Genomic DNA, 72,089 nt, shown 5'->3' on the forward strand with positions numbered 1-72,089 from the left:
TTCCACAGATACAATTTAAAAAGTACAAACTACATAGAAGCACATAAAGGACTGGGTGGGAAAGGTCAGAAAGTTAGTCTATGTGAGGCTTCTCACAAAAGACTGCAGGTTAGTGCTTCTAATGCAATATAACATATGTCTAGGGGCCAAGAGAAAAAAAGTGAAATTTCTGGAATAGCTTCCATAGGCATGGGAAAGGAAGTTGTCCATGGAGAAACAAATTATGGGTGTGCAGTTTTGAGGGCTCCACTTGGCTGGACACACACATGTTTGTAGCAGTACCACAGAGCTGTATTAAAGGCTGAAGAGGTAACGTTTGCCATGGTAATTAATTTGAACTGGTCCAACCCAATTTTTTTGTGTCTGAGAGGTAAAGGAATACTAAATGCACTTTTCTCCATCAAATAGAATTACAACTCTTTGAAATAAATCATTTATCTCTGTATATAAGTTGTATATTTAAGAGATCTATAAATCTCCTCTCCACCCTTCTTAACAGTAAGGCAGGAGAGAATATGATGCTACATAAAGAAAGAAGAGATTTGAAATTAGAAGACTTGTACTATGCTGTTGGAGAATGGAGATCTAGTTGACAAGTACATAAAATACACCTTACTAATGGGGAATGTGCTGAAGATTGTGCCATACAGAATTATATGATTGCAAAATTTAAAAGCTAAAAGAGCTTCAACAGGTCCTCAAACTAGTAAGATTCAACCAAGATGGCTGCATAGTGGACTCTCACCCAAATCCAGGAACCATTAAGATTAAAATGCCACGCTAACTTCTCACCCCTGGAAATTTTGATTTATTTAATCCATTGTGGTATGTGGGGAAAAATACTTTTTAAAATCTCCCCAGGTGATACTAACGTGCAATCAAGATTGGATTGGTGTGGCTCAGTGGATTGAGCACCGGCTTGTGAACCAAAGGGTCGCCAGTTCGATTCCCAGTCAGGGCATATGCCTAGGTTGTGACTCAAGTTGTGCCCCTAGTAGGGGGTGCGTGAGAGGCAACCACACATTGATGTTTCTCTTCCTTTCTTTCTCCTTCTCTTCCCCCCTCTCTAAAAATAAGGAAATAAATATATTAAAAGAAAACAAAAGATTGGAAACCTAGCCTAATTTCTTAATCCGAATATTAACACTTAAACCCAAAGATATCAGTGATTTGCCCCTTAGGACATAGCTTTTGTCAGGGAAAGGAAAGGAAACCCTCTGTTTAGCACAGAGATTTTGAAAGACCACGTACAAGCCATGTGTTCCTTGAAATGTGACTGCTCTCCTCCTCAGAAGTTTGTCTTTAAAATCACGTTAAAAACAGTAAAATACACCTATAACAATGGCCAAAATGCAAATCACTGATAAGACCAAATGCTGGTGAGATTGCTCATTGCTGGCAGGAACGCAAAATGGTGCAACCACTTTGGAACACAATTTGGCAATTTCTTATAACACCAAACAAATGTGTACCACACCAGCTAGCCACCACATTCATTAGTATTTGCCAATCTGAACAATTATGTTCACACAAATACCTGCAGATGTTTGTATCAGCTTTATTCATAACTGCCAAAACTTGGAAGCAATCAAGATGTCCTTCAGTAGGTGATCAACAAATAAACTGAGGCACATCCAGACAGTAGAATAGTATTCAGCACTAAAAAGAGATGAGCTATCAAGCCATACAAAGATATGGAAAAAACTTAAATACATATAAATAAGCAAAGGAAGCCAATCTGAAGGGCTTCATACTGTATCATTCCAACTATATGACATTCTGGAAAAAGTAAAATTATGAGACAGTAAAAATATTGGTGGTTTCCAAGGGCTGGGGTGTGGGTACAAACGGATAAATAGGAAGAGCACAGAGGGAGTGAAAATCTCTGTATAGACTATAATAGTACATACATGTACTTAGGATATGTACTACCAAGGGCACAACCTAATATAAACTATGGACTTTGGGTAATAATGATGTGTCAGTGAAGGTTCTGCAGTTGCAACAAATGTATACTCTGGGGAGGGATGTTGATAGTAGGGGAGGCTGTGTGTGTGCATGTGTGTGCATGTGTGTGTGTGTGGTGAGGGCATGAGGTATATGGAAAATCTCTTTACCTTCCACTCAGTTTTGCTGTGAACCTTACACTGATCTAAAACACAGTCTGTTTTAAAAAATCATACAGTAACTAAAAGTCTCAGTCCCAGAGGCAGCAGCCTATTGGGAATCTAAAAGACACGCAAGTCTGCTTACCACTGGTCACCCTCCCTCCTGGAATCTCTCAGGGCTCCCACTTCCCTCTGTGGGTGAGACTCTTTCCCAGAGAGTAAGTAGGGGAAGTTCTGCAAGTGTTTAAGGAGAAGACAGGAATGAACTTTTCCTTCAACCATCAGGAGAAGTGGCTGTGGAGTGCTCAGTAAGAACTGGACCAAACAGACAGTGCTTTTCAACTTTAAAACACGTCAGAAAGGGAATTTACCATCAGGATCAATAGTAATGGTTGCCATAGCTGGGCAGGCCAAACTTATTGTTTCTTGCAGAGGGAGGGAGAAAAGGAGACACAACAGGAACTCCACAAAGGAAAGTAAGTGTGTGCTAAACATGAAATGCTTTTTATGCCAAACTGTTGCCTGAAACCAAGCCACCATTTACATAGACTGCTAGTGGATAGCCCAGTTGCTGTCACATGAGTCATACTTTCCTCCCATATCCAGGCTTTAATAATGAGCAACAGAAAACTACCTGGAATCTGGGCTCAGCTGTGGTCTCTCTCCTATATGGCAATGGGTGGTTAGGAGAAAAATAAAAAGGCACATTACTCCAAAGCACTGACTTTTAAAAATATACATATTCCAACCCTGGAAATTAAAGAAAAGGGTGAGTAACAGAGACATCCCAAAGATAGTGACAATCAATCCACCTTGAAATAAACCTCTTTGAACCACGATATGTTAGCAGCAATCAGAGAAGGATTTGCATGAAGCTAATGAAGCTTAAGTTCAGGGCCTTTCACTTACACAAACCCTTGCAAGGCTCAGCAAGGAGGTATGTGTGGGTGGGGCAGTGAAAGGGTTTTGTCTTTAATTCAAAAGTAAGATTTTAGCCAAAATTGGTTGCAAACTACTATTTGTTTTCACTCTGAGTTCTCTTTTACGACACTCCCTTGTCATATTCGGTGGCATGGGCATGCCCCAGGGATTTGGGGGATGGGGTTAAGTGGAAGCTGAGTTGGAAGACAACTTACTTTGGGGATAGTGAAATAAATGCACATCTTTGCATTTACTTGAAAGTAAATTTACTGTAAATATGTGGCTGGAGTTCTGGTGTAGGAATCAACCCAGGGACATTGGTTGCAGCCCAATCTGTAGAGCCAGTGGTTATATTCTGAGATGAACCTGTCCTGTGGCTTCAGCACTTAGCATAGGTAGATGGTGGAGATCACGGCTAGTGAAAGAGAAATAAGGTTTGGAAGGTATGTAGTCAGATGTTGGTCCCTGGAAGGGTCGCCCAACATTCAGTTGTGGGAAACTGTAAGCAGAGTACTTGTAGGGGAAAAGGGTTTTAGAGATGCACCTCACATTTGAATACAAAAACATTATCTGATTTTCTCTGTATATATTGTGATGCAAGTGACATTTACCAGCCTTTAAAAAATGAGTACATATTTTTACTATGTATTTTCTTACTTCTAAACACATTTACTTCAATACTATCATTTGATCTTAATTTTTTATCCCTTTGGAGCAGGTTTCCTTTATTTAATTCTTCACTGTATAATAGTTGATATTCAACAATATGTAAAATGCATATTATGGAACATACACTAAAGGTTGTACATGTTTGTTTCACACAATGTGACGTGCATGTTACAAACATCACAGGTGGGTTCACAGAACTGGGCTCTCAGTCTGGTCACAGCCTCTTCAAATTGTTTGTTTGTTTGTTTGTTTGGGGGAAATTCAATTAATAGAAGTTTCAGTTCTTCCTTCTGCATTGTCCTCAGCCTTCCCTACTTCATGCAAGATGTTTTTATGACCAAGCTAAGTCAAAAATATATTTAAAATAAAACAGTACAAATTATTTTGGGCAAAACGGCATTTTGTTTTAACCTGTGTATCTTTTGTTTTTCTCCAACTGTCCTGGAAAAGGGTCTTTTGCAAAATAAACATTCTAGTTCAAGAGGCAGTCCCATTAATAAGACAAAATTTGGGGTCCTAATAGGTAACCCAATCCTCAGATTCTGAAAGACCTATCTTCATTTCCTTAGAGAATCATAAAGACAGAGTACTGGCCCCATAAGGTAGAATGAGGAACAATGATGCCTGTGGTCATGACCTCACGATATGCCACCAGATGGAGCCAGAGATTGAAGAGATGGCTGTAAAAGGAAGGAAAAGGAAGACCACTACCCACCTAAGGGCGGTTCTATTTGGACCCAAAAACAACGTGGAAATTTAGTGTGCATTCCTGTTTACCAAACAAACTGTGTTTGCTTTCTGGTTATGGGTGATATTTGCATGTTCTTTCAGTTAGTGCAGTGCAGAGAGTGATGCATTATAAAGATAGTAAATTGGGAGAACACTTCATAAACTATAAAATACTCTACAGCCCTGGCTGGTGTGGCTCACTTGTTTGGAGCATTGAGCCATAACTGAACGGTTTTAGGTTCAATTCCTGGTGAGGGCATATACTTAAGGTATGGGTTTGTTCTCTGGTTGGAGTATGTATGGGAGGCAATCAATCGATGCTTCTCTTTCAAGTCAATGTTTCTCTCTCTTATTCCCTCTCTCTCTAAATGAAAAATAAGGTCCTCATGTGAGGATAAAAAAAAAAAACAAGCATCTCTACAAATGTAACTTACTATTACTCTTGATGATATTTTGAGAGATTTTTCTCTAGTAACACAGTGTCTGAATAACAAACTTTGAAATAATTTACTGGGCATAAACCAACAGGACATGACAATTCAGAGAAAAAGATATAACTTTCATTTTTACAGGAGTCATATTCCTTGTGGGCCTATAAAATATGTCTATGTAACCCAAATAATTAGGGTATGCCAATGGCTCGTTTCATCTTAGAGTCTCATTTATACAAACATAAGATATTAATCAAATGTAACTTAAAAGCATGCGTGCCCCTATTACAGGGTGTACATTTTACCACTTGCAACAGCACTTAGTAAAACAAAGTCCAGCTCATCATCTTTTCAATAGATCTCATCTCTCAGGAGCTCTACTGCATCTTTTGCACGTTTCTCAACTCTCTCTTTGAATTTTCCTCTTGAGACTCTTGCTCCAGCTGAGATATGTGTGGTGCTCATGCTGGGGCACTCTAGGATGGCCAGAAATTCATCATTGACATCAATCTATTCTTTCATGCATTTAGAAAGAAGTCCAGAATGTCTTATAAGTCTCGTTCTTTACTCTCACTACTTCCTCTATCGCCAACTCCAAAAACACAGTCAGTCCATAAAATTCTCATCTATTGCATTTCTAGCAAGTTTCAGTCCTTTTTCAAAAGAACCCTCATAAAAACTGCTTTTATTGCTTTCATTCTTATTTCAGTATCAAAATCAGAAATTTTATCAGCTATGTTTTTTGAGGTATTTATTTTAGACAGAAGCCTGGTAAAAATTCCGACATGGAAAGCGAACCTTTGGAAAAAGTTATCAAAGTAGGAGGTTACAATGGATAATGCACATCTAGACAGAGTCTCCTGGTAGATACCACTTAGTGACTCTGGAGGATTCTAGAGCATTTTGGTTATACAAGTACTATCGCCTCAAAATCAAACAGAGAACAAAATCACCATATGATTCTTTTTATGACATCAAGTCTGGAGCAGATACTTTCTAGGTTTTTCATCAAACCTCTTTTTATATGTCCAATGAATAGATAAGTTCCTCAAATAATTAAACAGTTGTCCTGAGATCTATGTGTAGCTTAATTCGGGCAAATTTAGAATGCGAGGATTTTAAGGTAGTTCGATCAAAGTATGAAAGAAAAAAACCACCTCTTTTTGAGCAAAGCTTGTCCAAGGGCTTTGGAAAAATCAGCATAGCCAGTGATTTGATTCAAAAGTCATTTCCTTTCTTAGATTGCACTTTGGATGATCCATACTTACTCTTATGGACCACTGGCCAAAGCACTCCCACCCCTTAACTTTCTCCATAGGCAACAATTTTAGCATCCTAAAGAAAACACTTCTAACTGGCAATTACCTTTATGTTTCTGATACCTGGGGATACATTATTAGTTATCAGATTGTGAGTAATAGAAAAGGGTTATTCCTACATTTTAGGAAGGAGGTGGATGGCAGAATGTCTGTGTTGATCCCTCTCCCTTTGTCCCTCCGTGTGAGCTACTGCCTCGAAATGATGGCGGAGCACTTTCTTCAGACAACCGTGGTGTGCAGCCTTCCTGAGTGGTGGCCATGGCATTTCAGAGAACATGGTTCGGGACTTTTGTAACCGAAAAGTTCACCTAATTTTCCCCCATCAACCCTATTCTGTACTTCTTTTATCCTCAGCCCCACTACTTAAATTCCTGAAATCTGACATTTAGCAAAAATATTTCACTGTAGCTAAAGTTAGGGAATACAGCGATAAATAAAAATGTAGTCTCTTATAATCTATTTCAGGTGACATAAAAACTATTTTTAGAATATGAACAAGCTACCCTTCCTCCTCTAGAAAGAGACACTCTTCTTTTTTCCACTGTGAGAGGGCATTTCCCTCCTCTTTCCTGGAGGCACAAAAGGTGAAGTCTTTCCTGCATCTCTTTCCCCACGATTCTGCTGAGTGGCCGACTCTCCTGTTCAGCACTTAAAGGACTCCCCATGTGTAACATGTCAATGTAGCAAATGCTGAGATGCTTACACAAGTGAAAACTTGGACCAGAATAATTACAAACCACCATCTTCTTTTGAATCCCAGGGGAAATAATTTGGCATAAATTAAAAACAGGCTGGGAATTGCCTTGTGAGCTAAATTTCTTTTTGCCTTCCTTTCCAAATGTCTATATCTAAATCTCTGTGTATCGATCAATACATGTATAAAATGTGTATCCATATTTCTATATACACATATATGTATGTATGTGTATCTTCTACACATATGTAAAATATATGTATCAAACACACACATAGGTGCATATACAAGTATGTATATGTACATGTGTGGGTGTATATATAATCCTCCAAAACAAGTTTTCATCTTTTCAGAAATTTTCTTTGGACTTTCTTATGATTTTCTGATCCAGAATTATGTAAATAAATTATATCACACAAGGCAATATGTTCAAGGAGTTACTACAGTAAGTAAGCAAACGTCATTTGAAAAAACCCACAAAAACAAAGTCCCTCATTCGGGTTCCTTTGAAACATGTTTATTCTTGGGAACTCATTCACTCTCCAGACCTTCTTACCTTTAAACTGGTTCCAAGCTCAAAGAGCCCCGGAAGGAATTCATGTGCCTAAAGCTATACCACCCTGAGAGATCTCTTAAGTTTTACAGTTGTCAGGTGGGAGTGCAGGGACGGAGACCTGCCTGCAGCACCACCTGCAGGAGAGAGGAGTTAGGGAGCGGTGCCAATGAGTCAGCCCTGCATCAGGCGTTTAAACTCGGGATATGAAGGCTGTTGCTCATTTTTAAAAAGTAATAAAATAAAACGAAAAAGCTTTTGGTACCTTGTCACTGAGAAAAGGGATCTTAATCCTCTTGTCTTGCTTGACCTGATTCTTGGAACATTATAAATCTACCTGCCTTGATTTCATTTCAGGTTGAGCTGAATGAGGATCCCTGTTCACTACCAGTCTCAGGCTGTGGTTCCTCCCAGACCCATTAGCAGCTCTGCTTCATCCAGAAGCAAATGGCTCATCCATTATTGCTCCCTTGAAAATAGGAGGGTATGCCTGGTTGGTTTAGTGGGTCACATCCATAGACATCTTGTGTCAAATTCTTTTCTTTATATGAGTAGACATATGTGGAAAGGGTAGATACTATTCCCATTTCTCTGGGAATATTAGGAGTGTTTGGCTTTTCGTGAAAATCTGGCGATTCTGATTTCAACGCATTTGCAGTATAGTTAGATGACATGATTCACTGTGCAAGACAAAACCACCATTTCATTCATTTTAGAGCATTGTGAAGTCCACTTTCCATTGAAACCAGTATCATTCTGATGACAGCAGGCGTAATCTATTTTAGAAACACGGCACCAGGAGCCTCCCGATCTCTACTTGGACCATGACAACTGACCTGTTGTCTTGAGGAGGGTAAATAAGAGCAAACCCCCAGGACTGTCTCCTTCTACCTCCTCATCCCCCTACAGGAAAGTGACCAAATGCCCTGCCTCAGATATCCTGGGAAACATGCCCACAATAGACAGGAGTGATGGTTATACTGAGTATGCATTTACCATCAAAGACTTTGATGTGCAAGAAATACCAATTTAAAAAAGTCATCTTCAAAATCAATTAAGTCTTACTCTGAGACTTTATCTGGTCCAATTGAGGAAAATATAGCTTAGCCATTAATGGGGAGCACTTCCTCTTACCTAGTGTCACTCAAAAACCCAGGAGGCTTGGGGCGCTGTCTGGAAAATGGAAGCCAAGATATCTCCATCAGTCCATTACAGTCAATAATGACATCCACCTTGCTAGGGTTCCCAGATAAAATGCAGGGCAACCAGCTCATGAAATTTCAGATAAATAATGAATAACTTTTTAACACAAATATTTTGTGAATACTGCATGGGCATACTTATATTCAAAATCAATGACTTGAAATTCAAATTCCCATGTCCTGTATTTTTATTTTCTCCATATTGAAGCCATACTTGTTGCCCAAACCTGCCAATCCTGTGACAGCCATTGGCTCTAAACTCTGAAAGCAGTTCTACCTCCCAACTCAGGTTTTGGAAATTCTGAGAGACACAGCATACGCTTGGGTTCTAGCTTCATGGGTACAACACAGAACAGAATGTTTGTTTTAGCTTCTTTACTGGTCACTTCATATCCACAACACACTTCTGCAAGTCTTCAAGATTTCTGAAAACTCCAAGATTAGGACTCAGGCAGTCTAAAAATAAACTCTACTTTAAACTCTGTCATATTAACCTCTCCTGAGGCAAAGAAATGTTTGAGAATTAGAGAGATGAAAGAAAAAAATAAAAGGAATCATAACACAAATTAATATCTCGATAAAGCTTTCTGGCAAATAGCAGTTTTTAAAAAGATGCTCCATCTAGCAAATAGGAATATCTTTCCTTTATGCAAAGCACATGTGACAATTTGGTGAAAATTACCACACTCTTGATTAAACTACTGTGGAGTCACTATACTTGCCAGAGGCATGAAGCTAATTAGGGAGATTGGACTTGTACTGAGGCAATAAACTTTTACTATTTATGTAGCCTAGTTTTTTCTCAATTTGACCTTGATGGAAGTGATCAAAGTTCATCTGATTTAAATTTCAAACAAACAAACCATATCCCCCTCAAAAAACTCATGGGTGGTGGTCTGTCTTAGTTGTAAAGAACATTTGCATTTGGAGGCGAGAAATCTGGGTTGGACAACTTGGTGAATCTTTAATCATGGGATCTGGTCATCTAAACCTAAGTAGATTCACCAAGTTTATAGAGATATAACGGGGTAGTTTGGTATAATGGGATCAGGCTAATTAACAAGCACTCGAATTATTCACTACTCCATAATGGGTAGAAAGACTGTGTTTCTCTATAGAAAACCCATGAATGATCTTCACAAATGTGAGAAATAATACTTTGTAATTTCAAGACTTCAGAAGATCCTCATCTGTCTATCTTAAAGAGCAGCAATTAATTCATTCATGGCTTGCTCTGAGTGCATTTTAAATTCTTGAAGGAGAAAGCAAGAAGAAAGTACAAAGCCTTACTGTTTATTGTCCTAGTTCCTGCCAAAATACTTTGCCTAAGAAATCTTCCTTCCTCACGAAAGGCCTGATATGCAGCTGTTTCTAAAGCAGGGACCTGGTCTACTTTCTTTTGATGAGTGGGAAAAGACCAAGATCACAGGCAAGGACTGGGGATGGGGAGATATTTCCAGCATCTTGAAACTGCTAGTTGGAAAGCTCAGATTAAGCAAATGCTGGCATTCTCTCCCCCTTCACCCCCTACTTCTTTTTTATTTTTTAAAATAACTGTTTACTCTGAATTTCATCAGAGAAACAGGATATCCTAGGACCAGTAGAAATACATACAAGGCTCATATAGGTATTTAAGATGTCAGAATCTGAGAAAACTATGTGTTTTTTAATTAGAACATATTTAGATGCTTTGACAAGTCTCAAAAGAATAACATATGCAGCATTCCAGGTTTACCCTGCAGTCCAGCTCAGTGTTTCCAGCCTTTGAAGTTGCTGATTTACACACATCTGTGATGGGCTCAGCTGAACTTACAGACAACTTCAGAGTCACAGGCCCAGGTCTACTGCATCTAAAGGGTCTGATAGAGCAGCGCTGTTCATCCTTGTCTGCGTGTTGGAATCATTCAGAGAGCTGCATCCCAGGCCATTAAATCAGACTCTCTGGGGGTGGCACCCAGGCACCATTGTTTGTTTAAAGTGCCCTGTTGTGAGTTGAAGCATGAGAATAAATGAATTCTAAAGCATCCACAATTTAATATTCATAATAGGCAGATCCCTACTAAATACATTCTGAATACGTAACCAGGATAAGGCCTGTGGGGGTTTAAGGGAGTGACGCAAAAGAGAGATGACACACAACCTCAGAGTTCTAGGATCAAATAAAGTCCCAAGGGAGGCTGACCTTTAAGCTTCTATAAAAAAAAAAAGGAATATGTTTTCTACTCAAGATGGAGGGAGCAAAGGGTGCCTGAGACTTTAAATTTTAATCTTCATTCTACCACACTATTCAAATCTTTGACCATACTATATAAGTCCTTAAATTTAGTTTTCTCACCTGGTTCATAAGAGGGTGAGTTTTTCTCAGTAACTTTCAACCATGGCTGCACATTAGAATCCCTTAGGATATTCTATACACACACCCAGGCTGCACTCTGGACTAATTAAATCAGAATATTTGAGGCTGGAATATTTTTTAAATATTCCTCATGTAGTGTTTGCCATATAAAATGGAGGATTCTTTTTTTTATTTAGTTATTTTTCAAGTACAGTTTTCTGTAATTATGAATTTCAGATGAATATGGAATAATTTTTAAGAACAAATATACCTCAAATATTTGTACAGGACATACTTAAACTAAAAAATTATTTATTTGTCTGAAATTTAAATTACTTGGGTATCCTATATTTTTATATGCCAAATCTGGGGACACTACAAATGTGATTACAATATGCAGGCAGACCTGCTGTGTCCTCACCACTCAGTGTGGTGTCCAGATCAGCAGCATTAGCTTCACCTAGGAGCTTGTCAGAAATGCAATTGCCTGGGGCCCACCCCACACCTACTGAGTCAGGAACTTTAAAAAAATCTCAAGCATTCACGTGCACATTATTACAGTTTGAAAAGCACTGACTTAAATAAACTGCCACAAAGTTTCCAAGAATCTCCCAACCATCCCAGCCAAAATCAGCAAGTCTAGAGATTGCTGTACAAATCAAAATGTGTCCCCAAGTTCTTGGAACATTTAGAAATGGTTTGGTTACATTTCTGCAAAGGAAACTGGTTGCTTCTGTTTCTTGCCCCAAGTCTAAGCTAAAATGCCCTTTCTCTTTTGTTGAGAGCCGTGGATTTAAGTTCATCCTGCCCATGCCTGTCTTCTTCTCCAAAGAGGCAGAGCCTGGATTTTGACCCAGATATTGACCTAGTCAAGAGAACACAGACCTCGGCTGACTTTATTGGCCAGCCAACAATCCAAAAATAGTAACTCACACCTGTTCTGTCTTTGCAAATATACTCCTGCATGCAGGGCAGAACCTCCTTTACCTTAGCTCACTAACCCAGTCTTTGCTGATACTGAGGACCCCTGGCCCTTCACACATATATGCATCTCTTGTCTGTCTGTCTCTCTCTTTTACTTTATCTATCTGTCTGTTTATGTATCTATCTATCTACCCAATGTTGTTGATGCTCTTAAAATTACTCACTTTCAAGTCTTCCAAATTTAAAACTACATTTCAGAATCTCTTAAAGATGCCTTAAGCCTAACACTATCATCGTCTGAGCAATAACTTACTGAACATAATAAGTGACCTACTCTGATCTTAAGGCAAAACCAATTACAAAAATAAACACAAAGTATTTTGCAGTGTTCACACTGTGAATTTGAAACACGTAACTCCAACATTAATTTTGTTTTTTCTCAAATATAGCACCTCTTGTTCTGATTTCAAGGGTATGATAAGAGCCTAAGTGTATATCAACCTCTCACACCCACTGATTTAATCTCCATGCTTTCAAATCATGTGCATTAAACTTTCACCAAAACAATGAGAGCATTGTTTTGCAAGGGATGTTTGCTGTACAAGAGAGTAGAACCTTCCTTCTACCTACAAATTTGTTAGATTAAGGGTAATTAAGACTTTAATCTAAAAATCAACTCTTTGATTTGTTCTGAAGATGTTCTTCAGAACTCAGAATCTTATTTCTGAAAATGTCCTTAAAGGTCTTGCATTTTACAGTGAAAAACTTTTTTTAAATTAAAATAGGAAATGAAAGAGGAAACGTAATAACTGACACCAAAGCAATTCAAAGGACAGTAGGAAAGTATTACAAACAACTACATGACAACAAATCGGACAGTCTGGAAGAAATGAATAAATTCCTAGACACATACATTCTTCCAAATCTGAATCAGGAAGAATCAGAGAACCTGCATAGACAGATTACAACTAGTGAAATTGAAGCAGTAATTAAAAAACTCCCAACAAGCAAAGCCCTGGCTTCACTGGTGAATTTTACCAAACATTCAAAAAGAACTAATACTTATACTTGTCAAACTATTATCCTTATCAAACTATTTGAAAAAATTCAAGAGGAGGGAGGACTTCAAAGCTCATTTTACGAGGCCAGCATTACCTTAGTTCCAAAACCAGATAAAGACACTACAAAGGAGGAAAATTATAAGCCAATATCTATCATAAACATAGATGCTAAAATAGTCAACAAAATATTAGCAAACTGGACACAGCAATACAGTAAAAAGATCATGCACCACGATCAAGTGTTATTTATTTCTGGAATGCAACGTTGGTACGACATTCACGTATCAATAAATGAGATTCACCACAAAGACAAAATGAAGGAAAAAACCCACATGATCATATCAATAGATGCAGAAAAAGTATTTGATAAAATCCAGCACTCATTTATGATAAAAACTCTTAGCAAGGTGGAAATATGGGGAACATACTTAAATATAATAAAGGCCATATATAACAAACTCACAGTATTTCCTTCCCTTAATGGAAATGAGAGCAAGATGGGGATGTCTGCTTTCACCACTCTTATTCACCGTAGTACTGGAAGTCCTAACCACAGCAATCAGCTGAGAAAAAGGAATAAAAAGCATCCAAATAATAAAGAAAGAAGTAAAACTGTCATTATTTGCAAATGAAATGAGGTTTTATATGGAGAACCCTAAAGATTCCACCAAACTATTAGACCTGATAAATAAACTCAGTTAAGTAGCAAAATATAGAATAAGTATCCAGAAATCAGTTTCATTTTTAAACACCAATAATGAATTATCAGAAAGAGAAACTAAGAACATAGTCTCATTAACAATTGCCTCAAAAGACACACCAAGGAATAAATTTAACCAAATAAGTAAAACAACTGTACTTAGAAAATTATAAGACACTGAAGAAAGAAATTGATATAAATAAGTGGAAGTACAGACCATGTTAATGGATAGGAAGAATTAACATCATTAAAATGTCCATACTACCCAAAGCAATCTGTAGATTCAAAACAATTCCTATCAAGATATTATTAATGTATTCCAGAGAACTAAAACAAATAATCCAAAAATTTATATGGAACCACAAAAGACCCCAAATAGCCACAACAATTTTGAAAAAGAAAAACAAAGTTGGAAGAATCATCCTACGTGATTTTAAACTACACTGTAAGGTCATAGTAATAAAAATATCATAGCACTGGCATAAAAACAGACATATAGATCAATAGAACTGAATAGAGAGCCCAGAATTAAAACCACACACGTATGGTCAATTAATATTTGACAAAAAAGGCAAAAAGTATACAATGGGGTAAAGGTAGTATATGCAATAAATGGTGTCAGGTAAACTGCACATATATATGCAAAAAATGCAAACAGACCACCTTCTCACATCATACACAACAATAAACTCAGAATGAATTAAAGACTTAAATATTACACTCAAAACCATAAACATCTTAGAAGAAAGCATAGACAGTAAAATCTTGGATATTTCTCATAGCAATATTTTTTCTGATATGTCTCTTCAGGCAATGGAAACAAAAGAAAAAACAAATGAAACAATGTCAAGCTAAAAACCTTTGTACAGCAAAAGAAACCTCACATCTGTCGACAAATCAAAGAACAACCAAGTGTTATTGAGGACGTGGAGAAAAGGGAACCCTTCTGCACTGTTGGTAGGAATGCAGGCTGGTTCAGCCACTGTGGAGAGCGGTATGAGAGTTATCTCAAAAATTAGAAATAGAACTCCCTAATGAACCAATGACTCCACTCCTGGGAATATATTTGAAGAAACCCATAACACTAATTCAAAAGAATATACACACCACTTTGTCCTTGCAGTGTTATGTACAATAGCCAAGATTTGGAAACAGCCCAAGTATCCATCAGTAGATGAGTAGGAAAAAAAGCTGTGGCATATTTACACAATGGAATACTATTCAATCATATAAAAGAAGGAAATCTTACCTTTTGCAATAGCACAGATGAAACTGGAGAGCATTATGCTAAGCGAAATAAGCCAGTCAGAGAAAGACAATTACCATGTGATTTCACTCATATGTGGAACCCAATGAACAAAATAAACTAACAAAATAGAAACAGACTCATTTATAGAGAACAGGCTGATAGCTTACAGTTGTCAGAGGGGAGGGGCTTTGGGTGGTGGTTACAAAAAGTAAAAGGGTTAAGCACAAAATAAAAAACCCTCACAGACCCAGACAACGGCATGGTGATTAGCAGAGGGGGAGGGGTTGGAGGAGGTGGAACAGGGTACGGAGGGGAAATACATGGTGATGGAAGGAGACTTGACTTGGGTTGGTGAACACACAAGACAATATACATCGATGTGTTATAGAATTGTGCACCTAAAACCTGTATAATTTTATTAACCAGTATAACCCCAATAAATTCAATTAAAAAAACTGAGAGTGTAAGATAACTGAGAAGCTGAGATAGACTCTGGATCCTCTTGTTCTAGTCTCTTCACCTAGGAAGCCTCCATTAACAAACATTCAAAGGCTAAATGTAATTTTTTACTTATTATTCCAAATCAAAATACTCATACCACTCTTGCTATAGTAGCTAACAGTAACATAGTACGCTAAAGTGACTTCCCAATGAAAAGATACATCACTAGTGCTCTCTTATAGTCACCACTTTCCTCCTTATGATTGGGGCCATGCAGATGACCTAACTTATATTATTTTTTCCTTTCAATTTAGTATAGTCGACAGCGAATTCTGTTCTTCCCTCCAGATCATGGCTTTGTCCTTGAGTTCCTTACAATTGTTAACTGGCTCCAGTGTGTCCTCCTTGCTTGCTGAGGTGACATAGGGAATAGAACCATTCAAGCCAACACCCAGACTGAGTGGGGCTGATTCTCCCTGGACATAAATCTGCCAGATTGTCATCAACTAGATCATCCCCCTACAGAGACAGAGCAATGTAAGCAAGCCAAATCATAAATTACCTCACAGCCTATAGCTGATAAAACAATAGACTCAAAGGTTAGTGTAATTATTTTCCTTAGCTCCAGGTTACATACTGAGACAATTGGTTAAAAGTAAATATATATATATTTTTTCTATGTATAGAATGTATGTATATGTATATATTTATATTTTATATATATTCATAGAATATCTAGATATTCTATGAATATGTATATTCATAGAAAGAAAGTCGTATAATCAATAATCAGATAAGGGTATTTTCTAAGAAAGTAGGGATTAAGTTGATATATAACTGATATTTTAAATAAAACATATTCTACAAAGTAAGTTGTACATTTAGAAAACCCATAATAATACTGGTTACTATGTAGATCTTTGCTGTAGAAATATGCTAGATAATATTAAATGGCCAACTATTTCTTTGTGATAATTCCTTAAAATGAAAATTGAGACAATCTCAAGTATCATCCAAATTCTTCACCTCTACTTGGACTGTCATCTTCTTGCTTCCCTTACTTTTATCTTTAGAGATCATTGTGGCCAGTTCAGATGGAAGAAAAACTGTTTTGAATAGAGGTCATAATTATTAATCAATCTGGATAAGGATTATTATAGGATAGACAACTCAGTGTTTTCTCCATGGGAAGACCAGAGAGACCACAGAGTGTGAATTGAAAACAGGAAATATAACTGTCATGCCTATGTACCTTTGATGTTGAAGAAGATGCTTCAAGAACAGTATGCAAGACCCTAAACTTTTCTTCCATAAAATACAATTACATTTAACTTTCTCTATTCAGTCTTGTCCCTCAAGTTGTGTATGCTTTATTCCACTGCATTTTAATTACAAGTCATTCTTTGAAATGTGGAGGACTGCTCCAGTCAATGTTACTGAGTAAAGCATTACCTCAAGACTTTGCTCATTGTTTTGTGGGTCAGGTTAATGGTGCAGCTCTGTTAGACCATTTTAGCACAGGGTCTCACATGTGGTTGTAGAACAAGTCACTTGGAGTTACAGTGTGCTGTAGGCTCAAAACATTGAGATGTTCAGGAAGGCTCTCTCACCTGACTTACAGTTGGCTGTGACTGTTAGCTGGGATTCAGGTGGGGCTGTTAATCCAAGTGCCTACTACGTGTGGCCTCTCCAGCATGGCAGCCTCAGGGTAGTCAAAGATCTTATGTAGAATCCAAAAGCGAGCACCTAGCTGTAATACTGTTTATGACATAGCCTTAAAAGTCACACAGTGTACCCTGACTGGTGTGGCTCAGTGGCTTGAGTGCCAGCCTGAGAACCAAAGGGTCACCAGTTGGATTCCCAGTCAGGGCATAAGCCTGGGGTGTGGGCCAGGTCCCCAGTAGTGGGTATGTGACAGGCCACCGTACATCAATGTTTCTCTCTCTCTCCAAAAATAAATAAATGAAATCTAAAAAAAAAAGTCCCACAGTGTTATTTCTGCCATAATCTATTGGTTAGCGGGAAGTCATAGATGCAAGGGAAGGAAAATTAGAATTCATTTATTGATGGGAGAATGGCAAGGTTCTGGAAGAACATATGGCACTGGAGATATTATTGTAGGCATCTGCCACAGATGCTCGGGGATTAACTGAAGTAGAATAGATTCGAATAGAGATAGATAGATAGATAGATAGATAGATAGATAGATAGATAGATAGATAGATAGATAGAAAGGAAGGAAGGATTTAGTTAATTAGATCCATGACTGCAATTGAAGATCCTCCTGTACTGATTCCTCTGCGTTGAACCTCTACTCAACATAGTTCCCCTTCTAACATCCATTACACAGGAAAAGTTGGCATAAGCAAGCAGGCAGAGATTGTTCTAGTCAAAAGGTCAATTATATCTATAAGCATCCCAGGACAAGTTTAGGAACAGGAGAGATGGAGAGCACAGAGAGAAGGCATGAGCAAGATGGAAAGAGAGGAAAGGAAAGGTAACAGAAAGAGGAGAGTGCTGAGGGGAAGAGAAGAGATAATGCCCCCAAACCTTCTCTTTCTGCCAGTGTCCGGCCTCCCTGAGGTGTCCTTCGGCCCTGTCTGCATTGTCAGAACAACCCCTGGGCCCTGGCTGGAGTAGCTCAGTGGATTGAGCGCAGGCCTGTGAACCAAAGGATCGCGGTTCAATTCCCAGCAGGGCACATGAGTTACAGGCCAGTTCCCAGCAGGGGACACATGAGAGGCAACCATATATTGATATTTCTCTCTCTCTCTCCTTCCCTTCCCCTCTAAAGATAAATAAATAAAATCTTTTTAAAAAAGATTGTGTGTGCTCTAAAAAAGTGCTCTCTAAAAAAAGAGATTGTGTGTGCTTTAAAAAGTGCTCTCTAAAAAAAAACTTATATTAAAAAAAAAAAGAACAATCCCTGGACAGGAAAGCTTAATTGAGCAGGTACTCCTGTCTCTTGCTTTAGTGACCCATAAGCATAATATTTTTAAATATGATCATGTCGAATTTCTGCTAATTTGTTGTTTCATTAATGTGTAATTGAGTCTGGATTTTTTTCCCTTCCACCTAGGTTTACCTGCTAAGACTTATCTCAGAATGAAGAACTATAAATACAGAAAAGGATCAATTCATTTATTTTTATTCACTGTCTCTAGCACCCTCATCTTGATCTCTTTCCACTTTAGAAGTCACGAAGCCTCACGGATATACTGGCTTTCTAAAAATACTTTTATTATTTATTTGTTTGTTTGTTTATTTATTTATTTATTTTTATTTAATTATTTTTCAAGTACAGTATTCTGTCTTTTACACCCATTCCAGCCCACCCCCCCATGCTCCCCACCTCCCTCCCATTTCCACCCCCCTTAGTTGTTCATGTGTCCTTTATACTAGTTCCTGTAAATCCTTCCCCTTTTTCCCCTGAAATTCCCTCCCCCTCTCCCCTCGGGTCACTGTCCCCCTGTTCTCTATTTCAGTGTCATTGTTTTTATTTTGCTTGCTTGTTTGTTTTGTTGTTTAGCTTCCTGTTAAAGGTGAGATCATATTGTATTTGTCTTTCAATGCCTGGCTTATTTCACTCAGCATCATGCTTTCCAGTTCCATCCAAGCTGTTGCAAAAGATAGAAAGTTAACTTATTTTTCTGTTTTTTTTTAATATTAAATAACAGAATTATTTCTACCTTGGAAATTTGAAAAAAATTACCTGCAACATTCTCTTGGCCTGGGCTTTTCTGGAGAATAATTTTTTCTAGATTCCTTATTTTCTGATATAGTCATTTATTCAAGAAAATGTTTTAAACATCAGCCAACTATTTCTATCAAATGTTAACACTACCCTAACTATTTATGATGAGATTAAAGATAATTAGTGGTTTTTTGGTGCCAAGACTCATCTCTTCTTGGATTCTTTAATACTCTTCACAGCAACATTTTAAAAGATACTTATTTGTTTGGCATTTTTTTAATGGGAAGAAAACGCAAAAGCTTATTTTTAACTAACTGGTTCAATGCAAAAATAGACTTTGCCCTTGGATTGTCCTTGTTTGTATTGTGGACATTGGGGGAATAAGGCAGGCCAAGCTCTGACGGGTCCGCGGATCACGGCTCTGGCAGCATGGACCTGGAACATAGAGTCCCCCTTGATAGGACTGTTGAGCAAACCAACTTTGTTGTAAATATTTAGATAGAAATGGGCTTTAGTGCAGCCACATCTGAAGACCCACGAGTCTGAGTGTTACACAAGGTGCACGTTCTTGTTTTTGGCTTTGATTAATGTCTAAAATAGAGAAATCCAATTGATTCCTATCATGTTAATGTTAATTAATTGCTTGTGGTGTCTGCTCATCAAGTGTGAGTGTGGAAATCTGTTAGTTCACTTACCACAGGGGCTGGGTTTAGCAGATGGGAAAAATATTATTTTGGCCTGTTTTTAATGGCAGCACAATTTATTTTTATCTCGCTCTCTTTGGTGTGCATGAAAGGAGACTGCCACCTGTGCTTTGTGGATGAGTGTCAATGATTTGGACAGATTAATTTACGGTCTAGTGGAGAACCGCAAAAGATTGCTGGGACAGAACTCACCTCATGGTCCAGCACTGACATGAACTACAATTTTGCTTCATTTTCTAAGGCCTGAAATACTGCTTTTGGGTCATTTTATGCCAAGTGGAATATCAGCTGCAGTTTTTCTTAATCATGAAAAGTAGAAATAAAGATATGGATTTGTTTCCATACTTCTGTCTGTCTTGTCTATCTAGCTAGCTTTCTGTATGGCATATAAATCTGACTAACCTCCATTATGACATTTGTAATGCTTTTTCAAGTGCTGGGAACACAGGATACATTCTGAGTGATGTAAAAGCACATTCATATTTCTAACAATGACTTTGACTGTACAACGTCATTTAAAAAATTGGGAAGCAAACTGATATTAGCATTATAATGTATCTGCTCCTTGCTGCTGGCAAGTTGGCATAGAATACCAATGATAAAAATGGTATGGTGCTGGAATTCTTCCTGAATTATTCCACACACATGATACTTTGCAGGGAGCAGGAGCAGGTTCAGCTTAAATGTAAATTACCAGGGCTTTTTGTTTGCTCTTTCAAAGGGCTGTTTGTTGTACTACCCAGTGCTTTTCTGGTCCCTCATAGTTGAAATAATCAAGATCATTTGCCGGGCCTGGTTTGCTCATTTTGCCTAGTTACTGTGCTGCTATGGTCCGTTATGCCTACAGGGGAGCATCATTATTTAATCTGAACATCTGGAATCCATCATGTTTAGTGAAAGACAAGATGTATCCTCAGTTTTAAGCCAACTACATGATAAAACTGATGGATGGAACCAATGTGTATAGGTGAGGAAGATTAATACTTGAGAAATGCATCTTGTGATTGGGAGACCACAAAGGAATTTTTGTTTTATTTCATTTTTACCTTATTCTACTTTACCGTGTTTTATTTTATTTATGACATAGCAATCAGAACCTGACTGAGGACAAACACATCCTATCTGAGCCAGAGTCAAAGTATTTGAAATGAGAAAAGAACCGACATTGCTCAACTCTCTCTAGTCAAAGACTTCTTTTTGCTGTAACTTCTTGATTGAGCTCAGCAAGGATACTTGCCCGAAGAGTCCCTCATGCTCCTTGGACTAACTGTGGCGCATACCTGTCAGGTGTAACAGACGCATCCCTCTCACACACTTATTCTCTCCTGTTTCTGCAACAACACGAAGTGTTGTTGGTGTCCAAGGTTCATTTGGTTCATTGTCATCAGAAATGTGTATGAAATCCAAAGCACACAAACGTCATTTTTAACACACAAATCCCCCCCATGTTTATACATTTTCTCTGATCCCTAAGTTTTTTTAATTTTGAGAACATCTGTCCCCACTGCAGCTTCACTCTCATCGGGAAATTCAATTACAAAGATAGAAAAGAAAGTATAGCAGGTGAATCAAAATACAGCAGCAGCTCCACCTCTAAATACTGGCTTCTCAAATGACTTCCAGATACACGGCTCGATATCTCAACCATTGAACAGCTAGCTCACCTGGTAGAGAGAAGGGAAGTCCATGAATCCAAGGAGTAGTGGAGATAACAGAATGAATGGTTTAGTAGGAAATACATCAGGGAACATACAAATGCAAATTGGCCAAGACATTTCTAGTTATATATTAATGAGCCGACAGAAAAAAAAACAAAGTCAAAATTTAAAAAATTCTTTTGGAGAGTTTATACTTTGCCTCTTTTCTTTTCTCTTAATTTACTGCCCAGATATGCACTTAAAATCGGAATGTGGTCCAAGTGGGGCATAAAATAGTTGAGAGCTATTCAACAATGAGGAGAATGAGAGAAATCTCTCTAGAAGGACCTATTGGAATTTAAGCCAGTTGAACCTGAATAGCTACAGATAATTTAACATGACCCCTAAACCATTAGGAGAATTTTTATTGTGAGGACTTGACTCTGTATTAGGGATGTCAGCCCTCTTTGAAATCGATGCCCATAGAATTTATTCTGTGAGATATGAGAAGGACTACTCTTCATATTCGCAAAGATTAGGGTGGATGAGGACAAGGTAAGGACTGTGAAAGGCACAGGCCCTCCTCCCCCCACTTCTCAAAGGCATAGCCAGTCTGTGGAAGCCACATTTCTTCTTGCTTCCCCATTTCCCTTAGGACAAATGAAAATCAGGAAAAGTGTTACAATAATTATAGAAACATTATATGAACTATATAGAGAGAGATAGGCTTTTTTTCTGTATCTTAACTCATTATTCAATGAAAACGTTGTCCATTTCACTCTGAACACTTGAGAATGTACGATTTTTTTTAGTCCTGTCTCACTGATTTCCAAAGTTTGTCTAAATTATTCCAGAGGAGTGTCTCTATTGTCAGTATGTGATAATCCTAACACCATCCCTTTTGATTTTTCCTACCGCATACTACTTGTTAAACACCAATTTCTGGATCAAATTTATTTATCCAGAGATACTAACTGGCTCTGACTTTAATCTACAGGTGCAGTAACTTTGTTAGCTGCTCTTCTAAGGAACTCTAGCCACAGGCTCTGCCTCATTGGATGGGTCTGATTGCCAACATCTTGACTAAACTCCTGATTTTAAATTTTAAATTGGCATATTTAGTACAAAGTTGGATTGCCAAGTAAGTATCCCATTTGATTTGCTGTATAATGCATGCAGCCATTTATCTTGATTTGACAAATACAATTAGACACTGAAGAATGAAAGATGAAAGTTTAGAATGTGATGGGTAAGTCAGGAAGTCACAGACCATAAATCAAGGAAGAGAAGTGGATAGTCCATGTCAGGCCACCAGGAATTTCCAAGTATAAAGCAGCACTTTAGGAATGTAAAACGTTCAGTTTTTGCTTTTTGAGTTGTTTTTTCTTTTCTTAATCTGAGTATGTTTTTTACATACTGCCTTTTCTGGTAACTTCATTAGGCCTGTGTAATTATAGTTTGCCTCAACTGTAGGCTGCATCAGTATTCATTATTATCTATTTGGTACATTGTAGCAGCACAAATATAACCAAATTACTAGGGTCAAACCATAATGGGAGCTGTTGTGATGGTAATTAGAAGAGAAATGTAGGGTTTGGGGGGGAGTGAAACTTGCAGAAATGTAGCATGGGGTGTTTATAGGTTGCACTTACAGTGGGTTGCGGGTTCAAGGTGGTAAAATGATAGGTGATAAAGGTGCACCATTAATCACAGTTATAGAAGATGTTCTGGATCAACCCTCTTCTTTTCTCTCCACAAGGTAGCTCTGAGGTAGATGATAAGACAGAAACCGACAGAGGACTTAGAATTAAGGTGCAAACTTCTATGCCTTCACTAACAGTCAATGAACAACTAAAACTTAATTAAGCTATTTAAAAGAAAAAAAACTAGTAGAAAAGCCTAGTTCCCCACTCAACATCTCACTGTGGTTATTGAGATCATTACATTTTAACTCAGCAGAGCAATCATTTGATTCTGTGTCTTTTGCCCAGATGAGCTAAGTCTCTCACACAACATCTTTAAAATGTGTTTTATCTTTGAAAGGACTAACCCTTCTTGTGTTCACATATCTCAGGTGGAGTTGGAAAGCAGAAGTGGAGAAGTATGCTCTGAGTACATTTAGTCTACAGCCTTTCTAAATGTGGTGGTTCTAAACTCAGATTGAGGTATGGGAAAATGCTTACACAAGGCCTCAAAATCAATAAATACATTTTCCTTAGAAACAAGAATTAGACAGATTCTAAATCAGTGAAATATTTCATTAAAAATCCAATCAGCCTTGGCTGGTGTGGCTCAGTGGACTGAGTGCTGGCCTGTGAACCACAGGGTGGCCAGTTCAATTCCCAGTCAGAGCATATGCCTGGGTTGTATGCCAGGTCCCTAGTAGGGGGCATGTGAGTGGCAACCACACACTGATGTTTCTCTCCCTCTCTTTCTCCATCCCTTCCCCTCTCTCTAAAGATAAATAAATAAAATCTTTTAAAAATTCAATCAAGAGGATTAACAGTGTACCCAAGCTATAAGAAATGCCTGTTCTAGTAACACGACTGAAGCAATCAATGCCCATATAGAGCCCCTCATTTTAGTCTCATTCCATATTCTCTTGAAAATATGTTACACATATATACATACAAAAATGTTCTTTTCCAAATTATGTTTTTTTGTCCTTCATGGCTTTGTAGAACTGAAGAAATCACTTTTTTACACTCATATAATGGAATTTTCCAATTTGGGAAGTTGTGTATAGTCACGATTGTTTTTCCAATAACTAGCACAGAACCTGCAATATAGTAGATAACGAATAATACTTCTCTTGGAAAGAATGAATAAATTATTAGGTAAAGCCAATAGGTACAAAAGGGCCTGATCACACACATGAGCACCAAACTAACAAATGGCAAAAACAATTGGCTCCCACTGCCCTAATGGCAAGAAAATTGGGTCTATGTCTTCTGCTTCCTTTGACTGTCCAAAATGCACTCTAAAAATATTTCTCACATAGTAAAAAACATAAAAGTTGGAATGGTGAGTTGTTTGTTTAATATATTATCTGTGGTGGTCATTTATCTGTTTTTTGACATTGTTGTTCATCTTTGGGGATTTCACAGTTAATCAGTTATAGCTTATTTGAGTTTTTGGTTTTTTCTTAAGCAACTTAAAAATTAGTCAACATATACCTTTTAAAAATAAAATTAGTCAAGTCATAAACTTTTAGATATAGATGACATAGATTGTATTTAGATAATCAAATTAAAAATAACTAATTGAAATAATAAGCCTAAATAACTCTTATGGCAGATTGAATCATTTTTTAGCAAATGTGCATTATTTTCTCTCATGATCATGCCTTGATTTTCGACTTGGTCACCTAACTTGCTTTAGTCAATGGGATGTAAGCATATGTGACTTAAGTGGAAACTTGAAATGTGCTTGTGCGTTTGGGCTTGCTATCTAGTTCTACTGTTTTTGCCATAAGAAAAACATAGATCAGTAGCCACTAACTGAGGCCAAGAGGATGAGAAATAGGTGGAGCAGATAGGTACTCAACCTGGGGCTCTATGCCAAACCCAAACACAGCTTACATTTGGCAGATTCCATACTGGCCTGAAAAGATAGGAATAGAAAATTAGTGTTTATTGCTGTAAGCCACTGAGTTCTGTCTATTTTCTTATGCAGCATTATTAAGAAAATAGCAGACCAATACAACTAGTTATAAACTAGCAATAGTCTACTTTTAGGCATTTTTTCTCTTATATATAGGTATTGTAAAATAAGATAGTTCACTTAATCCTTACCACAGTTCCATAAATCAGACACTACTCATATCCCTATTTTATACCTTTGAAAACTAATACCTAGTGAGGTAAAGAAACCTTCAAAACAATACTTGACTCCAATCTGTATGTCTCCAAAGTCCATGTCTCACTCATGTAGGTATAGCTGACTGTGCCTACCATACTCTGGTACTTTGTAAGTACTCTAAATACCAATTCACTTGATTTCCCTTTTCCTTTCTTTAATGTCATTTGTCAAGTTAAGTGATAATGTTTAATTAAAATGGGCTAATGAAGGCCTCATGTGGAACAGGAGGAGATATTAGGCATGGTCTTTGTTGATATGGTGCTTAGAATGTGGTAGTGGAAGCAAACTCAAGTAGTGCAGACATTAAGAAGCTAACTAATTACATATTTAACTAATGTATTGGCATGATTGCTGATTGAAGCAATGTCTTAAACCAGATGCAATTACTGGAAACTGAGTTTTTCAGTTAATAATCATCTTAGAGAATGAGAGAAAGGAGATATATGCTATATTGATAGAAGTAGGCTTAATCAGTTAATATTAGCCCCTTTTTCCTTAAATGAGAGATTAAGAGTTGATTATAAGTATTTTATAATTAATGCAAATACACTGTAAATATGCCACAGGAATAGAGTTCCTGTCTCCGCTTTGACTGCATATCTTAAGTTGAATTATTATTCTGCAGAAGATGATCCATCCTGAAAAGACACTTGCATTTTCTATGCCTCTGTCAGCAATCCCCTCTTCTCCCTTGTATGCTTGGGAAATACTTTAGCAACTTCATCACTACTTCTTTCCTGCAGCCTTTCCTGATATTCCCAGATAGGTGGTCTATCTACCCCCTAGGCTTCTGTAACAAACAATAGTAATCTTTATGGCTTTTTTATGTTGTATAAATACCATCTCTCTCATCATTTTCCAGTGATTTTTCGAGGGCAGTTGTTTTGGCCTCTGTTCTTAGCAAGCCCAGTTCTTGGCATGCTGTAGGAACTGCCAAAATAGTAAATGAATGAATGGGCACAGTTAAATGTTAAGAACACAGCCTTTAGGAAGAGAGAAACAGAAATGTAATTATTTATAAAGAGGACTAAGAGAAATAATTCTTGATGCCATTAGAGCATGTCTGTCATACTATTGTTTTGGGATCAGAGGGCAAGTTAACTGAATAGAAAAAGAAATTCTATTGAAAAGATAATAAAGAAGAATAGTAATAGAAAATCTGCTTTTATTTTGTGGCTATTCCTACTTTTTACAAAAAAATCTTGAAGTATTCTGTTACCTGAAATTAAATATTTATCATGACTAATTGTGCACATGAATAGGCTACATGGGTCATTATTGAAATGGTGGCATTATATCATCAGATCAATCAAAGCAAATGTATTCACTTTTTAAAAATCAGCTCAAAAGTTTCTCCTACTCGACTTCTTTCAAAGCTGATCGCTGTCCATTGCCCCATTGCCTACCTGAAGGAATTTTGGGATAAAGGCTGGAGATGAGAAGGTTGCTACAAAACAAGACCCTGATAAGACAAATTTTTCCTTCCTTCCTTCCTTCCTTCCTTCCTTCCTTCCTTCCTTCCTTCCTTCCTTCCTTCCTTCCTTCCTTTATTTTGTTGTTCAATTACAGTTTTCCTCATTCTGCCCCCCCATTAGTTTTCCCCACCCTATGCACCAAATATAATTCTGACACTAAGTTCAGCTTTATTACTGAAATTGAATTCTGGACAAAACCCTCTTTATTCTCCCTCTGCTACAACATAGATACATATATAAACATCTATAATGATAAAAATATTCTGAAGTCAAATTTAAACATGAGTCTCAGAACCACTGACCTTTCATATTGTGCAGGATGCTCCTCCCATATGTGTGACAGGTTTGAAATGAGGGTCACACAAAGACATCAATTGCCCACAAGTCTTAGTTAACCTGTTGTAGTCCTGCAGTTGGATTTAAAATAGGACAAGAAGGGTGAGATATTTAGCCCTCAGTTGCTATATGCCAATGTCTTCCTTTTAAAACATTTGGGGCTAATAAAAGTCACCATGAATGGGGCTAATAATATTTATCTTTAAAAATGGGAGATTAAATAAGGAAATGTGTGTATTGGAAGTAATAGAGAAATTCAATAAATATTAGTGTCTCTATCTTCTATGTATCTATCTTTCATATATGTATATATCCTAGAATGTAGATTGTTAACCATTACTTATTTATTTGAGGAAGTATTGGCATTCAGTGTGCCTTCCTTGGAGAAATAATAGTAAAATAATATGAACTCTTTACTCTCAAGTTGGACATTCTGGGTTTAAATATGGGCTGTGTGACATTGTATTAATGTATTTAATCTCACAGGCTTTAGTTTTCTCATTGGTGAGATGAGAAAACTAAATTATTGGATTTAGTTTTCTCATTATTGCATAACAGTTCTTCCTTCATAGAGTTATGTGAGGAATGAATGAGCTAAAACTTTTTGTATTACTTAGAACAGTAATCAACACATAGCAGTCAATAAATATTAGTCATCATTGTTTTCACAGTCCTCTGAAGGGTTATTCAACTTTGCCTTTTATCTTATTTTCAGGTAAAAAGGAGAAGAAACTCTTTGTGCCTATGTGGGTGTGTGTGTGTGTAAAAAGAACTAGAGTAACTTAAAGAAAATCTCATAATGTGCTTAAAATGATGAAAATTTTCCTAAATTTTAAATTCTGAAATTTTAAATAAATTATTTGTCCCTTAATATAGTTAAGACCTTTCAGTCCTTGCATTTTCTGATAAGGTAACCAAAGGATTGGCTTCAGTGAATTGTGCTTTTGGAAGGTATTATCTGTCTCTTAACCAAAAGCTGAGAGTATTGACTTGTTTTACACTATTTTCACATGCTATTACATGTCAATGACCTGATCCAAATTTGAACTGGCATTCTTGAAAAGAAAAGACTCCCTTTACAAATCCCTTAAGCTCTAATGCAGTCATTTTAATTCACAACAGGCTAGAAACTTGTATAATTGTTCTCAGCTCAATACAATCTTTAACAGCTTTTGATTTACATATTGGGCAGCTGTTTTGAATAAGAAGTTGTCCATCATGGATCCTTTTGTCATCTGTCCAAGAATGTGTTTATAAGTGGTTCCAATTAGAGTAATGAAGGATTCATGTGAGAACAATGATCAATAGCTAACCTTAGGAACAATATTAAGTCAAAGACAGATGTACATTGTGACAGGGTATAGCAGTGTCAAGTTATCTATGGGGATTGTGCACAACCGCTCCTGGAACACGAATGAAAATTTTCAGGTCTTTGATTATTGGGCTGAGTTTGATTCCATGACACAGAAACATTCAGATTCTGTGTTAAATAAATCATTGACACATGATGGAGACTATGGAGACTATGCAGATTAAGGTGAACAACAGAGGCCAGGGCAAAGGCAGTTCAAAGAGGCTGGCCAGATCAGGTCTTTATTATAATTATGCACTGCACCCCTGTTAGCCTTCAGGAACAGATGTCTGTTGCTATACGAATGGGCCACGTTGATAGCAAAGTTTCTATGCAAACACATTTTAGACTATGTCGGACACATCTGGTCAAGGGCTTTGTAATAGCTTTATTTATTTCTTGCCTGAACTGGAACGTCAGAAGCATGCACTCCACATTAAGCCAAGAGTTCCCTTTGTTCCACACGGCTGCCGCAGCTGGAACTTTTGGTTGGTTGACACAGCCAGATCTTCTGTAGAGACCATTATATTCTTTGGCGTATTTCAGTGAGTTTGCATCTTTAATCTACCTCAGCAAGCTGTGGATAGTTTGTAAGGTCCACGCGCAGGATGTCCTATTAAAATTACATAGGGACAACAGCTGGGAATGCAAAATTGATAGCTTTGAGGTGGCCGGCTACCAAGTTGGCGTTGGTGAGATGAGCTCTTTGCCATAGCCCTATTCACTTAGATTATTTAGAAAAGAAAAGCATCAAAACAGAAGTAGCTTCTCATTCTTATGTGTTGGGGTTGCTTACAGAGTACTATCACTAGTCAAAAAGAAAAAAGCCAAAGAAACTTTGTTGTCATCAATAAGATCTGTGTATGATGCAGTTTCATGTGGGTTATGAAAAAAACATCTGGCCTATTAAAGTTGAAGAAGAGACCAGTTAAAACTAGGTTCTGCCTATATTTCTGATATAATTAAGCCTCTTTTTCCTCTTTAACCACATCAATTGAAAGCCCAGTTTCAGTATTCTATATCCTGGCGGAGTCCTAAGTTAAAGGGAGGCGGGGCTGAAAACATAAGTAGACATTCACAAGTGTGCACCTAGAATAGTCTTTAAACTGTCTGGCCTGGTTCAGATAGTTCAGTGCCTTCTTGTAGTTTTCAGAACACACTGTCTCAAACATGAGAGCAGCTCTATTCCAGCCGTGGAGCAGCTACCCTCACTTCCTACTGGCCGACCCTTGATTCAGAAAGGAACTACTCCAGCCTTTACAGTTGGCAGTCCAATGCACTCTCGTGGGTTTCTCTTCCTAGTGACCCACTTAAGCAGTGGTTAAGCTTCAATTTCTTGGCACAGTGTTCATGTAGATTATACTTCTGACTAAAACTGACCTTCAGGACCCTCCCCTACAAACCTCATCCAGGACCCACTCCATCCCCATGAGATTTGTTGAACCATTGGGAAAGCCTCAGTGTTGCTAAGCATTCTACTGTGAAGCAGATGCATAAAGAACATATGTCATTATGGACATGCACATGCGCCCAATACTTTGCTCAATGCAAGGGTGGGGCAAAACTAGGTTTACAGTTGTGAGTACATGAAACACAGTTTATTCTTATATTAGTATTTATTAATTATTGTGTAATTTTCCATATGAACAATTATAAACATACTTTTACACCATCTTCCTAAAATTCCATTCTAGGAAAGAGAACAAGCACAAGCGGAAGGTGTTCATTAGTCCATAGCAAGAAGCACTAGAGAGGAAACCTAGACAGAAGGGACCCATGTGGATATGAATGTACCAAAGATTAGAATATGCATGCTAAATAAGCACCTCTGAAATTTTAACACAGCAAGGTAAACTTGATCTCATAATAAGTAGCATGAAAGAATTAGAACATGTGAGAGAATATAAATTCTGAAAATATAAAATCTAGATTTGATCTCAATTCAGCTACACAGGAGACAGGGATCTTAAGAGCTTCCTGTTACAGTGGTCTGCTGGAAATATCACAGGTCTTGAAGTCAGGGGTTCCTGGTTTTTCCTTCCTGGTCTACTACTTCCTAGCTATTTGACTTTGAGTAAACTGAATAATCTCATTGCATCTCAGTTTCCTCATTTATAAATTGGGATAATATTATCTCTTTGTACCAAATTCTACCAAGTAAATCTCATTTCTTTATTTAAGTATAGTATTAGCCTATTTAAAAATATATACCATATACTATTTTTATTTCAACAAGGTATTTGACCAAGAATTCCTTGATATCTTTGAGGATAAGATGAAAACTTGAAGATCTAAAGATATTGGGGTTGTCTAGGAGAAAAGGGCCCACTTGAATAAAGGGCTTCTAATGCTATTATAAGGGGTTACATTCCTGTCTCTCATTTCACAAGTTTACAAAACTCTTGAAGAGATTATTAAGTTTATACATGACATAAAACTGAAAGAATAACTAATGATTTGGATGACATTTTCAAACTCAAAATTCTATTAACAGCTATGAGTGATGTGCCTAGCTGAATAAGATAGTTAACAACATTAACATTCTTTATTTAAGGTCAATTAATGAATTAGAAAATTAGAGAATCGAGCAGACTTTTGTTATGGCTCCTCTTTGTAAGCTAGTTTGGTATTTCCACCACCAATTTTACTTTTACTAGCTTAGAATTGACTGTGTTGGGACCCAGTTTAGAGCTTTCTGATCCCAAGGTCATGGTCTTTCTATCAGTCACTTCTCTTTGCTTGCTTTCTGAGACTTTCAAGGATGTTACCACATACCTCTAAGACAGGGGTATAAAACTCATTTTTACACAGGGGGCCACATCAGCCTCGAGGTTGCTTTCAAAGGGCCAAATGTAACTGTAGGACTGTGTAAATGTAACTACTCCTTAACTAGGGCCAAGGAGCTCAGAGCTGCTGCTGGGTAGAAACAAGGTGCCAGGCCGAATAGAACAAGGTGGAGGCCCGATTTGCCTGCAGGCCTGGCGTTTGCCACCCGGGCTGTAAGAGTTATGCTATAAATTAATAATACTCACTTGCAACATATGGCTCCTTCAACTTAAATTCAACTTAATTAAAATTAAATTAAATTTTAATTTTAGTTCCTGGGTCACAGTAGCCAGATTTCAAATAATCAATAGCAACATTTGACTAGTGGCAGATACAACTGCATCACTGTAGAAAATTGTGTTAAACAGCATTGATGAAGAGAAGTGCATTTCAGTGGGTGCAATACTACCCTAAAGGGGGTATTTTGAAACTCTGCTAGGGCATTTTCAGTTTAAAAAATAAATGTACAGGACAACCTTATTTTATTAAATTTATTAAAATCATTTTAACAATAAATTATATAGGTTTCAGGTATACAATTCTATAATACATCATCTGAATATTGTATTGAGTTCACCACCCAAGTCTCTTTCCATCACCATTTATCCCCTCTATACCCTCTTTTACCTCCCCCTAATCCTCTTTCCCTCTGGTAATTACCATACTTTTGTTGCAAGGACAATCTTATATAATGAAGAATTTTTACATTTTCTTATATTTTTCATTATCCTGTAAAATATTTAAACAAAAAAAACCTATTTGTAAGTATTCTTGTCTAGAACTGAACTTCGTAAAATAATACATAACAAAAGTAGTTGTAATACATACTGTATTACAGGGAAGGCACTTACCATGTGAATTCAGGTATTTTGTGAATTCACTTACTTTGATGTTTAAAAAGCACACATCGTGAACAGAAATGCATCTCACAAAGTTTGAATAGCCAATAAAAATGGACCTGTATCTTTCATTGAACACAACCAAAATCCTGGAAAGAATAGATGGGTCAGATGTTTAAGGACTTTAAAAGATAAGTAATAGCAGGATATTACAAGGAAAGCCATGACTTGAAGTTCTGCCAAACTAGAAGATGAATTTGCCATATTTTTCCTTCCAATCTTCCCACTGTTTAGCCATAAAAGAGAAAAATAAACTCAAAAAAAGGAGGAAAATAATTTTTAAAGTGTAAAAAACAATGAGGTTGAAAAAGAAACAAATAAAGAACTATGCAAAAATACAGAGCAATTAAAAACTGATTCTTTTTTTGATTCTTTAAAAAAATAAATAAAATGAATGAACTTGAGAAATAGATAAATAGAAAGATTAAAAATAAATTACCAGGGACTTCTGGCCAAGATGAAGGCATAGGAGGAAATACTGTGCCTCCACGAACAACCAAAATTAAGGACAGCAAATATTTAAAAGCAAAAAACACAACCAGAGCAGACAGAAAATTGAACTGTATGGTAGTTTGACAACCCCTCTACTAGACCGGTAAGAGGGGCAGAGTCAGTGGCTGGCGAAGAGAGGTCACCACAGGAAAAAGCAGTGGCTGGCAAGCCCCGGGCATGGGGAGGAAACAAGTGGACTCAGTGAGGCAGAAAGGACGGTTGGCTGACTGTGGTCACACATTTGTATGCAGATGAACCAGGCAGTAACAGGCAGCGAGACAGACCACACAATCCAGGGCCCCAGCGACAGGAAATAAAGCCTAAAAGCACCGATTGAAAAGGTGCCGTGAGAGACTCCCAGCCTCACAGGAAAATTTGTTGAAGAGACCCACAGGGTCCTAGAATGTACACAGGCCCAGCTGCCGGGAGCCAGCATCATACAGGCCCACTTTGCTCGTGGCAGGCAGCAGAGGAGACTGAGGTCAGAGAGAGAGCAGAGCAAGCCATTGTTCCCTCTCTGACCCGGCCCCCAAATACAGCATCAAAACCTAGCAACTGGGTTGCCCCCCCCTGGTGAACACCTAAGGCTCCACCCCTCACACATAATGGGTGTGACCTGACCAAAAAATTATGGCTCAAATGGAAGAACAAATGAAAGCCCCAGAGCCAATACTTTTAAGCAACCAAGAGATAACCAACCTATCAGATGCACAGGTCAAAACACTGGTGATCAGGATGCTCACAGAACTGCTTGATTTTGCTTGAAAATTAGATGAAAAAATAAAGGATACTCTAAGGGAAATGAATGAAAATGCACAGGGAACCAATAGTGATGGGAAGGAAACTTGGATTCAAATCAATGGAGTGGACCAAAAGGAAGAAAGAAACAACCAAACAGAAAAGAATGAAGAAACAAGAATTCAACAAAGTGAGGAGAGGCTTAGGAACCCCCAGGACATCTTTAAATGTTCCATCATCCAGATTATAGGGGTACCAGAGGGGGAGGAAGAGTAACAAGTGGAAATGTTATTGGAACAAATAATAAAGGAGAACTTCCCCAATCTGGCAAAGGAAATAGACTTCCAGGAAATCCAGGAAGCTCAGAGAGTCCCAAAGAAGTTGGACCCAAGGAGGAACATACCAAGGCACATCATCATTATATTAGCCAAGATTAAAATGAAGGAGAGAATTCTAGAAGTAGCAAGAGATAAGGAGACAGTCACCTACAAAAAAGTTCCCATCGGACTGTCAGCTGATTTCTTAAAAGAGACCTTACTGGCAAGAAGGGGCTGGAAAGAAGTATTCCAACTTATGAAATCCAAAGACCTACATTCAAGATTGTTCTATCCAGTGAAGCTTTCATTTAGAATGGAAGGGCAGATAGAGTGCTTCTCAGATAAGGTCAAGTTCAAGGAGTTCATCATCACAAAGCCATTATATGAAATGTTATATGAAATGTTAAAGGGACTTATCTCAGAAAAAGAAGATAAAAATATGAACAGTGAAAGGACAGCAAACTCACAGTTATGAACAACCACATTTAAAACAAAATCAGACTAAGCAGACAGCTAGATCAGGAGCTGAACCATAGAAATGGAGATCACATGGAGGGTTAGCAACAGGGGAGTGGGAGGAGAAGCAGGGAGAAGGTACAGAGAATAAGTAGCATAGAGATGGTAGGTAGAAAATAGACAGGGGGAGGGCAAGAATAGTATGGGAAATGTAGAAGCTAAGAAACTTATGACACATGGACATGAACTAAAGAAGGGGAATATGGGTGTGAGGGGGTTTGCAGGGTGGAGGGGAATGAAGGGTGGAAATGGGACAACTGTAATGGCATAATCAATAAAATGTTATAAATTAAAAAAATAAAATAAATTGCAAATGAATTAGTAATAAAATAGCAGATATCGCTATAGATACCAATGGATAATAAAAAGATAAAAAGAATGCTACAAACAACTTTATACAAATAAATTTGATATCTTAGAAGAAATGAACCAATTCTTAAAAAACCACAAATCCTTAAAATTTATTTAAGATGAAATAGATAACATGAGTCATCTTATAACTATTAAAGATATTTATTTAACCCATATTTCAAACCCCCAAAAGGAAGTATCTAGGCCTAGCTGGTGTCACTGGTGAATTGTAAAAGAATTTTAGAAAGAATACCAAGTCTAAAACATCCTCTTCTAGAACACTCCCCAATTCATTTTATAAGGCCAGCACTACCCTAAAATATCAGACAATGACAATTTAAGGAAAGTATACATCAATGCCCCTCAGGAAGATAGATGCAGAAACCCTTAACAAAATACTAGCAAATCAAATCTGGCAATATATAAGAGAATAATGATATAATAAGATTAATGCACCTCAACTCAGTAGCTTTATCCAGATGGGCAATGCTGGTTAAATATTTAAAAATCTAATAGCAGAATCCACAACAATATAAAGAAGGATATCTCCCACTTTGTGTCTTTGCACATGCTAATTTCTATGTTTGAAGCAACTTCACCATTCTGTACTTGGCTCATTCTTTTTTTAAAAAATTTATTTAGTTATTTTTCAAGTACAGTTTTTTGTCTATTTCTCTCATCCCAGTGCCCATCGCCCGGTGCTCCCCACCTCCCTCCCATTTCCACCCCCCTTAGTTCTCGTCCCTGTGTCCTTCATACTTGTTCCTCCAAATCCCTCCCCCTTTTCCCCCTTAAATTCCCTCCCCTCCCCCCTCTGGTCACTGTCCCATTGCTCTCTATTTCAGTGTCTTTCTTTTTATTCTGCTTGCTTGTTTGTTTTGTTGTTTAGCTTCCTGTTAAAGGTGAGATCATATGGTATTTGTCTTTCAATACCTGGCCTATTTCACTCAGCATAATGCTTTCCAGTTCCATCCATGTTGTTGCAAAGGATAGTAGCTCCTTCTTTCTCTCTGCAGCATAGAATTCCATTGTGTATATGTACCACCATTTTTTGATCCATTCATTTACTGATGGGCACCTAGGTTGCTTCCAACTCTTAGCTATTGTAAATTGTGCTGCTATGAACACTGTGGTGCATAGGTTCTTTGAAATTGATGTTTTAGGATTCTTTGGATATAATCCTAGCAGCGGAATTGCTGGGTCAAAAGGCAGGTCAATTTTTATTTTTCTGAGAAAATTCCATACTGTTTTCCATAATGGTTGTACCAGTCTGCACTCCCACCAACAGCGAACTAAGGACCCCTTTTCCCCACACCCTCTCCAACATATGTTGTTTGTTGCTTTGTTTATGATAGCCATCCTGACCAGTGTAAAGTGGTATCTCATTGTGGTTTTAATTTGCATCTCTCTGATAGCTAATGATATTGAGCATCCCTTCATGTGTACTTGGCTCATTCTTAAAAACGTAATTCAGAGATCATCTCTTCACTATTGTCACTTCCTCCCCAACATTGTCCTTCGCCAGCTCTTTTCAATGACTGTTAAAATCCCACATAAATCTCTGTCACTTCACATTTCTAATCGAATTAGAACTGTCTTTTTAATTTGTTCTCTCCTTCCTTAGATGAAAGGCATTTTTAGGATACTCCGTTTTCAGTTGGAGTCGAGAGATTCATACTTGGAGGATTAAACTGTAGTAAAGGTGCTCTTCTTCAGAAAACAAGGAGTTGTGCTTGAAAAAATTGGTTGGAAGTAACGTTCCAAAAAAAAAGAGATACCTCCATTAGAATTAATATTAGCCTTTACTTTTCTTTCAGGATTTGAGTCATAGAGTAGGGAAGTCAGTATGAAGTTCATAGCTGCCCATAAGTAAGCGGGAATCTGAAAATAGAAGGTTAAGTGAATGTTTCACTCTTCATTAGTGAAAGGTGATCCCTAATCTGGAGTAAAATTTTATCAGTCACAATGACCAGTGCTGGTCTGACCATAAAGACAACAGGAAAGGATCTGGGAGCTAGATTGAATCCCAAGTTTTATAAACAGCCTTAATGAGACCACTAATATGTTAATTTGATCCTAAGTCTTAGGTAAGAACAGTATGCCAAGCAAGACTGGAAGTAATCTTTGAACTTCTTATTGGTAAATTAAGGCTGATTATTCTTCTTGTATCTAGAAAGCATTTGGGGGAGTTTTTTTGATGTGTTAGAAATTTTATATAAATAATCAAGTTTTTCAGGCATATTTCTGGGAAATAGATTAGTTAAAAAGTTGGTATAGCCAATCAAGAAAGGACATGTTTCTTTGAATCAATGGAGGATTATAGATCTACTTTTCTCTGGCTTAGCAGATAATAGAATGTGTTTTAAGGAAACAAACAATGACAGTTTAATATTAGAGGGAAAATGACAATGAGCACTCTGAAGGAGGCACAGGATATGAATTTTCTGTTAATGCATATTTAATTGGGAGTGAACTGAATGGTCTTGAGGATTTTCTCTAAACATAGAATTTTCATGGGAGATAGAAATTAATTTTTTGATCTCTTCATCTGAAAATGTTCAATGTTCTCTATTACTATTTATTCCTTAATTAAGTCCTTATCTGGCAGGCCTTCCATTTTTCTCCCACCCACACTTTCTGTTCACATTTATGGTTGAATAAGTACTTAATGGTTCCAGTTTTTCATCACTTCCTGTAGTCTCTTCCCCCAAACTTGCCCATGTGCCATGTGACTCTCAGTTTTTTCTCCCTGAAAAGTCAGAGTCTATTTCCCCCACACCTCTCCCTTCTTCCCTGATGAAAGATCTTATTTACTGGATGGCTTGTGTTATGTCACTGGAGAGTGTCTATCTGGTCAGTTGAAGTCATCTTTCCTTTATTGGCATCTTCAATCATATGTGCCTTTGGTGATAAACTTCTATTTGTGGTGCTTTTTGCTAAGATGTCCTCAACTTCAAGAAATCAGGCAAATGTCTCTACCTTCTCTTTGTCCACATCAGGATTCTTTAGGTCTTCTGCCAATCATCTTCTAGCATGGGAAACATTTATGTCTTCTTGCACACCTCTCTGAGAGACATTGGGAGACCATACAGAGTGTGAGAGTGAGAACAACTTCCTAGCATACTACTTGTACCTGTCTTGCTTCCATCTCAACCCTATAATCGTGTTGACATAGAGGACATTTGCATGGTACTTTCTATTGCTGTAATCTCAGATTCCAAGCCTATGTTTGACCTGGGAGCAAAATTTTTCTGCTCTTGAAAGGCCCTCATCTATGTTTGGACTCTGCTGTTTATAGCCCATGATCCAGGAGTCACTCATGAGGCAGATTTTCTAATTCCCCCTTAAGAACTCACAAGCTCTCCTCTTCCTCTGTGAAATTCCCTCTCACTCCAACCAAATGAACATTTATTTATGATTCAGAAACAGTACAGGTCTTTTATCAATTGTATTGTGCAATACTGTTATGGTGTAATTTCTATGCCTTCTTATTTATTGAGTTACAAAATATCTAGTTTTTGCTAATCAATAGTCTAAATTTTTAAGTCTATTGTCCTGATATGAGTTTTTTAATTTAAAGCAAACATGAGGTTTTTTTCCTCTCTCTGTGTCATCACATAGTGGATACTATCTTTTATGAAATATCTGTGATGCAATATTAAGGTGAGGAGAAAGAAGAGAATTATACATCAGAAAAATAGAGGTACTAATCCTTAGCTCATATCTAACAATTTTATGCTAACACTGTAAACAAAATATAGGAATGAAGATGAGACAGTTCAGAAAGGTTTACACAATAAGAATAAATAAAGGTTAAAATGAGAATCCTGGAGAATATGAGCACTAAAGGGACAGGAAGAGAAGATGAAACTGTGAGAGAGATAAGATGAAAAAACCAGAGAAGATAAAAAGAAAGCCAGGGCAGTTTGGTGGCATACAAATCAAGAAAAGGAGAGAATTTCAAGAATGATGGAATGGTCCACTGTGTTAAGTGAGAATACAGTATTACATAATGAGAAAGCATTTGGACTTTGGAACCAAGGATACTTAAGTTAACATACAGACTCACACTCTTAAGTTTCTCAATCTCTTTAAGCCTTACTTCTCTCATCTTTAAGGTATGCATAAAATAGTATTTGATATTTACAGATGAGTTGTGAAATAATAAGATAATGCATATAACATTTGTCCAATGATGAACTACACAGTGAACAATGATTTCAATATCATGGCTAAACTACTTTCATGAAATCAATCAGGAATATTTTCTGTATATTAAGGAATATTTTAAATAATTGAAAAAAGAGCCAGCCAGATAACATAAAATATTTGGGGGAAGGCACATTTTGATAACTTTTATTTCACTTACTTTCCTATTCAATTTTTCAGCTGCAACTTTACTCAATTTTTGGTTCCTCATCTGGAGAATGTATATTGTTTTTTCATGCCTTAAAAGATGCAAAAAGGAGAGAAAATAAAATTTTACTGAATAACCACCAAAAATTTATAAACAAGAAGTATCAAAAACAAAAGAGGTATGAACTCCATTAAGGAAATCCCTCATACCAATTTGACTCCTAATATCCACCAAGAATACAGCAATTAAAGCTCTTATATTTCACAAAAGATTTGGCCATTTCTCCCCCTCTCCTAGATTACCTGACAATGAGTTTGACTTCTGGGAAAAAGATGCATAAGCAACATTACAAATTCCCTATGTTAAAAGATATTGTTACAAGCAAATAAATCTAGGTAGAACTCCTGGATTTGGTGATAATATTCATGGTTGACCAACACCTCAACCAACACAACATGCTAAGTGGATTACAACACACATGACATGAACTCTATTACAAGAAAATTTAAAAATATGTAGAAAAAGGTTTCACTCAAACCATAAATCACAGCTAACTCCAATTAGGGTCCCCCAGACAACTGGAAAGCTGAGGGAACACAAACACCAGTGTTCAGTCTTTTGATTTGGGACCAAGAGGAGACCAAAAAGAGTGCCAAGGTAAGTTTTGCAGGTAGTCAAGAGGGTCCAGCTATGCTTTGTTTGGGAAAATTAAGGTCCAAAAAGAGATTTCCTTGTCAAACACCATGTATTAGTCAGAGATCTGGCAAGAAAAAACAAATTGCAGTCCCCGTGGTAGGCTGGTCTCTAAGTGGCCATGCCAACTTAATGTACTAATTAAAGCTGCCTTCATCCTTCACTCATTCTAAGTTTTGCTTATTCTATGTTAGTACTTTGTCTGGGTGAAATATTTTACTAGTGTGGTCACTTAATCCTTCATTCCCATAGGATCTGAATGTTGCATTACCATAATTTTCTATTGATTAGAGCTATTTACAGAGAAAGTACTAAAAGGTGCTACCAGAAAATCCTCTGGGCTCCAAGCACAGTCCTCCTTGCCTACATTGTATAACATCAACCCTAATGCTACCTTGTAATAAAACTCAACTGCCCTACCCAGAATAGTAGTTCCTCTTTCTGTTTGTTGGCTCAGTGATACAAAAACTCCAAAATGTTGGTGTGGAGAAGACAGTGTCAACTCATCAGAACTACAATCACATGCCTGGAATAAGTGTTCCCACGATGGGTATTACAGCCTCCTAAACTCCCAAGCCCAAAGTTGATAGGGACAGGAAGCAAAATTCTTTATGTGACTTTTATGTATAACAGTGACGGAAGTCGCTTCTACCTCAAACATTTGGTTCTTAGATCTTGGCACTCTGAGTATTAAAAAAAAGCGCACCACACATTGGCCACTACTGTTTTTGAGGGTCATTCCTGAGTAGAGTTGAAAGCTATAGCTCTCTAGTACTGGTTGGTGCCAGCATGGCACACACACCCATCTCCACACCATGCCTGAGCTTTTCCCCATCTGCTAACTATTCATAATGAGCTCACCTTGAGTTCTTATTTATGAAATGAGGAACAGGCAGTGCAACAAAAGGAGAGGTAAAATGGAACTATCTACTCATGCCATTTTATTTCTGTCTTCCAAGTCTGCTCAGTCATGGTCTTACAAGTATGATTCCCCTTTTAATGAAATGCAGCTGTGCACATCCAATTTAATAGTTCAGTGGATCAGATAATGCTGAGTACATGCTAGGTAATTCAGACTGCATAATCACTTGACATTCCATAATCAAGTATTCAGCCTACCAGGGCCCAGTAGCAAACCACAAATTGTTTTTCTGAGATAGAATATCTGTTGCCTGAAGATGAAATAGCCCTACTCTAAAACCTTAGGAATCTATTGTCTGATTCTCCTGTTGAGACTTGCCAGAGGTTTTACAAAACATCTTGTCTGGCTAGAAGCACCCCAGCACTATTGGGTTTGGTGGGTCACGAGACCCTAGTAGTAGCTCAAATGAAAGCCAGGACCTGACCTGCTACAGAACTTTCTTATTTCAGATCCCACTGAAAAGGGCAGCTCTAAGAATAACCACACTCCCCAAAACTGGGTCCAATGAGTCTTATGCTCAAATGTGGTACATACTGCCTCCATATCAAAACAAACAAACAAACAAACAAAAAAACAAACCATGAAGTGTTATACTTCTGCCTTAGTGATGAGCTGTATAAGTGTAATAACTTATCTCTCACTTTAGAAAAGATCTCTTGAGCCCTGGCTGGTGTGGCTCGGTGGTTGAGTGCCAGCCTGTGAATCTAAAGGTTGCCAGTTTGATTCTCACTCCAGGGCACATGCCTGGGTTGCAGGCCAGGTCCCCACTAGGGGCCACATGAAAGGCAACCATACATTGATGTTTCTCCTCTTCTCTCTCTCCCTTCCCCTCTCTAAAATATAAATGAGTAAAATCTTTTTTTAAAAAAGGAAAAGATGTCTTGAAATATTCCATATCACAGATTCCTAAGGTTTTTGAGTTGGTTTATTTTCTACTTTTGGCCTTGCATGTGTCTTACTAAGGTATCTAAGATGCTACTTCCAGCTCACTGAAGCAGCTCAGTTGAATTAGCACATCATCAATGATATTGGCCAATGTGATATTCTCTGAGATATGAACATAACCAGGGTCACTCTGGGCCACAGACACTTAGCTCACAGAATGTATATTCAGTTGATAACCTTTTGCTATTGCGGCCTTGGAAATACCAAATCAATCTTTAAACAATGATTTCTTCTTTGGCTGTTGTCACAAGGAATTTTTTTCAGTTCAAAATACTCTAATTAAATATGCTATAAGTGATATTTCAGCAATAATATTTCAGGCAGAAACACACAAGTGAATTTATACTAGCAAACATTACCCAGTCAGACACTATCACATAGAATACATTTGCTCACAATGTTTGCATAAAGCTAAAAGGTGTCATTTTGCTTATGTAGGCCAAGAAAGAGTGAGACACCATGTATCTTCTAAGCTCTTTCTTTGCTTCAGGGAGGAGCTGTATTTCTACATGTCACAACAAGCAGCTTTTCAACCCAAAGATAACATTCCTTTATAGAAATGCCAAAATCTTGCATATTAGATCCTGCTTCCAGTGGCATATTCTCAAGGGAACAAATATTATCTTAAGCATACCTGATTCTGATATCAAGTGTCTTCCTGAACATCAGTCAACCTGATTCTCTTATTTATTTTTTTAATTGTTGTTCAAGTACAGTTTTCTGTCTTTTACTCCCATCTCATTCCAGCCCACCCACCCAGCCCTCCCCCCACTCCCATTTCCATCCCCCCTAGTTTTTGTCCACGTGTCTTTTATTCTTGTTCCTGTAACCCCCCCCTTTCCCCTGAAATTCCCTCCCCTCTCCCCTCTGGACACTGTCAGCCGGTTCTCTATTTCAGTGTTTTTGGTTATATTTTGCTTGTTTGGTTGTTTTGTTGTTTAGGTTCCAGTTAAAGGTGAGATCACATGGTATTTGTCTTTCACCACCTGGCTTATTTCGCTTAGCATAATGCTTTCCAGTTCCATCCATGCTGTCCCAAAGGGTAGGAGCTCCTTCTTTCTTTCTGCTGCATAGAATTCCATTGTCTAAATGTACCATAGTTTTTGGATCCATTCATTTACTGATGGGCACCTAGGTTGCTTCCAACTTTTGGCTATTGTAAATTGTGCTGCTATGAACATTGGGGTGCATAGCTTCTTTTGGATTGGGGTTTCAGTGTTCTTAGGATATAATCCTAGCAGTGGAATTGCTGGGTCAAAAGGCAGATCCATTTTCAGTTTTCTGAGAAAAATTCCATACTGTTTTCCATAGTGATTATACCAGTCTGAAATCCCACCAACAGTGCACTAGGGTTTCCTTTTCTCTACAACCTCTCCAACACTTCTTGTTTGTCAATTAACCTGATTCTCCATCACTTTCCAAAGAATGACTTCTTTATACCTTTGTTCAAAATCCACTATTAAGTGTACTTCCTTTGGTGAGTACAATAAACTTTCAGAACATTGCAATTTATTTGCAACTGTTATTTACTTTCCAATTCTAATTTATTTCTGACACAAACTTGTTTTTATTGTTTGATTAATATATTTTTATCTCTGAGAATTATTAGTTATAGTGCAGTGGGATGCAATGAATCCCAATTTTCCCACTGAAATTTACATATGATAAAATATTTAATGGCCTTTCATTCATCAGTTAGGTTGTCATGGATGGGTTAACAGTCATTAAGCAAATATATGTTTATTATATTAGAAAGCAGGAGAGATGACTTTTCCTTGAACCAAGACAATAAATAAGCATTTATTGTCTGTTATTTCTGACAAGTTTAGGCAAAATACTTCTGATTATCCTGTTATGAAGTAAAAGAGAGAAAGCACTCACTAAGTCAACAGATGCATATGAATTGTCAGAGACTTTACTGATTTGCTCTAAGATACTTCTCCAAAACTATAGTTGTCATTGACATCCTTACTTGATTAAATACACAGATATTTATCATCACTATGCATCTGACTTTTGCACAGGCCACACAGGACAATTGAATAGAGAACTGGCAGGAGTCATCACCTCTGCATCCTGCAGGGGGTTTTGGAGGCATCATTCTCCACTATTGGGAGATCTGCCCAGAGGTGTGCCATGGTTTTGCTTTACAAAATGAGATTGTGAGGGACAGATGGTGGGGGAAGGAGAGGTTCTATATTGCCTTTCCTGCCATAATAACCTTCAATCTACAAGTTAGAAAGCTAATGTGTGGATTCTGTGGGCTACTGATTAATCTACGTGTTTTACTATTTGGGACTCAGAAAATAACCACAGGATTGGTCAGCTCTCCCATGGGTCTCTGTGGCTCTGAGATCTTACCATTCCCACTGACATCTAGAAACCTCATTCCATTAAAGTATCTCTCATCATCATCTCTGGTCCAGAGACGGAAACCACCAGGGAGCGTTTAAAATTTTCTGGCACTTCCCACACCATTGACACCACCATGGAGGATTGCTTCATGCCTCTTAAGGAATGTTTTCCAGGCTTCTCAAGGGCACAGTTAAAGGTTGAAAGATAGAATAACCAACCACCCCTGCTTGTCTGAGACTGTTCTAGCATTAACACTGGAAACTGTGTCTCAGAAACTCCTCAGTCCTAGACAAACCAGATGACAATTTCCCTTGAAATAGGATATACATAAGAGATCTGCACTAATATTTCCATCTCCCTGATGTCTCAGTTTTCTTCACAATGCCAAGGATGTCCCAACATTTCAACCTCATTTTCTGAGCTGACCTATCAGACTATGAACGCCATTTACAAGTGTTAATGCCAAAGGATTAAATTCCAAATTCTGGATGAGCATATTCATGCCAATAGTTTTCTTACTCTATCCAATTATCTATTGATGGGCACTTAGGTTGCTTCCATATCTTGGCTATTATAAATAATACTACAATGAACAGAGGGTGCAAGATTTTTTTAAATTAGTGTTTTGGATTTTTTGATAAATATTTACAAGTAGAATTTCTGGGTCATAAGGTTTTGTTTTTAATGTTTTGAGAGACCTTTATACTATTTTTGGTAGTGGGTTGGGTGCACTAATGTGCAATCCCACCAAAAGTGCACAGAAGTTTTGTTTTCTCTACTCCTTCACTAATGTTTGCTGTTTGTTGATTTATTGGTGATTGCCATTCTGACAGGTATAATGTGATATCTCATTGTGGAACATGTATAAAATGAAATATTTCTCAGCCATTAAAAGAATGAAATCTTACCATTTGTGATGACATGGATGGACCTAGAAGAAGGTATTATGCTGAGTCAAGCCAGTAAGACAAGGGAAGACAAATCCCATGCAATTTCACTTAATTATGAATCTAAAAAATAAAATAAACAAACAAAACAGAAACAGACTCATAGCTACAGAGAATAAACCAATAGTTGCCAGATGAGAGGGAAGTTGAGGGCTGAGTGATAAAAGATGAAGAAATTACGAAATACAAATTGGTAGTTACAAAACATTCACAAGGATATAAAGTAAAGCATAGAAGATATAGTCAATAATATTGTAATAACTATGCATGGTGCCAGGTGGGTACTATAATTATTTGGGGGAAATCACTTGTTAATTATATAAATATCCAACCACCATGCTAGAAACCTGAAACTAATACAAAATAATATCAAGTATCAACTGTAATTGAAAAAATAAAAATAATATGTCTTATTTGAGATTTGTACTTATTTTTCTTAGTCTAATATCCTTAGATTTTACTATCACATATCACATCCAGACCCTGGCCAATACAGTGATAAAATCCTATAAGTCCTTTGGCATACAGACTGCTCTATTTCCAGATCAGGCTTTATGTTCTTTCTGCCTGAGCTATGTTGGCATCTAAATTTTATCATAAGACTGAAGACAATGAGGGATAATGTTGGTGTATCCTGAACAAAACTGGCATCACCTTGTGAAACAACTGCCCCTATGTACAAGCCCTGTAGTCAGTGTAAGGGTTTTATGCAGAGGATGGATAGATTTCTCAGTTGGTGGGGAGGGGCTTCCTAAGCCAGAAGGAAAGGGTCAGGGGGAAGACATATTTGCTCTGCAACTACAGGAGATGAGGGACTGCTTTATAATTGCTATCAAGGTTTTCTGGCTGTCCACTCACATCCTCAGTTGGATATTCATAAATTTCCATTTCCCCTTCTCACTGAGTATGTTAAGACCATAAAAAGCTAGCAGACCCACAACTTTACCTTCAATACTTGTTGCCATAGTGACTAAGTGCCCTAGTCAGTTGAATTCTCGATGTTTATCCTCCACCTGCATTTTATTCCATTTGAGCACCAACAATCTTTTGAGGAACTGTAATTATATTGGACTCAATGGATGTCCAGAGTCTTACTATCCCCTGTCTATGGTATTGGGAGCATCTTCATTTAAATCACTGTATCCAGAAGTAAATAAATGGCACACTCAAATTGATCTATATGCAGAGAATTTAATAAAAGGACTATATGCAGAGATGTAAGTAGAGTACAAACACACCTGAAGAAATAGTGTAGTACCTCAGAACTAGTAACATTGGAATTGATACCACTACAAGGCCTATAGAGAACAAAGAAGTGAATAAATGGTTATCAGAACTAGAAAGAGGGCTGCCTGTAGAAGCTGTAGTCTTCAAACAAACAATGAAGCTAACCTGTGATAACTGTACAGGAACCAATATCTTGACCTATACCCCTGCAATCTTCTGTATGACTAATTGACAAATTCCAATGGAAGCTAGAGAGTGAGGGAGTCCATCGTTGCCATCCACATAGGTCAGACTGTCAGGTTACTGAGTATGAAGGAAGTTAGAGAGCAAATTATGACCAACAAAGGAGATTCTTAAACAGGAGGAGTAAGATTAAACAAAATAGATGGCAATCATGCAAATAGACAATAAAATTAGAAGAAAGAGGAAAGAAAAGAAGAAATGGAGTAAAGGAGGGAGGAAGAAAAAGGAAGGAATGAAAGAAGAAAAGATGGAAGAAAGAAAAACTGAATGCTCAACTCAAGAAGTTGGTGTACTCTTGGAAACAAGAAAATTTCTTATAACGGATTTCCCCTCTGAAAGAAATAAGTAAATATGGAATCTATAAAGATTAGTTGATAATACAATCAAATTAATCAGAAGGGGAAGCTTGGGAGAGAAGGAAGCATATTAAGAACAAAAACTTAAGAAAATGGTAGGAAAATCTATGACACAAGGACATTTTAAAAATAAAATCCAGAGAATAAAGAGGAAGAAGGGGAAAAGTGAATATAATTCTATAAACATTATCAAAGTGGAGAACAGAAAACAAAGATCAAACACATTTGATGAATCTGAAATTAGTGACATAAAATTATTTTAAGAATAATAGTTCTCCCTTAAGTAAGAAGGAAGTGAATGGACATTGTTTGGCTGAGAGTGATGCATAATGAAGAACTCTACAGAATATCATGATGAAACTCCTGATATCAAGACAATAGAAATAATCTCACAGTCATTGAAGCAGAAAAAGCAGTCCTACGCAGATGGAATAAATTGTGTTGACCTCAGATTTCTTTGCGGCAACATTAAAATGCAGAGGTCAGTAGAATACCACTAGAGTTCTGAAGCAAAAATGGATGTTGTCCAAAAATCTTACATTCCTTGAGGGTATTCTCAAACATGTATAGGCAAAGGAAATATATATAAGTTTTTTTTTAAGAAACTACCCAGTGAAAAAAATCCTGCTCCCCAAGATGTGATCATACTAAATTCATAAAAAATGGCAAAATGGTCAAATACACATAATCAGTGGTGAGCGTGGATCCTATTAGATATGAATTTCTGGGCAAAGGCTCTGAGATTTTTAATGCAGAAAGGAATGCAAACCTCATAACCCTTGAAGAAAGGCTTCATAATGTAAACTATAGTTATGGATCAGGGCGAAAATCCAGATACCAATTTTAAAATCATTATTATTCATTGATACCATTTTAAATGAATAAATTCAGAAATACTGGTTTATGTGAACTACTTACAGTTATAAAATTAATCACATAAAAATAAAATACAGAATGAATGCATTCTAAATTTTTACAGTATGTATTTTTGGGAGGGGGCAGAGAGAGGGCAGCCCATGCAGCAAAGTAAGAAAACAGAGCAAAGAGTAAATAAAGGATGTCACATAAAAGAAGACAGCACAATCAAAACAATCACTTCTATGCCTATAAAGTCACCAGTGATAAAAATGACTCAGATCAAGCCAACCATAAAATCCAACAATATCCTAAATATAACACTCATTTTAAAAAAGAAGTAAGAATGTGCAAAGAGCAAAATATAAAGATAAACAGGAAAGGAAGGATACAAATAAGACACAAAGCTGTAGTACCAACAGTAGTATTGGATAAGTGGAATTCAAGAAGAAAGCTATTAAATAAAGCCAGCAGGGCATATTGTAGCATAAAAGGTAAAATCCACACTGAGGAAATGTGCTTCATGATTATTTTTAATGCAGCAAATAACATACTACCCAACTACAAACAGTAAAGTCTACAAGTACAATGAGAAATGGGCAGAAACAAAAATTATAAGAGAGTTGATCTTACCTCTATCAGTTCATGTGAAAATAAGTGTAGAAAGCAAGAAATTATTGATAAGATTCGAGTAATGAAAGGTTGATCCATTAGACATAGATCAAATGTTATACCATGAAAATACTGAGTACACATTCTTTTTAAAGAGCCTTTGGATTATTGATAAGAGTTTACCATGTATTAGGCCACAAAGTTCCAATAGATTTTTTAAAATATATATACATTTGTCCATACTCTTTGACCACAATAATGCAATGTAAAATAGAATGTAATGCAATGTACAGATGATTCAAGGTTTGATAAATCCATTAATATAACTAATATGCAATAGCATATTATTAGCTTATTTTTGTCAAAAATTTTTCAATATTTTACACCTATATATGGTTGATAAAATAAACCAAAATAAAATAATAAACCAGAATAAAATAATAAAATCAAATAAATGATGATTTCTTAACCTGCATATACTCAAAGTTCACACATTGCAAAAAGATGAAATATTAAAAGCATCCACATAAATCACAAGACAAGGATAACATTATAACCATTATTACTTAATATTTTCTTACCAAACTATCTTTAACATAAACAAAAGAGAAAAAAAGAATACATTCAAGAGAGGACTAAAATTAGTATTGTTCTCAAATTATACTATTATTTGTCTAAAAAACATTGCAGAGTGAATTTTAAAAACCTATCAAAATAAGAATTACTAAAGTGGTTGCTACGATTGACACAGTTATACACACAGCTCTTTTTGATAGAACAAACAAAACAGCTAATCATATTAAGTAAAAAAGATACCATTTACAGGAGGAAAAAGAAAAAAAGACCATATAGCTAGGGATGAATCTTAGATCTATCAAAAGAATCTATCAGAATAAAACTTTAAAACCCTTCTTTTGTTATGTGTGCTCACTAAAGTCTCTGATAAGTTTTCTTAAAGGTCAGCTAATGACTAGACAGATTCATAAAATGCCCAATATTAATAAATCGTCCTATTTTCACTAAGAGACTTTGTGTGTGTGTTGCAGTGAACCTTCAACCTTCAGACAGGCAGTTTACAACTCTGCCTTATCCTTCACTTCTTGCTAATACATGGCCTCAAGGTTAGTCAGAAGTTAGATCTTATGTTCCAGTCTTTTCTGAGCAAGATCATAGTCCTGGACATGTATAGAGTCCTATATACATGGGCATCTAAGATTCTCAGGAAAATAGCTGAGCTCTCCAAAATCTTTCATGCACATCAAATTCCTCCACTTCTCCTTTTAAACTTTTTGAACTATTTATTCTTTGCCCCAACCATTATCCACCACCCCAGGCAACTGTGGTGCTATACACTTGCCTCTGCTTGTTTCAACAAATGCCCCTGGGGGAAAAGGTGGTATAAAGTAGGCAAACTCCAGTCAAGTCATATCAAGACAGCCTTGCAAATAGTGTATGCCAGTGAACCACTAGGCAAACAATGATAATCCTCTAGGAATAAGATTATGAAGGAGTTCCAAATATACTCTGCTACCACCCGTTGGTTGCCAAGTTGCTAGTTTCCATAATGATTTGCAGGCTACTGTTTTTTAAGGTTACTATGCAGCTGAGGGTGGGAATACAACGAATTACAATGCCATAAAGCTTACTATGCTTATCAAGATTCAGCAGTTTTTCCTGAATAAATTTTTCAAGAATTGCCACAAGCCTTTGGCTAATTTACACAGTTTTTTAAAGATTTTATTTATTTATCTTTAGAGGGGATGAGAAGGAGAGAAGGAGAGAAATATCAATGTGTGGTTGCCTCTCGTGCGTCACCTGCTGGGAACTGGCCTGCAACCCAGTCATGTGCCCTGACTGGGAATTGAATGCTGTTGTTTGGTTCGCAGGCCTGTGCTCAATCCACTGAGCTACACCAGCCAGTAATTTACACAGTTTTAAAATATTTAATTTTGACATTTTTTTGCCAGTGTTCTCACTGTTTTTATGGAGGAGAGAATTTTGAAAGGTTTGCTTTTGCTGTTGCCACCTAAGATTATATAACATAGACCAAGTTCTGCATTATATAACATAGTTCTGCATTTGTGATTTTATCCAAATGATCCAAGTGGCTGACTTTTCCACAGTTGTGTCAAATAGCCTGAGCTAATAAAGGTACAAAGATCACATGGGTATTTGTATGGAGTTTCCTGACTATTATATATAATCTTTCCATGAGAACAAACAGTCCTGAAGATCAAGAGAATAACCCAGCTGGTCGGTTAATTGACAAATTAACCTAAACCTTAGTGACTTAAGACAGAAACAAATACTATATTTTCTCTCATGAATTTTGCAGATAAGAGGTTTGAAAAGAATTTTGGCTTTGAGCCATGGTTGCAGTCAGATGATAGCTGAAGCTGCAACATCCAAAGTTAGGGTGCTGAGGCAGCTACCAGCTGGCATTGCCTGGGCACCTCTTTCTCTTCATATGGTCTCATGCCCTCACCATGTGTTCTTTAAATGATGGGTGGCTTTGGCTTCCTCACAACATGTCAGCCTCATGGCAGTCAATGGTTTATATGGCCTATGAAGTTTTTCAAGTTTGAGTATTCCAGCAAGTAAGACAGATGTTGTATCAGCTTTTCTTACCAAGCATCAAAAATCATACGGCATTATACTCAGTACATTTCACAGATTACAAATCATTCATAAGCTCACACAGTTTCATATGGAGACAATCATGTTCTACTTCATAATGGAGGAATGGCAAGGTATTAAAAGAGCATATGTGAATGGAGATAATGTTGCAGCCATCTGAGGAAAATGCAATGTGTTAGAAACCTCATTAACAATTATTGGGAATCTTGGGAGTTGATGAACACTACACGTCATTCAATGAAGAACTAATAAGTCCCTTTCCCTCCATAAAAATCAATAGTCCGTGAAATCCATAAACCCATTCACAGTTGGCTGATGCCCTGAAAAACTGACCTTCAGTTACACCTTAGTGTAGTTGGTTTCAGTTTTCATTGTGAGTTAATTATTTGCCACTGAAATGAGACAGATTTGCCAAACCAGTTTCACTTTGACTCATCATTAAGTATATTTTGCTCCATTACTCTCTTAGCTTCTATTAATACAAGGCCACAAGTTGAAACATTGCTTCCAAGTCAATTGCACAATTTAAAAAGAAGAAAATTATTTTAGTAAGACCTGAGCATGACGAAATGCTTTATGCTTTATGTGTCATTCCTCTTTATAGACACCGTGATTCTGACAAGTTTCATTCCTCATTGGTATTGAAACATTGCCCTGTTCATTAAACTTGTTGTCAGGTATATCGGCTGAGCACCAATTTGCTATGTATTTCCTGTCTACAAATTGCCTGTAGAATCAGACATTTGCAGCTGAGATGGAGATTTGATATGCATGTTGAATCAGGTTTCACTGACCACAATTATTAGCATTTCTAGCAAGGCAGTACGGTCTCTGGAAACTATGGCAATTTTGCAAATGTATGCCTCTTAAGTTTTTGTGGTTTTCTGTTCTTATTATGAAATGTAACACTATACTACAAAAATGAATAAACATAAGTGTGTAATATATTGCAACTATAAAGCAAATATGCATTCAACCTTGCCAGTCATCCTGAACTCCTGTTTTCCAGTTCACCTTTCTCCCTTATCCAGGCTCTTCCTCATTCCCTTACATAACTACTATCCTGCTTTTTATGAAAATCATTTTCATGGATTTTAAAAATTGCATTTTAATCAACTTGGTATATAACAGTAAAATATTAATTTTGTCTATTTTCAACTTGAACTGGAATAGTATGATATGTAATATTTTGCAACTAGTCTTCTTTACTCACAGTTATGTGTATAAAAAATAACTCAAGTTTTTTATTGGGTCTGATTTTAAAGAACTTAAAATCATTACCAATATTCAGTTGGGCAATAAATGCTAATTTTCCTATTTCTTTATTTTCTAGGTTTTCAAATCCTTAAATAAAACCAAATCCTTTTATGTTTAAATCCAAAGTGACTTGTTGCAATATTATAATATCCAAAAATTTACATTTGAATTCTTTTGATTTTCATTATAGTAAAATCCACTTTTCCCAATATCCTCTTTTACAAAGGTGCATCTACAAAGACTGAACTAGCTTTTCAAATTTTATATATTCATTTTAAAACTTTGTATATAGATAAAGTTTACTAATGGAAATGTGGAGTTATTTTTTTTATTTATCATTGTTCAGTTTTAGTTGCCCCACCTTTTTCCCCATTGCTCACCCCTACCCTGTTATAGAGTTATTTTTTTAAACAAAATTTTAAGTACTTTTTAAGTCTATGGTGAGACAGATTCCATAGGAATCACTTAGGTATCATAATACCCCTTCCTTTGTGTCTGGCAATATTTATTTTATATAGATCTCATTCAGCATTCATCACGGCCCTATTATTACTTACTCCCATTTATACATGAATATAAAGAACCAAAGTGAGAGTAAACAATGTTTAAGGTCAAACTGCCGGGGACAGAGCAGGGATTTAGAACCTGATACCCTGTCTCCATATCTGGTGCTTTTAACCAATGTGCTAAACTTCCTCTGTTAGATGTATATTCCCATCTTCAGTGGGATTTTTCACTGAATCTAATTGCGCCTAAGTTTTTTTCTTCCTAATCAGTCATCTCCATGGCTTCATGCAAATCATCCAGCTTAGAGGACAGCAAAAAAATTTTTTCATTGCATGGAAGATAAGCTGGCTGGAAAAATACGGATCGCATTAATAACCCTCATCCGGAGAGCTGGGATGTTCCTTGGCATTCGTATGACTTGTTCAGAGTCAGTGTAATCATCTCCATGGAGTTAAACCGCTGCACGATGCTAACAGGAAACTCCTTATTGACAATATTCCTTAAGCCCACGCACTGTTTTGCTTCTTGTCCCCTTTCTGTTCCTGTAGATTTCTGTTCCTGAATTTCTCTAACTTACTGATTCTTTCTACCACCCAAGCTTGTTTCTGTCTACTCTTATAGCTGACATTGAGTTTTTAACTTCAGCTAGGCACTTCCTATCCTTGGACAAGTCACAAACCTTTAGTTTGTTTCTAAAATGAAGCATTTCACAAAATGACCACCAACATATTTGCCAGTTTCATAAATATATGCTTCCTTTCTGAGTACTTGCAGTGTGACCTCCTGGGTGATTCCAAAGTATGACCATGATCAGATAACACCAAGAGAGATTTGTTAGCAGTCTGACATACAAAAGACTAGACATGTTTTGCATCACTTTGCATGACATGTTGGATGGAGCCATATACATTTGAATATTACAGAGAGGACCTCATCAGTGATGAATTGTGTGTCTAATCCAGTTATTTAGATAACTATTCTCTTGGCAGTTGGCAAGAAAGCCACATGCTACCCTGTACTGGCTATAATTTTCTTTTACAACCCTTGTTCACAGAGATTAAGTGGTTATTCTGGGATTGGTATAAACAAACAAACTGCTCCAATTGATACAGGGTGCAGCGAGGGGGGGCCCCCCAAAAAAGATTTGGAATAGTGTCCAGAATTCAAAGTGTATAGAAATATTGGAGAGACATATAAGATGTCCTCACCCCGCCCCCAGGGGGAAGAAAGAATGGAGCCAGGGCCATTGAGAGCTATTTTGCATAGCAACAGTTTTGGAGCTAACCTCTGGAGGAGTGGTTATTCAACATATCTATAACCTTTAACTGGTTTCATAGATATGTTAAATAGCAGTGGCCAAGTTTGGAGCCAAGGAGAAGGTAGTGGATGGGGACTCAAGATGGAACTAGCAGGGACTGAGGATGGAACTAGGAGGACTCAAGATGGGAACTAGGGGCTGCTCTCCGGAGTGAGAAAGACTGGGACTCAGGAGGATGTAACTAGGGGCTGTGCTCCTGAGTGAGAAGGCCTGTGTGAGAGCTTGAAAAAGACTGGCTCCAGGACATGAAGGGTCCCCGCTTGGCCAGATGAGAGAGAGGCACGCGGTTTCAGCAGAGTGAGGACCCCCTCTTGGTGAGGTGAAAGAGGGAGCCACGTGGTTTTGGCAGGGTGCGGACCCCCTCTTTCCCAGGTGAAAGGGAAAAACCACGTGGCTTTGCCAGAATGGAGATCCCTGCAGCAGGGTGAAGAAGACAGCCACATGCTTTTGGTGGAGTGCGGACTCCTGCAGCTTTGGTAGAAGAGGCCCACGCGGCTTTGGGGTGCCCCCTTTGGCCGCGGGGCCTGAAAAAGCAAGAGAGACTTTGACTGGAACTGGGTACAAAGAACTCTTGCCAGTGGACCATGAGAGGGTACCACAGTACTTTGGATTAACTCGAGATCCTGCCTGCACAGTGACACAGCTGACGGTGCCAGCGGCCTGGAAAAGGGACGTGTGCTCTTTTCCTGATTTACAGTACCCGGAGTTGGGACAGTGGGAGAAGGGAGCGCTGTGTGGGTGTAGGTGTATACCCTAAAGGACTTTGATATTTTAGTGGTGGCATTAGGCCTGAATAGCATTAAATAAACATTTTGTTTCCTTTTCACAAATCTCTGGCATTAAGGGATGTCTTTCCAATTGGCGGCGGACAGAAGGTCCCAGTAGATTTTAGTATTTTGTTTTCGGGAGGGGCCCCTGTTGTATAGCAGTTTTGGGCATCCCTAGGTGGGCCAAATATTGTATTGCCCCTCCCTCGGACCTCCTGTTGTTCGGTAACACAATTACATAAAACATATTTGCTTATCACCTGAGTTCTTGGTTATTGATAACACCACACTGAGAAATATATTATTCTATTAGACTTGTCATTCCAGAACTTGACCAAGTATCACCAAAAAGGAGACTTTAGGAAATACAGTCTTCCAATGAATGACATCATTCTGCTTAATCTTAATTCCATATTTTGCAAATGGATAAAACAATAGGGACAATACATTTTAGAAATATATAGATATAAAAATTAAAAGAAGTTAATTCAATTTGCTAGGTGACCAACTAAATTTTTAGCACTATTAATTTACTTAATAAAAAGTTAAACCCAAATAGTGCAGTTTAATTGATTGTCTTCTATACAATGAATTAAGTTGATTTATTTTTCCCCAAATTATTTGGATAGAATCCCACAAATCTGGTGATTTTAATTTTATCATCATTCTCCTGAATTTATTTGTATGTGCAAAAACTGCATGGTTAAAAGCTATTCAGTGTATCTTGTTTATAAGAGAAATTTAAGTCAATGATATAATGATATATTACAATATAATATATAATGATTTATTGATATACTATAATATATAATGATATATTATTTTCAAACTGCAAATGTGCAATTCCTTTATCTACACAAGAGAGAAGAGTATTCAGGTACAGGTAAAATTAAATAATGATACAAACAGATAAGAACATTTTGCACAGGAAGAACATAAAAACGTGAAACAAATTGATCTGTTTATTAACTTCAGCATAGACTTATAGAGGAAATTAATTTTTCCAACCTCTTTGAATCCACAAGCCTAACAACTAATATTTGGTATTACAATTTGAATTTTTTTTTTTTTTAATTTACTTGAAACTTTTTTTTTTTAATTTGGTTACTTTTCAAGTACATTTTTTTTTCCTCTTCCCCCCCCCCCCGCCCGGTCTCCCCCCTCCCTCCCGTTCCCCCCCCCCCCAGTCCTCATCTCTGTGTCATTCATACTTGTTCCTCAAACTCCCTCCCCCTTTTTCCCCTTAAGTTCCCTTCCCTCTCCCCTCTGGTCGCTGCCCACTTGTTCTCTATTTCAGCGTCTTTGTTTTTATTCTGTTTGCTTGTTTGTTTTATTCTTTAGCTTCCTGTCAAAGGTGAGATCATATGGTATTTGTCCTTCAATGCCTGGCCTATTTCACTCAGCATAATGCTTTCCAGTTCCATCCATGTTGTTGCAAAAGGTAGTAGCTCCTTCTTTCTCTCTGCTGCATAAAATTCCATGGTGTATATGTACCACAATTTTTGTATCCATTCATTTACTGATGGGCACCTAGGTTGCTTCCAACTTGAATTTTTTAAATGTTAGCTTGTGTCCAAGAATATTTTGCTGTAATTCTCACTGCCATAGAAACCAATCAAAAGTCAGTTGGTTTTGAGTATAAATTTAGTTCCTCAATTTCTACTTCTCTTCTAAATCCAGCACCCCAGAGTATAAGCCAGATGCATTTCTTCAGTTCTGTCTGGCTAAAGGATCTCTAATAGATGTGGTCATCTTGTAAGTTAAAGGACATTCTTTTGCTCACTACTATTTGATGCAAAAACAAAGGTCAATTAAGAAGTTCTTTTTTGAGAACCCAGGGTACTGCCAAACAGGGCATCCTTTTCATGAACTGCTAACTGTAGACAGGCTTTAGAAGAGTAATTTAAAATTAATGGGATCAAGTCTTTGATGCAGTTACTACTTCAAAGGCGTGCCAGGTTTTTATTTGTAGTGAAAAAAGGAGTTATAGGATGAGGAGAGAGCATGTGAAAACTTACAACATCTCCCTAAAGCGTTTGGCCTGGCACAGGGGTGTGATCAGAGAGTTCTTTCTTTCCCTAGCATGTTCTCTCTCTCCTTCTCTCATTCCTCCCTCCATTCCTTCCTTCCTTCCTTTTTTCCTTTCTTTCAGTTGGTTGTTTCTGACTTAATTTCAATGACTAACAAACCAACAGTGCCCACTTTCCACTACGACAAGTTTTAAAATGTTTAAATACCCTTCATTTAGGTAAGATTAAATTGCCTTGGATAACTATGTTTTTAATCTTTAAATTTCATGACAGAGAAGTCACTCCTTGCCTTGGAGAATTCCTTTTGGTTAGCAAGATTGGGGTGTCACACATGCTAATTGAACTAATTAAGAACAATAAATCACTTCCAGAGGAAAGGAAAAGTGTGAACTGGGTGCAAGGAGCTTCAGCCAAGAGACAGGGTTCTATCATTTCCATTTGCACCTCATGCTGGGAACTGTGGGCAGCTGCTACATAGGTGAAGGAAAAATCAGGGCTGAACTTTCAGGGAGAATTATCAAGCACTTTAACAAGTTACAACTCTAGAAAATAATGGGTCTAATATACTTCCATGAAGTTTCTTTATCTTTGATTTGAGTCATGATGGCTAATAACCTGAGCAATTTAGAATAGAGCCGAAACAACCAACCCCAGGATAACCAGTTTCTAGAGACATCATATATTGGGCTTAGCACTCTATTTGTGTAAATCATGTACATGAGCATTTGCCAATGTGATCTGCATATTTTCTATCCTATCTCTCCCACCCAAGTTCACCTCCTAAAAATCCCCTACAAAAAATAAATTTTGCCAACCCAATCAAATACTTATTCTAGTTTATTTTCAACAACTCTGTTAAAAGTCTCTCTAGCATTAGCATTCCATTGGCAAGGAACATAAATCATTACATTTTTAAATAAAATTTTATTTTGATATAAGTATATATTTCCACTGAAGCTATTGTTAACATTTGAGGACATTTTTTTTTTACATTTTGGAAACATATGTTGGAGACCAAGAGCCCTTGCTTGTTTCAGAATGATTTATTAACAAAGCACTTCAAATTTACGAACTACCTTAATTTATATAGTGTAACACATTCTCTTTATACCAACTATATTCTCTTTAACTTAGCTCATTATAATTCAGATTTTTCCATTGTTACAGAAGTTATGAGTAGAATTGTTAGCAATCTATCTTCATCTGTACACCTTTGATAAAAATTAGAATGTAAAGTCTATGAGACAAGCTATTTTTTAACTATTCCATCCTCAGCACTAACAGAATGTCTGGCATAATAGATAACAGAAAATGTTAATAAAGTGGCATATGTGTTGAGTGTCCCAACTGAGGATGAATTTGTGTACAAAACCAGATTCACTCTTAGTCCTCATGGAGATTACAGTCTCCCAGTTCAGACAGATGTGAATTCAAATACCCCATAAATGAAAGTATGATTGCAAATTGACATAGTTTTATGAGAGATGAAAAGAAGAAGGGAAGGAAGGAAGGAAGGAAGGAAGGAAGGAAGGAAGGAAGGAAGGAAGGAAGGAAGGAAGGAAGTTGTGGGTTAACTAAGTAATGAAAGGGAGAAAAAAATTTCAGGCATAGGAAACATCTTGGGCAAAAGCCAAGGGCAGTAGCAAATAAATGTAAGTCAAGCAATCCACAGAAAGTCAATTAGCCTGGAATCTAGAGAGTGAAGGATGGTGGTCACCTCCTAAATGCTGGTTGATAATACGTGCTGTTGTTTAGACTAAAAGAAAAGTCATCTGATTACTTCTGGTGGGATTCTAACAATACTGAATTAGTATACTATTCACTAATGCAGCACTAGGCAATTCCTGTGACTTTGAGTAGGTGTTTCATTCAAAGAGGGCCCCTCCAAGGGTCTCCTGGCCAAGAATCTATGCATAAAGAGTTCTTCCCAGTAGAAACACTGGTAATTGTCTAAAACAGTGGTTCTCAAACTGCAGATTTCTTCCTAATCAATGGAAGGATTTGTTAATGTAGATTGCTAGGCCCCACCCAATGATGTTTCTATCTCAGTATATTGGCATTTCTAAAAGTTCTCGAGTGATATTGAAGCTACTGGTCCACAGGCGACTTTCTGGGGACTATAATTTCAGAGAAACCAAATTAGAACCCCAAGTGTTTTGGACAAGAAGAAACATGTTACTAGGAAGCAACAAAATAATGTTGCCAACAATCTAGAAGAACAGAGGTCCTATGAAAGACAGAAACCCAGAGTGCAGGGTCTTTCATTTCAGGACCTGTCTATCAATACGAGAGGTTTTTTTCCATTACAATTTACTCCCAGTATATCTCCCACCGCCCCCCAATCACCACACTGTTGTCCATGTCCATGAGTTCATTTTACTTTTTGCTCAATCCTTCCACACTCTAACCAGCCCGCCTTAGCTATCATCCTACTCTCCATCTATGAATCTGTCTCTGTTTTGCTTGTTAGTTCAGTTTATTCACTAGGTTCCACATATTAGTAAAATCAAAGGGTATTTGTCTTTCTCTGACTGGCTTATTTGACTTAGCATAGCAGTCCAATATCCCTGATGAACATAGACACTAAAATCCTCAACAAAATATTAGCAAACTGAGTACAGCAATGCATCAAAAAGATCATATACCATGATCGAGTGGGATTTATTCTTGGAATGCAAGTTTAGTACAACATTTGCAAATCAATAAATGTGATTCATCACACAAACAAAATTAAGGCTAAAAACTACATGATCATATCAATAGATGCAGAAATTGCATTTGATATAATCTGGCCTGTATTTATGATAAAAACTTTTAGCAAAGTGGGAATAGAGGCAACATAACTAAACATAATAAAGGCCGTATATGACAAACCCACTGCCAGCATCATACTCGATGGACAAAATCTACAGAGATCAGGAATAAGACAGGGATGTCTGCTTTCACCTCTCTTATTCAACATAGTACTAAAAGCCCTAGCAATAGCAATCAGACAAGAAGAAATAAAATGCATCAAAATTGGAAAGGAAGAAGTAAAAACTGTTTATTCACAGATGACATAATTCTGTACACAGAGAACCCCAAAGATTCTACCAAGAAACTATTAGAATTGATAAGTGAATTCAGGAAAGTAGCAGGATACAAAATTAAAAGCCAGAAATCAGTTTCATTTTCATATGCCAATAGTGAGCTAATGGAAAGGCAAATTAAAAAAAAAATCCCATTCATAATTGCTTCAAAAAGAGTAAAGTACCTAAGAATAAACCTTACCAAGGATGAAAAAGATCTGTACTTGTAAAATTATAAGACATTGAAGAAAGAAATTGAAGAAGATACAAATAAGTGACAGCACATGGATAGGAAGAATCAACATCATTAAAATGTTTATACTACTCAAAGCAATCTTTCAATGCAGTTCCTATCAAGATTCCAATGACATATTTTACAGAATTAAAACAGATATTTGAAAAACTTATATGGGACCACAAAAGGCCCCACATAACAACAGCAATCCTGAGAAAGTAGAACAAAATTGGAGAAACATGCTACCTAATATGAAACTATACTACAAGGCCACAGTAATCAAAACATCATGATAATTGGCATAAAGACAGACACATTGATCAATGGGACAGAATAGAGAGCCCAGAAATAAACCCACACATTTGTAGTTAATTAATATTCTACAGAGAAAGCAAGTACATACAATGGGTTAAGATAGTTTATTTAATAAATGGTGTTAAGAAAATTGGACAGATATGCACAAAAAAATTAAACTAAACCACCTCTTACACCACACACAGAGAGTATGTGGGCTCAAGTTGGTATGTACTGGCCAAATTAGTAAGTGTCTGAACTGTGGAATTTTCTGCAAAAGTAGTCATCACTTTTGTATAACTATGTCACATTATGCACACATTTTGCCTCATCATATGCATATATGTAGGATAGTATAGTGATTAAAAACTGAGCCTGAAGTCGGACTTCCTGTGTGCACCCTCAACTCTACTACGCCCAGGCTGCATGAAGGTTAAGCAAGTTAGTATTTTTCACGTGCCTTGAACAATGTCTGAGACTTAAAAACCTTTATCAAAATGTATGTTTAAAGAAATATAATAAACACAAAAGGGGGAAGGTTTACACAACAAGCTTGCATTTTTTATTTCCCATGACAGGAAAAGAGCACCATCATTCTGTCGGCCTTTGCAGACTGTAGATGTACTGCCTTTGACTACTCTGAATCTCTTTTTAATGAAACTGAGCTCAGTTGCAAGACCATATAACAAAGTTCAAGCCTATAAGGAAGCTCTCAAACACAATGGAGGTTGTGATGAACAGCTATGGTGAGGAAACTGGTAGATTCATTGGAGATACAGGTTAGGCAGATAAATTCCAATCTCCTTGGGGATTCCAAGGAGAACTAGAGAAAGGGACAGAAAGAGCTCTGTTGGAATAAGAACAAACCTCAAGTACTAATCTCAACTATGCCTTCAAAAGAACCCAAATTTGAGTGGATAAATCCCTGGAATAATTTATGACCTGAGGCTTTATTGAAAACAATAGAGCAATCAACAGGAAGTTAATGGATCTTGAGAGGAGTGCGGTCAGAGAAGGAGACAATCAAAGAAAAAAAACTTTAAATAAAGAGAGACCATCAAAGCCTACCAAAGCCACTATTATCCTGGGGTGACCCCAGGAATAACTGGGCATCCCCTAAGGAATAACATCAGAGGTTTCACAGTGTGCGATGAGGGGGGAAGACCGAGTAAACTTTACCAAAATAATCTAGCTCATCTTCAATCAAATAACAAGTAAGTAGCAGCAACAAGCTGTGGAGTGGGAACTTAGTACCTAGAGTTGCTACAGTATATTGTCTAAAATTTCTAGTATCCAGTAAAAATTAGGACATATGCAAAGACATAGGAAAGTACATCCATATGAGCCATACATTATAAAAAAGCAGGCAACTGAAAGTATCCATAGAGCAGAGATCAGATTCAACAGACAAGACTTCAAACGTAGTCATTATAAATATGTTCAAAGAATGAAAAAAATCATCATAGAAGTAATGGAAGGTACAATGACAATGTTGCCTCAAATAAAGAATAGCAATAAAGAGACAGAAATTTATTTTAAAAAAAGAACCAAATGGAAATTCTGGAGTTGAAAATCTAAAATTCACTAAAGGGAAACAATACTAGATTTGAACTAGCAGATGAGTTGATAACCTTGGAAATGTCGTAATTTTTCTCTTACTTTTGAAAGACAGTTTTGCTGGATATAGTATTCTTCATTAACAATATTTTTCTTTTAGTGTTTTGAATGTAAGGGCCCACTGCCGAACTTTCAATCACCTGGTTATTAGGGGTGTAGAGAAAACACAGAAAGGGGGCAAAAATGCAAGAATCTGAGGGGAGCAGAAAAATACCTGAAATTATATACTTTGGGGATGAGTGAAAGGCCAACTTGAAGAAAATCCATTAAATTCCAGGCAAATATATATAAATGAATAAACTTTTCTCTTTTGGGCTATGATCTTGCTGAAGAAATGAATCACCTCCGAGAACTGTTAAATTCTAGTTCACTCTCATGGGGGTTGAGAGTTGGGATTAACTCGCAGTGAAGAAACAAAATAAATTTTAAAATAGTAACCTAACCACAAACTAAATTATCTACTCTAAGCCAAGAAATGAATATAAAGGTACTTCCACAGCAGTGAGAACTAAGGTACCTGATGAAAGCAAATACGAAACCTCGCTGAAAAGATATAACTTCCAAACAGACTGATTATTAATCTCCCTGAAAATAAACTCAACATAAAAAATATAACTTCAAAATACAGGAAGAATCAATCTCCATGAGTCCCCCATTAAAAAATTTCAGAGGACAAATGTTTAAGTATTTGATAAAGTGACTAAGGCCTTATAACCAAGGCCTTTAATAGGCCTTGAAGGTCACAAAAGATTTTTACAGCAATTGGTAAGAGAAAATAAAGTCTCATAAAAAAATTGAGGTGTTAAAAATGGAGATGACTAAAACAAAAAAATCTATATATGTAATTAAAATACAGCATAATAATTGCTACAAAAAATATATAAACTGAGCAATACTCCATGGGAACATATAAGGAATATTACAGGAATATGAATACCTGCTGAGTAGCATAGAGAAAGACTCCCTTAATATTTCAAACTTACAAAATTTCATAATGGCAGGGCATTTTTTGTTACTCAGTGCCCATTGAAAGGATAAGGTAGCCACTGGCCATATGTGGCTACTGAGCACTTGAAGTGCTTAGTTTGAATTAAGATGTGTCATCGGTGTAAAACACACACCAGAGTTCAAAGACTTAGGAAAAAAATAAATATCACTTATATGTTAAAATTATACTAGTTTGAATATAGTGAGTTGAGTGAAACGTATTATTAAAATTAATTTGCCCTATTTTTCTTAATTGTGTAGCTACTAAAGTTTGAAATAAAATATGCTATTTACATTATATTTCTGTTGGACGGTACTGCTCCAGACAAAGGAGCAAATAGACAAATACCATATGATCTCACCTTTAACAGGAAGCTAAACAACAAAACTAACAAGCAAGCAGGAAAAAAAAACCCAAAGACACTGAAATAGAGAACAAGGGGACAGTGACCAGAGGGGAGAAGGAAAGGAAGTTAAGGGGGAAAAAGGGGGGGGGGATTTGGAGGAACAAATAGGAAGGACACAGGGACGAGAACTAAGGGGGGTGGAAAGGGGAGGGAGGTGGGGAGCAAGGGGCGGGGGAGGCTGGGATGGGAGAAATAGACAAAAAACTGTATTTGAAAAATAACTAAATAAAATTAATTTTAAAAAAAAGAACATGAGTTTAGGTTTTTCAGTAAAGTCTGTTAAAACTTGAAAAAAAATATATATATATATATCCTGGACATGGCATATATAAATTTCAAATATCTTGTCCCAACTCAGCCCTTATGTCTTCACTGCCTTAATATACTCTTTGATAACAAGAAATTATTTATTTTAATGCAGTAAAAAAGAAGAAAAGATTGGAGAGAGTACTACAGAGTGATTAAGGGGGTTGGTTTGTTTTGAGTTATGCCATTTGCCTACCGCTTCAGGTTACTTATCTGTAAAATGGAAAGAAAAATGATAATTTCTAAACAGTGATGTGACTAATAAAATGAGACGTCTATAATATTTAGTATGGTAATTGGTACATAGCCCATACTCAATCTTCTTAACTATTATTGGAATTATTATTATTTTATAGATAACAGAATACTTTTAATCCCCCATTTTCTCATCCCAATATATAATAAATTAATTTGTTTGGGGTCTGTTAATTTACGCTTTTGGAGGGTTGTGGTTTTAATAGGCCTTGAAGGTCACAAAAGATTTTTACACAAGTTTCTTAGTGTTTTGTGATCTTCTTATAGCACATTCACACTGTCGAACCACACCAGGGTCCTCCTAGTAGTAAAATGCTTTAGCACTAAAAGAGACAAGCTCATAGTGTGAGATAAAGAACATGAGATTTTGGACTCAAGGTGGGTATTGAAGTTCTACTTCAATTTTAGTTTACCTACATTAGGGAGTCTAAACTTTTATAGTTTTGATTTCCTCATGAACTAAAATTTGCGGTGGGGATGAGGGGTAGCAGAACTTACCAAGTTGATTGCTAGGACTGGATAACTCTGCCATGACTCTCAAGGTGGGAGTGGAGAAAGGGTAAAGTCAATGAGGAAGGTGAAAGAGGGCTTCACATATATTTGTGGTATTTTAATTACTAAGCTGAGTGATGAGTATGTATTTACTACAGGATCTATTGTGATCTACCCATTTCTATATTGGGGAACTGTTTCAGTGAATAACTATTAATAAGCTTATAGTTCAGCTGAATATTACTTGCTACATCATTAAGTTTTTTCTTTAAGGATCCAAGAAATACCAAACTTCATGTAAGAAGTAGGAAAGAAAATGGAGTCTGTGAAATCTTCTGTTTGCCCAAACTGAATTGTAGGTGTAGATTATCAGGATACTCAGAATGAGAGGTTAGTTTTTAACTTATCCTGAATAGGGCACATTTCCTCTTTGGGAATAATCTTATCCCTGTTTAGTTCTGAGGCCCCAGGCTTTCCTCTGCTGTCATACTGGGTCACTGCTGTGCCCCATTTATGATGACCACCCACACTCTTGTTCCCAGGACAAATTAAATTATTATGGAATGTGTTTCAAAACACATAACAAGGCATTACTTCTGAATAACCAGGAATTTTTCAGAAAGAAAGACTTTAATATGAATGGAGCTGGGCAGAGACAAGGTGCCAAGACACTTTTGTCACACACACAACCCCAACTTGCACCTTTTCTGCCCCATCAGAAACCCAATCTCAAGAATAGGAAACAAATCGTTGCTGCCGTCAATCTTGGCAGTACATCAACTGAAGAAAAAACAACAGCTTGTTTTTTGAAAAGCAGCTTTTATTCATTCACATAATCTAAAATGCCCCCTGGCCACGATCACTATCATCTTTGATGTGGCTCAGCATATTGTCTGTGAATCACCATGCCTTCCAAAAGAATGGGGGTGCCTAAATGAAAGCAATATGGTAAGGCTTGAAAGAAATGCTTAACTATTGAACACAATGTCTTAAAACGGAAGCTCTGTGGATTTCCCCCTGTTGATACAAAACGACAGTTCTCAAGACCTCACAGAAGCATCTTCCCAGATTCATTGTACAGGTCTCACAGAGAAGCACATCCCTTCCTGTTGCTCATTCTGGCACATCTTGGCAGAGTTCCATTTAACATCTCAAGGAAATGCAACCCAGGCAATGGCTTATGAAATATATTCAAGGTCAGGGAAAATATTTCCCCACATTATTGTTGATCTCTTGGCTTACTGTGGAGAGGATAGGAATTGCTAACTTAATTTGATGCTTAAAAAGTCTTTTGTTTGTAGGCTGCTCAGTAAAAGAGTCCCTCTGTTCTTTTTCAATGCTTGTATTCCTAAGGCTTTGGTGTGAATAGAAGAAGGGACAGGTAACCTAATAATCTTTCTTTCTTCTCTTTCTGTCTTTCTCTCAAACACATAAACATGCAACACATACGCAAATACATTTGCAGGAAGCTGTATGTTAAAAAAGAACCCTCAAAGCTCTTCCAAAAATACCCGAGAGATCAAAATGGTGAGGTCTTTTATTAGATCTAAACCCCTACTGATCTTCTCCATCAACCTATGTATGTCAGAGCACACAGCCACCATTTTCACTTACTGTGCAGCATTAAATTATTAAGACAATGCATTTTGACAAACATAAAGTTTCTTCTTCACATCTCCATTTATTCTTGTGCCCATTCACTTGCCACCTCTGCAACCTCTGTATTTTCCATTGGAGGAAAGACCTACCAGAGGTACAAGCTAAGCAAACCAGTTCTAGATTTCCCTTCCCTCTTTTTTTAAAGATTTTATTTTTTAGAGAGAGGGAAAGAGAGAAAAGGAGGGGGAAATAAATACTGATGTGTAAGAAAAGCATTGATCAGTTGCCTCTTGCATGCACCCCACCTGGGGACCTGGCCTGCAACCCAGGCATAGGTCCTGACTGGGAATAGAACCAGTGACCTTTTGCTTTGCTGGATGACTCCCAACCCACTGAGCCATACCAGTCAGGGCTCCCTTCCCTTGCCACCCCATTGTACTGTGTGTGCTACCTAAACTCAATAGCCATAAATCCCCTTACTCTGACTTCATACTCTTATCTAACTTTCCTAAAAGTGAAATGACTTGTTTCATCAACTGAACAGAATTTTTTCTTTTTTTCTGTCAGTGAAATTAATCACAGTTAAATGTCAGGAGAAAAACTATTTTATTTTAATCTTTCCTACTAAGGCATAAAACAAAAACTTGCTTTCCTGATTCTTTAAATATTATGTTTTTATGAAAGATGAAGAAGGTACAAATACTTAATGATAAACTTGTATAGGTACTTTCATTTAGTCCTCTCTTCCCCTTAATCAGTTATTTTACTCTGTTGGTCAAAGTAATGCCAACTGCTATAACAACAACAATAAATACAAATATGTTAATGGCTGATACCCCGTGTTAGGAATTTACTTCTCCTTCAAACTAGCTCACCCTGATTGGAAGATAGCTCTACTCCAAGTGGCAGATTAGGAATTCAAACTTCTTTCATAATGTTCTTCCAACTTAAGCCAATGAAAAAAAGAATAATAGAAAGCCAAACATGGGAGATTTTTTATAAGATAAGTCTCAAAGTAGTAAAGATTATACTGCATTGGCTTGAATTTCATTTCATAATCATGCTTAAGATTAAGGGCTGCTAGAAATGTGTTCTAGCTGTGTCAAAACAGGTAGGAAGTCCAGCTAGCTAGTCTCTGAAAAATCTTTTCTGTTTAGAAAAATTCCTTTAGCTATTCATAATGAGTTGGTTTGTAAGCACCAAATTCTCTTAGCTTTCCTTCACCTGAGAGTGTCTTCATATCCTCTTTATTCCTGAAGGGCTTTTCATTGGATATAGAATACATGGTTGACAAGTCTTTCCTCTCAGCACTTGAAAACAGGTGCCACAGCCTTTTGACCTTTCATGATATCACATGAAAATAATGTTTTCACTTAAGTTGCTGCTCCCTGATAAATTATATGTTTTAATGTTCTTTATTTTCATAAATTTTCACTATGATGTGTCTTAGTAAGTATTTCTTTGGATTTATGCAATTTAGAATTATCTAAGTTTTTCAGATCTGCAAGTTTATGTCTTTTTGTTAAATTTCAGAAGTTTTTAGATATTTTCTTTTCAAATCTTTTATTAATTCCACTTCCTCTCTCTCCTTTCCTTCTGTAACTCTAGTCATATGAATGCTGGCTCTTTAATTGCTGTTCCACAGTCTCTAAAACTGTGCATCGTTTTCCAGAGTATTTCCTCTTGCTCTATTATCAAGTTTACTAATTCTATCCTCTGTCATTTCCACTGTATGGTTAAGTCCATTCAGTGAGTTCTTAATTTCAATTATATTATTCTTCAGTTCTAACCTTTTCATTTAGTTCTTATTCATTAATTTCAATTACTTGCTGAGATTTTTCTAATATTTTAAATTTTTCTTAAGAGAATTTGAAACTACTGTGAAGCATTTCTGTGTGACTGCTTCAAGATTATTGTCAGAGAATTCCAACCTTTGACTTCCAATCCAGGTCTGTGGATTGGTCTCATTCTAGTTGTGATTTTCCTGTTTTTGTTTTTGGTTTTTTTTTGCATCACGAGTGATTTTCTATTATATTCTAGACATCTTGGATATTATTTTATGAGATTGAGGTATAGCCTGAGGACCAGGTGAACTGATGAGCTGGGGTGGGCTGATAGAAACTTCTAACAAGTTTCCCAGTGATGTTGATGCTACAGATCTTGAGGTGAATTATGAGAACCAGAGAATCAGGCTGAAGGAAAGCCATATTCCCATGCTGGAGACTTTTACTAATCACTAAGCTCTGCCAGAAACATGCCTGCAGAAGTGTGGCACCAATTCAAACTTCCCCGTTGACTCCAAGTGGGGATTTGGGGGACTTTTACATACACACACACACACACAGATAGTACTGTGTGTGTATATATATGATATATACATATACACACATATCTATCTATATACATAGGTAGTATATATAGTATAGATACTATACTTACAGTATACCCATAAGTACACTATACCTATACCTATAGTAAGATACTTGTATAGTATCTATACTGTGTAAGTATATAGTGTATATATAGTATATATATAGAGAGAGATAGTACATATTATAGATTATGTGTCTGTGTGTGTGTATAACATTGCTTTCATTTTTCTGGACAAGCCTGACAAAGAGGTAAATAGTATAAAATTTCATTGACTGAATGTCTGCTATGCTCACTTTAAGAGCTTTAGATCCCTTGTTTAAATATCACAATTGCTGTATAAGTATTACTATTTCCACTTTTGAAATAAGGAAACTGAGTTACAAAGGGCTAAGCAAATTTCTGCACTTGATTTGAACTTAAATGTGTAGACTCCAAAGTCTTTTAACAACCATTATACACAACTGGATTAGAATTCAACTCCTAGATAACAACACTAGAGTTGTATTATCTTCTTTCTCTCAGCCTTAAATGACTACCCAAGACATGAACATAGGGCACCTTTAACTCCAGGCTCTGTAGCATGTAATGTACATGCATTGATGAACTAACTATACTTGGTCTCTGCCCTAGAGAAAAATGTAATGTCAAAGTTCAATGGCTCGCCATCTTTTTTAATCCTCTTGACTGTAAACTTGAGTAGGAAAAGATCCTTGCAACTTTTTCACTGTTGATGAGAAAGAGAATACAAATAAGTTGTTCACTGGAGTATTATCTTCTTTTATAATTATTCATGGAGCCCATACAGGTAATGCTTAACATTTTCAATAAAGCAACAAGTGTTTGTCCAAATCTATTTCTTATTTTTCTCTGTTAATGCAGCCAGGGAAATTTACTTCTATAATTCATGAACTTGTAGTTCCATTTATAGGCTTTTAGGGAAGCATAATGAATATATATAAAGCAATTGAAAGTGGCATAATTAAGTGATGAATTGTTCAGTGAAATGAATTTACAAATGGACTGGAAATGCTACAAAATTATCCCAAAGCAAGAGACACTAGAATTAGAAAAGTAAAAAGGATGCCTGAGATCCATTTGGTGAATTATTTTAGGCCAGTGGTTCTTAAACTTTTTTGGACAACAGAAACACCTGGAGGGAGGTCCTGTTAAAACACCAATTAGTGAGCCCCATCCCTACACTTTCTAATTCAGTACGTCTGGAGTGCAGCCTGAAAATGCATTTCCAAGCAGCTACTAACACTACTTGTCTGAGGACCATATTTCAATAACCACTGATCTATCCAGGCCATTCATATTAACTGCCTAGGTCTGTTAGCACCTTACACATTGCTGAGATCAATTTATAACACCTGCTGTTGGCTTTGAGGTCTTCTGATTTTTCTTTCACCTCCTTGAATTTCATCACTGTGCCTGCAATAAATGTATCCTAATAACAAACTCAAGATTAAGCCACTTCAAAGAAAAATATGGCGGTGGAGCAGAAAACTGTCTGAATGAAACCAACATTGGATGTTCTGTTTGAAAATAGTTCAATCTTTTATATACAAATCCAACATCAAAGTGAATTCCCAGGTTCTGTCATATTTCTTCTTTCTAGTAATAGATGAAAAGTTTGTCTGCTGCCATTCTCTTAACTTGATAATTAGCGTGATAATACAATTTTCCTGGTGTTTATAATCCTTGATCATATATTGTAATCATAAATATAGGCCACAGACTCAATGACTTAATTATAACCTTGATGGTAGACTGATATGGAAAAACCTCACTCTCTCCTCAGGGTAAAAGAGGAGTCTTTTGAACATGTTTTAGAATTAATCTATAGTAAACATTTAAAAGTGTATTGAAGTGCTGATACTCTAATATGATGATTTGAATATACCCTGACATATTCACTTTCATGTCTTTACATATGCTCCATTTAGCATGTTCTCATGTTCACTGCATTAAATTTCTCAACTTTTTGTCAAATCCCAGATTATATTTGCTCAGTCTATTAACTATTACTACTCTTGTTGACACCCATTTATTTATTAAACATGTCTGACATGCCAGTCTCTGTGTTAGATGGTAATGATACCAGTGAATGATACACAAGGGGATACTCAGTAATGAGGGAAATAGACTTGTAAAAATATACATGTGATAAGCTATATTAGAGGGGCAATATGGAAATATAATGGCCACAAAGAAAAACAACTGAATCTGTTTTTATATTACTCTCTAGAATATCATGTGAGTACATTCTGTCTTCCTCTATGAATGCAATAGTTCCATATACTCCCAATGAAGCTTCTCTTAACAAATGTTGAAACAGTTATTGATTTATACATTTAACATTGAACTTGCCCTATGAGAAAACTGAATACTTAGAAAACCCCTTTAACTGTAGTGGGAACATAAGAAAAAAGGCATCAAATGGTAAGTAACCACAACATTCCAATAGGTTGAGAAGTTCAAGATATAGGCCATCGTATAAATAAATTTATATATATAATTTATATAAAATATATGATACGTTATATATAAATATATAATGTAATTTATATATAATTGTTATCTAATTTACATTATTTGTATATAATTTAAATTTATATGTATAAATATATATTTATATATAATTATACATATATATATACACATACATACATATCTGGTTTGAAACATGTAAATAATTACCACCAGATGTGGCAGACAAAAGAAGTTAGATCACAGCTACATATTTCTTTAAAATCCCCTCCCCATTACCACCAACACACCCCCTCCAAAAAAACCTAAGAGATTTACTAGTGCCAAGTGAGGAGAGCAATTAAGAGTGATGCCTGGCCATATATATATATATATATATATATATATTTTATTAATGAATACACAAAGAACTTTACACCATACAATTCCATCTTTTCCAACAAATTGTTCTGTAGTGTTAAGAAATCTTGTGATAGCACCAGTCAGACTGGTGCAGCCACTGTGGAAAACAGCGCGGAATTTCCTCAACAATCTAAAAGGTGGAACTGCCTTTTGACCTGGCAATTTCACTGCTGAATTATACCCTAAGAATCCTGAAACACCAATTCAGAAGATGCACCCCAATGTTCATAGCAGCACTATTTGTAATAGTCAAGTGCTGGAAACAGCCTAAGTGCCCATCACCAAATGAGTACATAAAAAAAAACAACAGTGGTACATTCACATAATGGAACACTATGCAGCAGAAAGAAAGAAGGAACTCCTACTCTTTGTGACAGCATGGGTGGAACTGGAGAACATTATATTAAGAGAAATAAGCAAGGCAGTGAAAGACAAATATCATATGATCTCACCTACAAGTGGAACCTAATCTATAATACACACAAGTGAGCAAAATAGAACCAGAGACATTGAAATAAAGAACAAACTGACAGTGACTAGAGGGGAGGCAGGAAGGAGTAATGGTGGAAAGAAGGGGAAGGGTCAAATCAAGGAACATGTATAAAGAACCCATGGGCAAAGACAATGGAGGGAAGGATTGAATGTGGGAGGTATGGTATTGGTAGGGCAGGGGAGAGTAATGGGGAAAAATGGGAACAACTCTAATTAAACAATAAAAAAATTATAAAAGAAAATAAATTTTAAGTATATTTTATTGATTCTGCTATTACAATTGTCTCAGTTTTTTCTCCCCTCTATTCCCCTCTGCCCTGCACCCCTCTTAACCTCCAGTATCCCCCCTCCTTAGTTCATGTCCATGGGCCATACATATACGTTCTTCAACTTCTCTATTTCCTATACTATTCTTAACCTCCCCCTGTCTGTTTTATGCCTACCAATTATGTCTCTTACTCCCCATACCTTCCCCCTGATTCTTCCCCTTTCCCTCCCCACTGATAACTAT

This window comes from Artibeus jamaicensis, unplaced genomic scaffold (assembly GCF_021234435.1).
Source record: "Artibeus jamaicensis isolate MK-2021 breed Jamaican fruit bat unplaced genomic scaffold, CSHL_Jam_final contig_685, whole genome shotgun sequence".
In the NCBI taxonomy this organism is placed as follows: Eukaryota; Metazoa; Chordata; class Mammalia; order Chiroptera; family Phyllostomidae; genus Artibeus; species Artibeus jamaicensis.